The sequence below is a fragment of the Abrus precatorius genome, unplaced genomic scaffold, assembly GCF_003935025.1.
Source record: "Abrus precatorius isolate BTA unplaced genomic scaffold, Abrus_2018 Scaffold3, whole genome shotgun sequence".
Lineage (NCBI taxonomy): Eukaryota > Viridiplantae > Streptophyta > Magnoliopsida > Fabales > Fabaceae > Abrus > Abrus precatorius.
Window position 1 is genome coordinate 11,515,102 of NW_020874373.1, and position 71,931 is coordinate 11,587,032.

Consider the following 71,931-nt stretch of genomic DNA (forward strand, 5'->3'; position numbering starts at 1 on the left):
CGAAGGGTTTGGTTTATGCATAGGAGTTGCTTGTTGCCTTTTATGTGTGCTCTTCTTCGCTATAGTGTGATTATACTTTCTCTTTTCTTTTTTCTTTTTTCCTTATGTTAATAATTTCTGAACTGTTGTTTGTAACTTTGATTTCTTGTCAATTTAAATTAGATTATCATTATCTACTCTTAACATTTAAATTTATTTGGAAAGCATAGTTAAATATATATATGTTTAACAAAAATAAAAGTGTTAACAAGTAGAGAGCTGTGTGAAAATTTTTGAGTTATGAGTCATTAAATGTTCGTTCAATTTTATTTTTATATTTTATATTTTTTAAACAAACAAGTTCAAGCTCTTAAAATTAAGTTTAATTAGTTAAATGAGTTAAACTCAAATTTAATAAACTTGTTCTTAACAACTCATGATTTGTGTGTATGGATGTATGTATATATAATTATAATTTTTTTATTATATTTACTTAAAAAATCATAATTTTAATTAACTTAATTTAAATGAATCTATTAAATCATGGATTGCTGGGTATTAGTAAAAATCATTGATTTATATCATAATTAATATAAAAATTATATATATAATATATTCTAATTAATTAATAGTGTAAAAAATTGTACAGTAACAATGTACCATCATTTTATACATATAATATATACTTAATTTTAATTTTAAAAAATTATATTTTAAATGAATAGCCACAATTTTTGTCAATGAAATGTAACATTTGTATAATTAAATATTTTATTTTTAATCTTAAGTCATCTTTAGGTGGATAAAATTATATATTATTATTATTTTATTTTATTTTATAATATAATAATATTTATAAAATAATAAATAAAAATTTATTTAAAAATTTATGAGAAAAAAACATATATAATCTAACAATCAAATTTTAATTTTTAAACTTTTTTAGCAAGTTAAATTCAAATTTGAGGTTTATCTCATTTAGATAAATCAATCAAAGTTAAACATTGTTTTCATAAGTTAAACTTAACTCCAAATATTTAATTTATTTTAACTCATTTACACTGTTTTAAAAAAATAATTAGAACATGCAATTACATGTGTGCATTATTAAGTTCGTAAATTAACTGATAATGGTTCTTTCAATTTAACTCGTAATTTTAAGTTCAACTTTTAAGTGCTCTAAGTATCTAGATTGTCAATAATTGTTTCAATTTAATTTATAATTTTTAAGTTCAAATTGTCAAGAAGTCCTACCTAAGTTATCTTCAATAGAGCATATAATAAAAATTACATGTGCGTAGATTTTGCCATAACTATGAGTAATTTAATAACACAAATGCATGTTAACAACAATCAAAGATCATGTACATAGATTTTGCCATAAATATGAATAATATTACCAATGCATGCATATAACAATAAAATATTATAGAGGAAAAAGCCTACTCAATTTTCTTTAAGCATGAAAAATGAAAAGTCATTTCTTAATCATCTAACTTTCTAAAAGTTTTTATCAACATTTTCCTTTTCTAAGTTCTTGCGATTCGATAAAGGAAAATTTTTTCAATGATATAAGAATATGAACGAGTAAACTTTCCCTTTTTTAATATTTTTTTATCTTAAAAACAACTATTATGTCTTTACTGCTAAAAAGATTTAATATTTAACGAAAGTGTTGCCAAGTTATTTAAAAAATATTGCTAATTGGGTTTAATATTATGTTAGCAAATATTGTATAAAGATAATGTCGCCAAAATTTTTAACAACATTGCAACATATCCATGCCAATATATTAAAAAATATTACCAAGTTACGTTGTTACTTTTTAAAAAAAGTTGCTAATGTATACCTTTTTGCAACATATACAAAATACTAATTAACTTTTTTTTATAATATGAAAATATTAACATTTACAATATTTTAAGAATTTACGAATTTTTATTTGTAATTCATTATTTTTAAAAGGAATTTAATATATATATATATAATAAATATTTTTATTATTATATTTAACATTAAAGTATTTCAATATTCAAAATTTTCTATTTCTTCTACTTTTATTATTATAAAAAATATATTAATATTTCTACTGTTCAAAATAAAATTAAGTATGATAATAATAAGTCTTCTTGCTTCGTATGTGTATGTATTACAGAACCTCTACAATATTTCAATACGTAAGTCTGTAGAAATACAATAAAGTAAGTTTTCTTATTCTTATATAATTTATTTTTTTTAACCATCTTAAAAATTCTCTTAAAAAATAATTTTTTTGTCTTAAATAACACTAACTTGTTAAATATTTAAAAATAATAATTTGTAAAATACTATATAATCAATAATGTTGATTTAAGATAATAATATATTTTTTTAAATTAAAATTTTACAAAACTAAAATTAAAATTAAAATTTAACAAAAACTAATTTTAAAAATATATAATTTATAAGAACTAATTACTTATTTAAGTTTTACCTCTAAAGATACATCCCTAACACATACAAAATATAATATCAAATATTTTCTTATTTAAGTGAAATTAATAAATCACGTTTAACTTTTATAAAAGAATGCAAATTAAACACATCCAACATCTTTACAAAAATAACTAAATAACTTTGAATATAATTTCAAAGACATAATTTCACGTTGAATTGATGTCTTCTTATCATTTGACAATAATTGTAGAAGAACGAAAAGCATAACCAAAGGAACGAAGATCCTCTTTTATGCAAGAGAGGATTCCGTTTTTTCTTAAGTTCCTTATCTATAAAAATTAACATAACATGAGTTTTATAAAACACAGGAAATCATAGATATGAATAATCTCAAGAATGAAGATGTCCATTTACTCTATCTTTGTTATAAACTTGTGAAATATATTTTCAATGTTAAATAATTTTTTTTATTTGATGCTCCGTTTTAATATTACAATATTTGCTCAGAGCTGAAGTATAAGGCTGAAGCGATTTGAGTACATGAGGATATATATTACTAGGAGTTGGAAAGCATGTGAGCTAATTTAAGACTTAATAGTTTGATTGAAATTGAACTGGAGTTAAAATGGTGATAATTAAGTTAAGAAAATTTTTAAATTAATATAAAAATATCATAATATTATATGTTTTACAAGATAAAATTTTCGTAATGACTACTTAAATTATAGTAATTCATATACACGTCTTTTATATGAGCTTTAACTCATTTTAAAAAAATACCTATTCAGACCAGTTTATTGGTACTGGTTCATAGTTAATTCTGACTAATTTTTGAACAATTTAACTGATTTTTTAAAATTTTTTGATCTACTAATTTTTTGAATATTCTAAATTAATGATCTAACTGATTTTCGGTCCAATTGATTGAAAATAAGAATAAATAAATGATATTTTATGAAGTGTGTGTGCAAAAAATGTAATAAAGAATAAAGATAAGTGTGAATATCATTACACCCAGGGTCAATTGGGCCCCATGAGTGCACACTCAGTCAAATATATCTTAATTGGGATTAGTTCTACACTCACCGGTAAAGAAGAGAAAAATATTTAGTTTAAAAATATATTTTATTTTAATTTTTTAAATTTAAAAATAAAGAAAATCATTCACCTTTTTTTGCTTAAAAAAATTCCCAAACAACAGTTTTAATAACTTTCCACACACTTCCTTCATATTTATAAATCATTCGTTATTTTTTGTATACTTACACGTTAATTCTGCGATAGCACACCAAAGAATATAATGTGTTTATTTGCATATGCCCAAAAGCATTTTATGAGTAAAGGAATATACTTGGCAAGATTACATTATAATGCGAAGCAAACATACAAAAGAGAAGGGTTTTTCTTCCAATGAAAATGATTTTCTGTGAAACAACATTTTTATTTTCCAAAATATACAAGAAAAGTTAAAAGCTGTTCGGCAGTTGGGACCATTTACATACATGAATGAAGATAATCACCTAAAATTGGGACCAGAAAATGAAACAAATTGTTATCAAATTTTTTAACATATATTGACGTAAAAATGAAACAAAATATATCAATTGAAGGATAATCATAGAAATGTTTAACTAATATTCAATATCTATGATTCGATTATACAAGATGATGAAGGTACCCAATTGGTAGGGGACCAAAATTATTCTTTGTATTTAGTTTCTATCAATTGATAGATAATTATAGCTGTATGTAACTAATTGTATAGTATATAGCGCATGACCTTTCCTGGGCATTGAAGAAAGAAACAAAAACTTATAATTAATCTGATCCAGAATGCAAATAAAACCATAGTTAATGTGCAAGTTATAATTCGTATTTAATTTGAAAATTATTGATCTCTACAGGGATACATTTTATTTAGATCTTTTACTTTGGATGATTATATTTTAGTAAAGATTTTACGTAAATATATAAATTTAATTTATATACATAAAGAAACTAAAGACTATATGAAGTTGGAAGCAAACCAGACCAAGCCTCGACAGAAGTCTATAATAAAGAATTAAAGACTGTTTCTTCTTTTTGGAAGCAAAGAAAATGTAGGGTGGGAAAAGGACATTAATCTAATATTACCATGGCTTATCACTAGAGGTATTTATTAAAATTACATTTACCTCATGCAGTTGTCATGAACCAAATATTCATCAAGCGAGTCAACTGCATTGGCAATCACATAATTGCTATTCAATTAACACTTAGTGTTTTGTAAGCTGTATATTATGGTCTATATTGTCTCCTTATGAGTTGTTAAGTGTTAACGTTAATAAGGATATTATTCTCTTTGATCAAACATATATGAAATAATTTATTAATAAATATGGTACGATTCGAAAGGGGAGACAATAATTTTATATGTAGATGAATCAAAACACCTAATAGTCCAATGGTTAGTTGGCTAATAAGAAAGGACAGAAACATGAATGGTTATAAATTAACGTACGTAATCAAGGTATTGCTATTAACAACATTAAGTCTGAGTTAAGTTTATTCATTCTCGTATAATAAATTTTAGCCCACGTTTTTATGAGTAAGACAATCTGATTAAGCTTTGTACACACCCTTTTTTCATATCTTCCCATCATCCCATGTTTGATGACATTTTTTTGGAGCTTTTACATCAAATCAATACTTCTCTTTCTTAATTATCTATTTGCCTAAAAGATATTTTTACATTTTCAATTTCTGCTCATTTTTCTCTAACAAATTTATTAAAATTAGTTAAAAATATATTATGAGAGTCATAAGTTATTTTTATGTTATTCTTAAACTCTTTTAAATGAGAACTAAATAAGTTAATCTATTTAAAAAATGTACCTTACTTAAAGATTATATCTTAAATTTTAAACAAATTGTCGTCCAATAATCATGAACAACAAGACTCAGAACTACTTTCTTTTTCAATAAATTATATAATTTCTCTTACATCAAATATACCTTATTTTAATTTTTTATTTTTTTTATTCATTTCAAATATCATTACTTAAATTTAATCAATAACAATTTAAATTTAAAATTTTGCACACCAAATCAAAGTAATAGACCTACAAATTAATTATGTATTTCAATTTTAAATAAATTTTCCCTTCAATTTTTTTTTAAAAAAAAACACACATCTTTTTAATTTATTCCTAATCAGTAAAATAGAATACTCATTATTGACAATGAATTACCTTTATATACTTAAAATACATGATTTTATTCTTATTTAATAATTATAATTTTTCCTATCTTATGTATTTTTTTAAAGTTTTATAAAAAAAAAAGTGCACAGTGCACAAAAACTTTTATTATTATTATTATTAACCTTTATATATAAATAAGAGTATTTTAAGATCAAATATTCAGTAAAATTACTTTCTTTTACATTTTTTCATGTCTAATTTTTAAAATTAAAATTATTTAAAAATAATATGTAAATTACACATTCTCTCACTGTAATGATTTTATTTTTTGTCCATATTAATTCTATTCTAAATTTTGAAGATAAATTTTTTTTTTTAAAATTAATATTTTATTATATATTGTATATATTTATTTAAAAATAAAATACTTATACATTTCACGATCTATTAAGTAGTTGTATTATATTTTTATGATAATGTCTTAAAATCATATAGTTGTTGACATATTTAAATTCTTAAACTCTTCAGCTTACATTAAAAATAACCTACATTAGCTTATTTATCAATAGACATGTTAATTTATTTAAAACCTAGATTATAATGCAAATCTTTAAATGGACTTCACAAATAAGGCAGATTAAAAAAGACAATAAATAATATTTATCAAGTAAATATATTAAAATCAAACCTTATGTTTAAAAAATATACCGTACTTGTTTAACTTTAACCAAAAAATAAAAAAAACTCGATAGTTCATTTGGACTCTTGGCCTGCTTTACTACTCCAAAAAAAAATCAAAAATATAAAAACTTTTCCTACAAGCGTCCTCTGCTTTCCACTGTAAAGTTAGGGAAACAAGTTCCCAAATTTTAATATTGCAAAGTCATGCTAGAATTATATTATTTTGCTAAATCTAATGTTCATGTTATGTATTTTAAAAAAAGAAACCACCATTATTAGTTATTTTTTACTCCTAATAATCTTTTTTACAAGAATTTTTAAGAGATTTTTATTAACAAGATCTTTTCAAATTTTAAGAGCATTTATTATCTTTTTGTATATTTATCTTTCATTATTGAACATTTTTAACTTACTTGAAGTGCAGTAATTAATTTTCTAAAAACAAATGTGTTTACTACTCCTTACAACTTTTTTTAATATGCATAATTTAGGAAAAAAATCTTATAAAAAAACCAGGAGTAGACAAATACGTGAATATTATAAGCATAAAATAGATTCCAAATGCGCAACCCTAAACAAAAAGAGCAGTAACTAGGTTCATAAATAGGGAAAATCACCTTTTTTTTTGTCAAATGTGGGAAAAAGCACTTTGAAGCACAGAGATCTACTCTACATAAGGAGGGTATGAAGGTTTCACAAAGATGGATCATTCCCCAGATTGGATCATACAAATCCTATGATACAGAAATTTCAAATTTTCATGGCAATGCAACATAACCTAATCACAAGTAGACTCATCATGCAGGATATACATTACATTATGGCAGCAACCATGAACCCAACTTCTTAGGCTGTAACAGTTTTTGTTTTGACCCCAATTTTTCTCCAAGACACACCAGGCATAATTTGTTTTGTGTCAACACGATCTTTGTACTGAATAGCAAAGTTGAGCAGTGAATCAAGGAGAGAATCTGAAAGAAAGTGTGGTCTCAGTCCCAGATCAACTAGCTTAGTGTTCTTGCAATTGTAGTAATGTTCCTCTGCTTCCACTCTCGGGTTAGGCACATTTATAGTTTTCACATCAAGGCCCAACTTCTCACCGGCTTTTGTAACAAGTTCGGCGAGTTGATTGACTGAAAACTGCTCTGTGAATTGATTGAAGACTCGGAACTCCCCGGGCTTTGCAGGATTTGCGATGGCAAGCTCAACACATTGAACTGTATCTCTTATGTCAAGGAAGCCCCTAGTCTGAAATATGTGCATTATAAAATACACACAAATTTTGCGTCAGAGCATTTCAAAATTTTCTGCCGAGTAATACAATAATCGAGCCACGCTGTTAGAATCTCAATGGAACAAGGTACACATCACATGACAGTGTGATAAAATCAACATTTAAGAAAGTTTAACAGTGGGAGAGGCCAATATCAGCTATTATCAACAATTCTTAGACATTTAGAGTGAATTGCAACAAACACTGCAAATGGTTCAAGAATGAGAAAAGGGGTTTAGTTCATGAGGGATAAGGAAAAAATGAATGAGTTCCAAAAAGCTGGTAGCTTTGATCTGTTCACCGTTTTCCACTTTGTATAATATCTTGGGAGCAATTGATGTTCTGGGAAGTGAATTCATATCTTCAGATAGATGTTTAATGTAGGCCTAAGTTTTTCTGTTGCTGCATTAATCCAATGCATGCCAAATGCAACCTCAAAACCAAATATAAATGTTTAACTGACACTATTGTTAACATTGTATAGTGGAACTGAAAACGAAACACAAGTGCAAGTGATCCTAGTTGCATCTAATTAAAATAAATAATTTGATTACAAGGCTTGTATGCTGATTTTAAATATCATGTCACGTGATACTTAAATTAAGACAAATCAGACAGGAAGAAGAATTTCCTTCTTGGTGTACCATGTATCACAGCATCACCCTCACTAACAGTTTCCAAAACATATTTGCAGTATCACAACTTCACAACAAAATGGCATGTGAACCTCATTTGGTATCTTTTCACCATATAGAGCATCATGGTAATAATAATCCATAGTCATATATACTGACTCTAAGAAAGTATTTCAAACAAAAAATGAAGTAAATAGAATAGAACTCTCGCACAGTGACAGATCTTGACCTAAAGGATTAAGGGACCAAAATGCCTCTTCTATGGAAATCAAGCCATACAATGATTTTGCTAAATGTTTGCTTCTCTTCTAAACAAAAGAATTTATTCAAGAAAATATTTGAAGTAAAATATTTCAAGTATTGAAATAGATAGTTACTGCAGTATTGTTGAGATAATGTAAATAAATAGGGAAACAAATAAAATAAATAAATAGGGTAATTATATAATTAGTGTAATTTTAGATAACTGCAAATCATGTATTTATTATGACTTATAATTATAAATCAATACCTTTGCTGTGTATATCAACACAAGAATTCACCCTATGCCTTCTGGTTTCTCCCTTTCAAAACAAGTACTAATAAAAAAAAATCATAAACAAATAAAATAAAAAAATTACCCCTATTTGAAGTATTACTCATTTGCAAACGTGAAGTACTAATAATTGATTGCAAATTTTATAATAAAAAAAGGTGTATTATTGCAATTTAAAGCACCACATTTTCAGCAATAAATTGACTTTTAATTTTATAATAGTACACTTTTGCATTAGCTTTGATAAAAAAACTTTTAATCAAAAACTTCTTGAAAGAGCTTTATATATATTCCCAAAATAATTGTTAGCCAAACATGCAAATAATATGGTTTAATTACTTTCATCACATAAAATAATCACCTTGTTGTAGTTCTAAATAATTGTAAATAATTGAGTTAAGATGTAGTGAACCAACCGAAACCCATCAACAAAGTAGTACTCATCTAAAATTCTGACACCTTTTAGGATTGTGTTAAATAAGTTGATTGATTAGTAAAATTCATCTACTATAGTCTGGTGAATTAGGTACACTAAATGAATCAATAAACATATCAACAAAAACAACCAAGTCTTATCTCACAAGATGAGATCGGCTACATAGATCATACGACATCATTGAGTTTGATCAGACATCAAATTTTCAAAAATGTAATTAATCAAAAAGTCTCTTTTAATAACTTTGTCTAAAGTTCTTTAGGGTCTCCCTCATCATGAACCAATTTACATTTTGCAAGGTAATGATGTTATGATGAATATTTTTAATATAGTTAACGTTAACATTCAATGAAAAATGTGAGGATGCCTCTAAGAAGCTCCATCAATACTCTTCTATTCTTCTCCAGTTGTCTAATACACACAATATAAACATATCCTGATTTGAAATATTCCAAAATTTAAGTCCTTATCATATAAATCATCGAAAGTCACCCTTCAACTTATCACATCAAAAGTCATCAATGAAAAATAAATAGAGATGGGTAGGTTACCTGGCCTCCTTTACCATATACAGTGAGTGGATGACCAACAGCAGCCTGAACACAGAACCGATTCAATGCAGTTCCAAATATTCCATCATAATCAAACCTGTTATAAAGCTCTTCATGCATTGCAGTCTCATCTGTTCTTACTCCGTAGACCACTCCTTGATTCAGATCAGTTGCTCGAATCCCCCAAGCTTTGCAAGTGAAGGCTATGTTATGTGAATCATGAACCTTGCTTAGATGATAGAAAGAGCTGGCTTGCTTGGGATATGGCAAAGTGTCTGTCCTTCCATTGTGAGTAATGGTAATATAACCTTCCTCAATATCAATATTCGGAGTCCCATATTCACCCATGGTCCCGAGCTTAACTAGATGACACTGCTCTCTGAACTCTTTTATGGCAAAGAGCACATTCAGTGTCCCAACCACATTATTTTGCTGAGTATACACAGCTCTTGACCGGTCTATCATAGAGTAAGGAGCAGATCGCTGTTCTCCGAAGTGGACAACAGCATCAGGTTCAAATGACTTGAAGGTCTCAGATAAGAACTCAAAATCACATATGTCACCAATGTATAGCTCAATAGCTTTTCCAGTAAGAGATTTCCAACAGTGAAGGCGATTTTGGATGGAGGAAATTGGCGTTAAAGAATCCAGTCCAAGCTGATGATCAAAAAGGCGTCGAACAAGGCTGTCAACAATGGCAACCTCATAACCCTTGTTAGAAAGGTGGAGGGCAGTTGCCCAACCACAGTATCCATCTCCACCAATGACCATCACTCGATTTGGTTTAAAAGGGTCACCGGGGCTAGTTTGAACTGGGAGTTCCTGGCTAGTTGAAACTGCGGCAGCAAGTATTACTACAGAACTTTTTCTTCGCTTATGTTCTTGCAAGAAAAGCCTTCTAAATGGAGGTTTGGAATAACTGCAAGCAACCATGCTAGAAAATGATGTTGAACATTGACTAAAAGGTTTTAAATAAGGTTTTTTTCTAGAGGAGATAGTCAAGGAGCAAGATGATGACAGTAATTGAGCCATCTCAATCTTATCCTTAGGTTCCTCTAATTACTTTAAGCACGTTCCTGAAACAAGAATTAAAATGCTGTCATTTGCATTTCATTTCAAACAATAATAAAATACTTAGTTTATCAAGCAAGTAACCAAGATTAAGGACTGGTAACATCATGACTTTGGTACAAGTGCAGCAACACAAAACAAATGTCATGAGTCAAATCAACACAAGGACTAGACCCGGTTAGAGAAATATAAGTTAAGCACCTACATTAACTATTTTAGTTGAGATACAGGAATACCACATCTGGCCGGGTAGTAACTATGAAGAGCTTATATTACCCATGTTTCACAACCTCAAAACATAGAACACCATATTCCTGAACACTTCAATTTATCGAAGTTTCAATAAAACACCCCAAAAAAAAACCTCTTTGAAGAGCAAGGTTTGTTATAAGCTTTTGCAAAAACACCTAATAACGATTACTCTTCCACTCGGTTAAATTGCACTTAATAGTCCTTCAAGCAAGTAAACATGATTCATGGTGTCATGAACCCAATTTCAAAACTTTGCGGACAAAAAGGAAGCGACCAGCAGAAAAGGTTCTAAAATTTCACGAGCAAGCATCAACACAGGATGAATCAGAATCAACAAAAAGGACTAGACCCACTTAGGGAAACGAAGGGCACTTCAAGTTGTCCCCTTTTCATGCCCTCAAGACCAATAAACATCATTCAATCCATACCACTTCAAAATGTAGAAAGATGGAACCCAACATAACAACCTAAGCCAAGAATATGAAAAATTGCAAAAGATGGTAAGTTTGATTACCTTGGGAGAACTCAGAAAAAGAACAGTTACTATAGACTGAGGAGCAACACAAAGTCAAATGGATTTGACTATGCTTCTGCTTATGGATAAACCCTGCAACTGCAGTCTTTTCTTTTTCAACAAGAATCAATACTGATCAAGAGGAATATCCCTTTCTTCTCTCTAGAGAGTCACTGCCTACTGGGCCTTTGCTGTTTATTCCGACCAATTACAAATCCTATCCTATATTTTCAGCCCAAAATAAACATGACCCTATATAAATGACCAAAAAATGTCCAAAACTTATGAAAAATCAGAAAAGAAACATTTTTAGGTCAAAGGAAAAAAAATTTAAAAATAAAAATATGCATTTATCAAAAATTGTAATTTTTAATAGTATTAAATATATTTATTGTCCTTATAAAATTGTCAATTTTTAATTTTAAGTTTTAATTGCATTTTATTTATTCTTAATTTTTTAAAATATAAAAATAAAAATTTTTAGAGCATATTTGTTTCCACTTTTAAAAGGTTTTCTCTTTTCGAAAACAAAAATTACTATTTTTTAAAATGGAAACAAACATTCTTTTAGTCTTTGACGAGGGATTAAAAATACACTATTTTATTAAATATATGAATGGAAAATAAATAAAATTTATTTGGAATAAAATTAAAATTTGATAATAACCCATGGTTACATTGATGGGTCCAGTTGATGTTGTCCAAAAGCCCAAACATAAATGGGAAACTGTGTTAAAAGAAATGGTTGTGTTGTAGTCGTTCATTCAACCACCTTAGTTCAACTACCTCGAACTAAGGTCAAACCTGGAATTCCAAGATAGCTTATAGGCTTGGACTATGAAGTTTGAAATCGCTAGTCAACGTACTAAGGACTGAAGTTGAGAACACGCTGTTTTGGTGACTCCGACGAAGAAGACTGAGAGATAAGCTTTTACTAGTTGGTGTTGACCATTCTCCACCATTGATCAAAGGTTAACAACCTCTTCTCTATGTTGTTGTGGGCTCAGTTTAGTTACTGTATCTTTTTATCAAGTCACGCTTTTGCTGTTCTGTAACATCATGCTTTTTATTATAACTTTCGTGCGCATATGTTTTCATCATGATCATCAAACAAAATTCGGTTTTCAAACTCTCTGCAATCTTGTGAAATTGAGCATTTTCTCTCGTAAGGGAATGTCGGTTAGTAAACACTATCAGCTATTCATATATGTTAAAGCCTTTGTATGGCTTTAACTTAAACTTGATATATGAGTACTCATCAATTTTTATTAGCCAAAAAATGAACAATTATTTTTCAAAGTAAAAACAGGCGTCACATATGTTGCTTAGCTGTAGTAGCTTGCGCGATTTGCTTTCTCTTATCTTTAACTGAACTAAAGGTTCTATTAATATTCTAAATTGTAGATAATCAACGCAGTTACTTGTTATCATTCATGGTCTGAACTCTGAATATGATGTAAGATTATTTGTTGTACACCTTAAGCATTGTAAGGTAGAGCTCTACAAGCATGCCATCTAATTATTGGTATTTTTCCTTTATCTTCTGCAACCACAAGGTGGGAGACGGGGGCGGGGTATGGTTATTGGCTTTCATTAAAATGACAATGAATTTAAACATATAGTATATGCGGCATGGTTTATCTGCGGAATTGTACAAGGATTTTCAGATGGGCATTATGACTTAGAAGACATGATCAGAGTCCATGTAAATAAATTCAATGTAATAATCAAAAGAAGGAAAGAAATCTGGTAGTCACGGCTTTTCAGTTCATGTTTACTTTTGGATGTTTGATAACAGGATAAGAAATCTTTATTTTCAGAAGAAAAGAACATAAATATGTTCTACAAATTAGGCCATTCTAATATGTTCCAACTTCCAAATAAAAGATATACATCATGATACTAAAGATTGTCTACGGTATTTGTAATGCCAAGGTCTTTCATACAGAACATCCACCTCTGAAGTCTGAACACCAAGAGAAAAAATATGCCCTGTATTGAAATTTTGTTGTGATGAATCATGAAACATTCATTATTCTCTAAAATTTCTCCCTCGGAGACACATTGAAATATCTGAGTTCTGTCACACTGTTTTGACAAACAAAAAACTGCAGAGTAATCGCAAAGGATTGTGATCATACAGATTTCTTTCTTGACCTGCACATTTAGAGGAAATAGCAAATCAGATTTATGAAGACAGTAGTATTTACAACTTCAGACTATTACTTCTTAAATACATGAATGTTCTTATCAATGGTGCATATGAAATTCTTCCTCTTCTTTTGTCTCAATAATAGTTGATCATATGACAAGAGTATAAAATTGCTCACTTGATATTTCATGTATTTCCCTTATCCAAGAAATTTTCTAATTTTCAGTTTTCACACAGTTTGACAAGCATTTTGTTGTTAATAATTGCACCTCAATATTTCAAAGAAGAGAAAGAGAGGAATAGTAAATCGAAAAGGGAAAAAAAATAAATTGGAAGTTTATACTTGGGAAGGGTAATTTTCTACCTTTCATCTTGTTCTGCTTGAATTCATTTTGCATACGAGCTATTCCACTATCTGGCCAGTTTCAATTTTTCATGGTTGGCATGACTGTTTCAAAAGCTTCCACTAGCAGCTCCACTTTTCTTTTCCTAGCTGGGGTTAATTTGGAAACCACCTGTCTAAGTGCATAATCAAGCATCCATTCTTCAGTGCCTTTTCTTTCTTCCATGCCTTGATGCCTTAAGTGAACTCTCTCAGATTCTGAATCAGGCTCTACAGGTAGATATCTGGGTCCTCTTGGGTTGAATTTCCTTACTTTTTCCAATGCCTTGATGAATCTCCTAAGCAGGATTACCTTTTTAAGATTGCTCCAGCTTCTAGGCAATTGCTGGTTTGTTTTGTTTCCCTCCTTTGGTGCTGATTCTTCATCTTCTTTTTCTTGGATTGTTCTATTTTTAGATTCCATTCTTTCTTCTTTTTTCTCCAGACCTTCATTGTACACTCTTTCAGTTCTGTCAGACTGTTTAGAGTTGTCTGAAATTGTGTTGTAAGCAAGTGACTCTTTGTCTGGTAAGTCGTCCTTATCATCTGGAAGGATTGAATCAATTGCTTCTTCTACCATCTTGATGGCTTCAATCTGTTGGAGTTCAACTTCTGGATCATCTACAACATGGTCCTTGAATTCCTTATCTTGCTTAGTCATTGGTGTACTTTCATGAGAGATGGAAGTTCCTCTTTTTCTGCCGCCTTCATGCCCTGACTCTTTCTCATCTGCCTCATCAATTAGTGACTTGGGCTTGTTTTCAGCCATATCCGATACCATGTGTTTATATACCAAGTACCACAGACCTGTGTAGCGCTGTTTCTCTGGCAGGGTCTCAGGTTCTACAACAGCACTCTTGGGAGCTTCAGATTGTTCCTGTGTAGGGAACTCTTCAAGAGTCTCAGTTTCCAGCTTAGATTTTTCAATCCTTTCTTTCCTGTCTGCTGTTGGTTCATCTAATAGGTTAGCAGGTGCTCCTGAACCATTCAAATTAGATCTGAGTGATCTAACTAGACCTTCTAGAATTAAACTTTTAGACACGGAAAATTGTTCCCCATTATCACCAATCAGCTTCTTGGTTTCAACATCTATTCCAGGTGATTTGGATTTGATATTTGGATTTTCTATATTCACATTGGATATCAAGTCTTCTGGAAATTCACTGACCTTTTCATTGGTTGGAGCCTCCTCATGACAGCTGCTTGTAGTTTCAACTGGCTTATTTAAGGAACTTGATCTGCTATCTTTGATTTCTACAGGATAAATATTATTGTCGTCAGTTGAGATTTTCTCATCATTATCATCACTGCCAGCTAAACTTCGGTTTCCATATATGTCTTCTTCAATAGCTTCAGATGCAGATATATGCTTGACAATCTCAGTCCGAGGATAATCAAAGATGTCTTTGAGCACAATAGGATTGTGCAGTTCTGGCATTGGATCATCACCAGCATTATCCTCAAGTTCCATATTACTATTATGAGAAAATGATGCTTCTTCCTTGCCATGATTTGAGGAATCATCAAGGGATTGAATTGGATTTGCTTTAGGTTCCATTGTTGCAGAAGACCATGGACTACTTTCAGCATCTTGAAATGGCAGAATTGTTTCAAAAGCTTCTACTAGAAGTGTCACTCTACGTCTTTGAGCAGGTGCAAGTTTAGAAATAACCTTTTGAAGAGCATAGTCAAGCATCCATTCCTCAGTATTTTTCTTCTCTTCTGCAGTTTGGTGCTTGAGAAAAACTTTTTCTATTTCTAAGTTAGCATCAGAAGGCAAATGACTTGGTCTTCGTGGGTTGAAGTTTCTTACCTTCTCTAATGCCTTTACAAACCGTTTCAAGAGGATCATTTTTTTCAGATTGCTCCAGCTTTTTGGTGTTGTTTGGTGAGGTTCAGTCCCCATCCTCTGTTCTTCTATAGGAGATTCTGTAGATGTTGAGGTATTCACTTCTTCTCTTTTACCTTCACTCTTTTCTGAGAGTGGCTCATCTGAATCAATGCCTTCAGATTTGAAATGATCATCAGAAAAGAGATCTTCAGGCTCCGGGAGAAGAATTTCATCAAATGCTTTCTGCACCAGCTCAATTGCATTCTTATTTTCATCATCCATATCCTGATTGGTTTCGCAATGATTATGACAAGAACAGCTGTTTACTTCATTAATCATGAGATCATTTTGCCCGCTTTCTTCCCTGCCTTTCTCATTAAAAGGCAGCTTACTTTCACATTTCCCTGAGTTACCTAACACTGCATGCTTATACATCAATTGCCACATTTTTATATATTTTTTATCTCTTTCCTGCATTGCCCCATCAGTAGCACTAGCAGGGGTAGGCTCTTCCTGTGCAGAACTCTTCTGAAGTACTTCATAATCTGGCTCCATGTTTTTGCCTGCAGTAATTACTTTTCCCTCCAATATCTCAATATCAGAAGCAGAAAACTTGACTACATCTGTTGATGTCGAATCCACAGTAGCACTTTCATCATTTTTCTTGCATGCAACCATATTCTTGTCACTCTGCGGTGTCTCAGCTACCACAGAATCGGATTTGTATTTTTCGGTGGCAATGCAGCAATATTCCATACTTCTTTCCTTGACAGAAGGTGAAGTTTGCCTTTTAACTGCAGGAGAATCACCTAGATACTCTTCAAAATTTATCGTATGTGGATATGATGTTTCACCCAGTAACACCTCAGCATTAGATCTGACATTATATTTTTCCTCATCCTCTCTCCCAGAAGTGTCACCTTCGGTAACTCTGGATGTTGGAGTGCCATGAGGCCTAATATGTGAGTCACTTGCCATCTTTTTCATGTTCTGAAAATGAGATCTGCCATCTTCGCTGTGAACAGTTTGGGCTTTTGGAGCGGCTTTCCTTGCATTTCCAAACTGCTTTGATCTATTAACAGGTTGACCGTCCATTTTCATGGTCTTTTGGGTCTTCAACATACGCCTCCTCATTGACACAAAGCGCTTCAACGTAGGCATATTGCCATGGCGATGACCGTGAAGAGAGCAGTAAGTATATGGACAAACCTTCATAGATGATACTCCTTGAGATGTACTTGCCTCTTGAGGAAGGTCAATGTGATCAGGGAAATGGGAATCCTTGAGAGTGGAAGAACATGTGGCTCTATGCAAGCTTGAGTCTGATTTGGAAGAATTCTTTGCTTTGAAAGTGGGCATTTTTGTTAACATCCTCACAGGTTTGAAGCTTAATCTTCTGGTAATGACTCTCTGAGGTTTACTGCTAGCATCACATGTACTTTTCCCATTTTGATCATCACTGCCACAGGTAGATTCAGATTGCTTTCTTGTTGATTTTGGACCCTTAACAGCTACAAACTTGATTGATCTTGATGACTTCAATTTCCTCTTTGGCTCAGTCCTTCCAGATAACTTTCTGGTCAAACTCCTCTTCAACTTCAAAGTAGACATTCTAGTTAAAGTCCTCTTTGTGGAAAATCTCCGTGTATTCTGCCCAGAAGCAGCAATGTACTATTCTTATTTTTATTATTTTCCCACTAATTGAAACTTTTTCAAATCATATTTACAAATTCTGAATTTTCAAAATCAGCAAACTTACCTGAAAACTATCCTTTGCATGAGAACTGCTGGTAGCCTTCATGTAATTAGGTGATGCATCTGCCATGTCAATTGGGGTTGGCCCCTCCAAACTTTCTGTGCCAACAGATGAGAGAATGATGAGATCATCATATTGGGGTTTCCCCCTTCTAGTTGATGATCTCATGCTTGATAATCTTCCAAGCCTAATTGACCTCACTTTCTTCAGTTTTCTCTTTGATTCCAATCTTCCTCTATTTTCTGGCAGGCTGGAAATAGATTCCTTTGTTCCAGGAACTCTCTGAGATTCATCATAATCACTGTAGCTTCCTTCAATTTCATCCTTCATTTTACAGAATCTGTTCAATTCATGGAATCAATATCACGGATTAAGTAAAACAATTAGTAACACTATCAAAGAAACCAAATGAAGAAAGAAAGGGAAAAATGTCTTGAACCTGATTTTGAGTTATGATTATGCTTAAGAAAATGGTCTTTTTTGTTCTTCCCCGAGTTGATTTGGGTCTGGAAATAGAGAATAGTGCTATTGCTTTTCTTTTATGCAAAGGAAACTACGAGATAGATAATTTAGAGTGTGGATTTTGCATACTGGTACAGTTGTATTTGTTGTTGTAAAGTTGTAGCAAGACTAGAAATTATTATATTATATTAAAAGGAAATATAAAAAATAAAAAAAATAAAAAAATAGTGGCTTTTGGCTTTGAGTTTAGAATTGAACGTGTCAAAAGATAGAAGAATGTGAAATAGGACATGGAGGTGCTTGACCAGTAGGCGGAGAGAGGGAAGAGTCTGTTGTGTTGAATTGACTTGGCCTTTGGTCAATTGGCTCAGACGTGAAAACCACTCATTTTTATTTATATATTGTCATGATAAAAGTAACACTTTCTAACACATAAATACTCATCTCATACTATGAATTTAATATGAAGTTCATTGAACTGTGCTTTTCACTTTTTAATTAATGAGTTTTATTTATTGTTGGGTTAATTTTGCATAAATCCTGTTTTAAAAAAATGCGTTATATCGATTTTCTTTTTCATATCTTTAATTGGATGAAAATTTAATTACAAATTTTAATTTGCAATTATTGGATGAAAAAGTTGCGCACTATTTCTTGTTTTATCGTCAATAAAATGTATAGCATCAAAACCATTGTTCTAATGTTTTTTTATTTGAAATAACTGTTGTTCGATTGTTTTTTATTTTCGAATTATTTGTATTAAAGAAATAATTATACTTTTTTTAAGCCTTATCCTCCACTCTTTCTCTCTACATTTTCTTCTAAAAATTGTATCTTGGTTATTAAAATTAGGTATTTTTTAACTTTTAGGAGATTATATATCAAGGATATATATTTATGTGAAAAAAGTAATTTAATCTTATTATTATTATTTTATAAGTTTTAGGAGAATTTTCAGTAGTTTTCTTAATCTTTGTGCAACACTCTAAAATGATAACTATAATCAACACATCCTTGAAATTTGTTATAAGGTAGAAACTATATAATGTCGTCAATTTGATTCCAACTCTACACCTAAATTGCTATGCAACAAAATCATATTATTAACAACATTTCCATGTGCGTTGTTTTTTCTATATACTATTAGTGTTAATGAATATTCATTAATTAATAGTTGTGACGCGTTTGAGTTAATCATTATTCATAAGAATGGTGGGACCACCGACTTCTCTACACCGCAATCCACGGGACGCAGCGTACCTCCTACCCACATGTAATGTTATCTTTCTTTTTCTTCACAATTCAACACTCTTTTTTAATTTTATCTTTCAAATTCATTTACTTTGTAAATTTATAGACCAAATATAGTCATGTATTTAGAAATATTAATTTATCTGTATTTTTTAAGATAATTTTAACTATTATTAAAGACGTGAACTAAATAATACAAAATTTTAAATTTTAAGTAAATATAGTTATATTAAATATTTTTAAAAAATTTATCAAATATTATACAATCAAGTGTGAATTGAGTTCTACCCTAACACTTTTAAAAAAAATTCAATATATTAAAAAAAAAATAAGACAGCAAAAAGGTTTTCTTTGTTTACAATGAGTATCTAAAGTCTAGTACTAGAAATCAAAAAAGACCCTTTTTGGTGAATAAGGAAGTCATATAACGTGTGATAGTAAGGGACGAATATTATTGCATTTATATATAAATGAAATTGACTGTCCAATAGGAATACAATTTATATTTATTTAATATAAAGATATAAATTTAAAATAATATTAAACATACCAATTCTTTAATTTACTATACTTTTATTAAATGAATTATTTTTCATAGTATTGACATTTACTAGAAAAACAATTCAAAACTATATTTATATATTTTATATAAATAACAATGACTGTACAATATTATTGAATGTTATATTTTTTAATGTAATATATAATTAATTTAAATATTATTATTAAATGCTATATTTATTGAATATAATATACATTATTTGAATGGTCTTTCTTGTTAATATGAAATACTTTGAAATATTAGTAGATCTATATTCATTAAAGGTATTATATTTATTTGGCTTAGTGAATGTAATATAATGGTTAATACTGTGGCCTCCCATATTAATAAAATTCTTTAGAAGAAATTAAAAAGGTAATTAGAAAAAAATTAATAATGAAAAGCATATGGTAAAATTATTCTTAGAACATATTTTAAAATACAAAATCCGGATGCATATTAATATTCTAAATATAAATTAATAAATTTATAAAATTGTATTTCTTAATTTTAATATTAATAGATGTTTGTAAAACATAATTTAAAATTTCAAAATCCAAATGTATATTAATATAGTTAACATAAATTTAAATATACATATATATATATATATATGTTAATTTTTTATGTTTTATTCATAGTTAAAAAAACTATTTTAAGCGAAATAAGAAGAGACTTTTTATGGGCATTAATATATCTATGAAAAGAACTTGTATAACTTTAATATAAATGAGTGATTTCGTGTTACTGGAGTAGAATGTGTTTTTTTTTATATATATATAAAAATATACTTGAACAATTCGTTTGTTTAAATTAAAAGATATTTTCAAAAATTATACTAAAATAATTTTTAGAGTTTTGGTAGAAATTTTATGAATATAATTATAAAAAATATTATTAAAATAATTATATTTTCAGCTTCTTTTGGAAGTTATTCAAAATATTTTTCCAAAATTATTTTTAAAAATATTTTATAATTCCAAATGTTTAAAATAAATTATAAAATTATTTAAAGCAATTTTTGGTTTAAAACAGAAAAACAAACGGACTCTGAATTATATTAAATTATAGTATTCATACGAATTCGTATCATTTAGCCGTTCTGAATTTGGATAAGGTCGTGATTGTGAGACATTAGTTTGCAACCAAGTTGGAATATAAACAAAATTACGATGGTTTAATCAATCACGAGAAGCTAATAATCTACATAAGCCGAGTTTGACCGGCCAACGAAAGAATAATGAGTAAATGTTTAATATGCTCTCTCTTTTTATTCTTTTGGGTCAATAAATATTAATAGTTTTGAAGGCCCGTTTGGATCCAGAGTTAGGATCACCCTACTCACTACAACAATTTATTCAATGGGAGGTTGTTGAGGGCGAAAAAAGTGGTTATTTTTACCACAGAGTTACTGTTTAAGGATAAAAAAAATTTTAGGTAAAAAAATTTATGAAGTGATAAAGTGAAGTTTTATCTACTTTTAATTTGAATTGAAATATTTTATAAATACAGTTAATTTAAAATTAATGATAAATAAATATTTATTTAACTTTTTTTCCTTTGAAAAAAAAGTTAAATCTTACTTTTGTATTCTCAATTCTTACTAATGAGAGTATGGAATCACCTATGCTAACATTTATAGGTTTTCTTTCCGGTGTTAATGTTAGAGTATAATAGCCCCACTCCACCTGCAAAAGAATTGACATGAGAAACATAATTTTTGGTTTATGAAACTTGGATCACCCATTTTATAGAATAGTCTCCTTTACTCCAATTTTTTTAGACACACTTACATGCATTGTTAGGTTAGATTAGTTAAAAAAAAAATTAAGTTAGAGACTAATATTATGTTTGAATTTCATGTTTAAGAGAGGAGGGAAAGAAAAGAGATGAGTTAGTAGAATTTAACCTTTATTTAAAAGTTAATTAACTATAAAAGGAAGGGGTGAGGGAGTTTTTTTCCAAACCCTCAAAATCTTTTTGAGATGTTAGTTTTTTTTAATTCTCACATTCTAAGTTTTTTAAATAAATTTTTAAAAGTTCTTGCTTCTTATATTTTTTTTTTCACTTAGATTTTCATAAATAGAAGAACTTCTGCTTTCACTCTTCTTTTTTAATTGTTATTTAATCTTTATAGCATGGTGAACCATATAAAGAAATGTAGTAAAGAACAATTCTAATGCATAGCATACACAAAAGACAAAAAAAATAATAATAATTATTTAGATAGAATTGGAACAAGAAAGAACGACACAAATAAAGGAAAAAGATTAAAACTAACGACTCAAGAAAATTAAAAAATAAATCGAGACTAAACAAAAAAAAAAGTAAAAGACATTCTGTAAGCAAAGAACAAGAAAATAGTTCAACAAATAGAAATGTATGTAAATTTGAGTTTTTTAGTTTCTTATTAAGTTTTACAATCAAGAAGCTTAAAAACAAATTTCATTTCTTCTATAATTTAGCAAACTACACTTGAAGCTAATGAAAGTTTAATCCATACTATAAGTCACCCAAACAACAAAGTACATTTTATATGCACACATTAATTTAAGTCTCCAGTAGCTAACAAACATACTCATATTGTAGTACTTTCAGCATTACATAATTTGATTCAAAGAACTCAATACAAATATATTTTTTTATACAATTTTGATTTTTTTCCCCCTCTAATTTTGCATAAAAAAATAACCCGAAATACCTAAAAAAATACTAGATAATTTGTAGCCAACAAACTTTAATTTTTATTTTGTAAGTACCCAAATTTAGCACATAATTATAACAAGTTAAGTGCACAAAACATTTTTTTAACTTATAAAGTTTCAAAATACAATCACAACTTAAGGTAGATATAACACCTACTTGATTATCAAGCAGATTATCGATGCAACCAACTCACCAATCAAATTTTGTGCTTCTAATTTAGCCTCATGCATGTTCAAAGTTAGGATTTCTATTTACCCTAATAGTCATCACAATATTGTCCACTATTTCACAAGTGCAATTTTCTCTTTCCTTGTTTTGATTGTTGCACATGACCACACACATCTCTCCCCTCCCCCACACCTAAAACTAGCTTTAGTAATTAGCTTTGATACCAAATGAAAAAGTTTCTTGAGTCATTTTTAAAAATGAATCTAATTAGGACTATGAGCACTCAAATTAAAAAAAGAAATTAATATTTTTAAACTTTGCCCTTAAACTCTAGAAACTGGAGAAGAACCAAAATGACCAATGAAAACAAAAATTGAAGCAAGAATAGGAAAAAATAAAACTATAGGTAGAATAAGAAAATGTTTATATCTCACGCGACAAAAGTCAGATTTAAGTATTTTAAAAATTAAAAAAAAATTCATGTTTTAAATCATAATTTAGGCACAAAAATCACACACAAAAAATACGTTGTAGAATAGAAGATACAATTTAAGCTAATTAAAATGAAAGTTTGGGATTAAGAAAAAAATTAACATACCCATAAACTTTAGGTCAAATTTTCAATTTCCTTTATTAATATAAATAAAAAATATGTAATAAGTAAGAACAAATGATAAATGTTACAAATCTCTTTAATTGATAAGATTAAGTTGATCACCGCAAGAGATTTAAATTCTTATAAGATCTTAGAAAAAAGAAAGAACTCAACATTAGAGAACAAAATTTATAATTTTGAAATGTTCAATCTGAAATTTATTTTTTTCACTAAAATTAAGTGTTTTTTAACATAATGCAAATTAAGAATTTACTTGATTTGAACTTAAACAAAAAAAGGATAAAAACACCTTAAACACAAGTAAATTAAGATATTATAGTGATCATTAGGATCATACTTAACTTTAGCTTTATGTATCTAAATTTGAATCATATTGTTCAAAAAGAATAAAAGTAAAAACAAAGTGATGTTAAAAGTAATTTTTTATTTTTCTCTCTTTAAACAAAATTGTTAAAATATTATTCAATAAATATATAAAAAAAACTCGTCCTTTCGTTTTTAAAGATGAATAATTTCTATTTAAAATTATTTTAAAATATAATTTTATTTATCATTTAATCTAAATAAATCATAACAAATAATTTTTATTTTTCTAATTTTAATTTAAATACATTTTGGGCGTGTTTTTTTAATAATTAGTATTAGTTTTATTTATATTATTTTTATTTTAATTAGATTATAGTTCATTGATATTGTTTTTTTATTTTTTCTTATAGATATGGTAAAATTATAAAGACAATCCTAATATGCTACACCTCTGTTCAAAGAAAAATGGAGGGGTTGTATGGGTGGATTTTTTTTCTTGTTAATTTAGTTTTTATATTTTTAAAATATTTACATGATAAAAAATTAATAACAATAATAATAAAATAATTTTTTTATATTTCTTTTCATTCTTTTTTCTATATTTAATAAACATAGAGACTTTTTTTCTCTGATTTTAACGCATTCAAATAACAAATCCTTTTTTATTCTATCTATTTTCTGTTTATCGTTTTTTTTTTCTATTTCCCCTTTCATTTAAAACTTTAGTCGCAATGGTATTAGATATTACATCATATCTTAAATAAATCCTCTTAATTTTTGTAGCGCCCAATAAAGTGACTTCAAATAATTAAATGCCTAAAAGAATATCAAGGTTGTCAACGCTGCATCAACAATTTCAAGCAACAAAAGTTAATATTTGTTTTTTTTAACGTGTATTATCCATTAATTATTAAAATAATGGTAAAGGCATTTAATAATTTTAAATCTAGATGTATTTTTTTTAAATTATATAATTTTAAGATATATATTTTTTATTTAATATTTTTTTATAAAATAATAAGAAAATTATAAACATAAAATAACAATATTTTAAAGTTTAACAGGATTTATTATTTCCTTTTTTAAAATGTATAGAACTAAATAAATATTTATCATATAAAAATATAAAGTGTATTTAAATATTTTATTTTAATAAAAAATATTGTCTTTAATATAAGTTGAATTTAACAAAAAGCGATAAAACAAAGTAATTTGTTCCCATCACGTTTTTGTCGTGTGTTTTCAGTGGCTGCAACATGCAGTATTGTCTTTCCAAGCCATCCTAAGATCGCTTTATTGATTAGAAACTTCCAAGCTTTCGAAACAACAAAACCAGAGTTTGTCTGGTTCTGCCATTTTTCCCTCCTCATCTGAGCCAAATCACTAACGACCCATAATTTGGTTTAGATAATTAGATATGGTTCATTCATGCATCTCTATTCTATCCACGTCATCGTCTCTGTGACTAAGCTCCGCGTCACCACCGCATCTGTATCTTTATCCCTTCCTCACGGATCCCAATGCCCATCCCTCTCCCACCCCATTCATTCTTCTTTTTTCGACCAAATTTTTGTTGCTTTTTTGGAGATCGACGATTTTATTTCTGGGTTTGATTTAAAATCTTATCTTTTTTATTTGAGGGGTTCTGGATATCTGATTTGGAGCTGTGCTCGTGGTTCTTAGATTTTCTGAGATTGGAGGAAAAACGAGAACTTTGAACTTCAATATCAATCATTGTACTGTTGTTCTGTTGCTTAGCGCGTTTGTTTGTTTAGTTTCATGGCGGAGACACGTTTACTTCAACGGTATTAATTGTAACCTTTGTGTCGCATCTTGCATCACAGGTTTTTAAGGAGTTTCCAAACATAAAATTAGTCCAATTCAATTATACGAGCTTTAGAGTTAGTCACAGGATACACCCACAAATTCATCATCTTATGAAATCCTAGTGTACAACTGTACATCATTTACTCTGCGTTTTCACATTTTATTGTACACTTTAATACTAACATTGAAAGCACAGGTCTTTTAGTGCTGGCTTTCTTATAGGTTATTATTTAATTTTTAGTTTTGAGTTGTGTGAGAAGACAATATTTATCTTTGACTTTTGATTAAGGTAGAATGGATCAAATTAGTAATGAGGCTAGTGTCGACCGGTTTCCAATTGGCCCTTCAGACATTCTTGGTAGGACAATTGCTTTCAGGGTTCTTTTGTGCAAGTCTATGTCACATTTGAGGCACCATATATTTTCTCTGTTGTTAGATCTCTTCTTTAGGTTTAGGGGGTTTTTGGCATCGTTTATATCATGGTTGCATCCAAGGAATCCGCAGGGAATATTGGCAATGATGACAATAGTTGCTTTCTTGTTGAAACGATACACAAATGTGAAGGTAAGGGCTGAGATGGCATACAGGAGGAAATTTTGGAGAAACATGATGAGAACTGCTTTGACCTATGAGGAGTGGGCTCATGCAGCTAAGATGCTTGATAAAGAGACACCAAAGATGAATGAATCAGACCTTTATGATGTAGAATTGGTGAGGAACAAACTTCAAGAGCTTCGCCATCGTAGGCAAGAGGGATCTCTTAGAGATATAATATTTTGTATGCGTGCGGATCTTGTTAGAAATTTAGGTAATATGTGTAACCCTGAACTACACAAGGGTAGGCTTCAGGTGCCGAAATTGATCAAGGAGTACATTGATGAGGTAACAACTCAATTGAGAATGGTCTGTGACTCGGATTCTGAGGAGCTGTCATTGGAAGAAAAGCTTGCTTTCATGCATGAAACTAGACATGCATTTGGGAGGACAGCTTTACTTTTAAGTGGGGGTGCTTCTCTTGGAGCTTCTCATGTCGGTGTAGTTAAAACACTGGTAGAGCATAAACTCTTACCTAGGATAATTGCTGGTTCAAGTGTAGGATCCATTATGTGTGCCGTTGTTGCCACTAGGACCTGGCCTGAGCTTCAGAGCTTTTTTGAGAATTCATGGCACTCATTACAATTTTTTGATCAAATGGGTGGGATTTTCACTGTTGTTAAGAGGGTCACAACATGTGGTGCTGTTCATGAGATCAGACAGTTGCAAATGATGTTGAGGCATCTAACAAGCAATCTTACATTTCAAGAAGCTTATGACATGACGGGTAGAATTCTTGGGATCACAGTTTGCTCCCCGAGGAAGCATGAACCACCTAGATGTCTTAACTACTTGACTTCACCCCATGTGGTTATATGGAGTGCAGTCACTGCTTCTTGTGCCTTTCCTGGCCTTTTCGAAGCTCAGGAATTGATGGCAAAGGATAGAAGTGGAGAGATTGTTCCTTACCATCCTCCTTTTAATTTGGGTCCTGAAGAGGGCTCCACACCAGCGCGCCGTTGGAGAGATGGTAGCTTGGAGATTGATTTACCAATGATGCAATTGAAAGAACTTTTCAATGTCAACCATTTTATAGTTAGTCAGGCCAATCCTCACATTGCACCATTATTGAGATTGAAAGAATTTGTACGGACATATGGAGGCAATTTTGCTGCCAAGGTACATACTAATGGACTTGGACCTTTGTGCTAACTCAATGCATTATACATTCGTACACATGTTTATGTTTACTGGCACTGGGTAGATTTGTTTCTTAAATGAATTTTCACGATTACAATTCCAACTACCCCTTCGAGTGTGCTGTCCCCTTCCCTAGGCCTAAGTTGATGTGTAAATAGTCCATCACTATATGGTTAACTATTTAAACAGTTTGCTTAAAGTTTTACTGTGTTCATTTCCATGTCCTTATAGCTGCTTATGATTTTAGCTTTTCTTTGCATTACTCATGGATGCTATTTGGTTGTGTGCATGTCTACTTGTATCTGTGTAATATCATGCATCAGTACTTGTTATTTGTTGGTCAAACCCCCATGGAGTTTTCTATTGTCTCTCCAACTCCACTCTCCCTGACAACTTCTAGGGGGAATTCATGTCTAGGTTTGGATCACAATAAGATCATTGCCCTCCTATTTACCTTATCACATAACATTGTCTTTTCTTTGTTATTTGTTTAATCCTTTATGCAGATAGTTTTGATAGTGAATTAGTGTCATCGCCAATGACACTAGTCGTTGATTTTGTTTTAATTGAAGAATAGAGAAACAGGCTATGTTTGTAGCGAAAGCAATGTGTTGAAACAGTTATAAAATTTTCCACATTTTATTATGGTCCACTCCCTTAGGTGTAGTTAAAGGACCCTGAACACTGAAGTCCGGTGCACCACATTTCTGACTTCTTCCTTAGTGTCCTAGTTTACTAGCAAAGAAATTGGACTTGGTAGAGAGAACCCAACGATCTCTGACTGTAAAAGTACTCAAGAACTTTCTGAAATTTTCTGCATAAATAACGTATTATGTTTTTAGCAAACTAGTTAATATATTCACAGAAATAGCTGCTCTTGCTCTAAAACGTCCATTAAATATTTGCCCTATACTGCAGAATTAGAAGTATAGAATCCACCCATCCCAAGAAATAGCAATTACAGAATTATTCAAACGTAAATACTAACAGGTGACAGTAACCTGCAAACACTAAATTATTTATTTTCTAAGCATAATAATTGACACTTACTGTTTAAATTTGGTGCTCACTTTTTTTTTGTTATCATTTATTCTAATGACAAACATAACTTTCAGTCTGAATATTAGCTATACAAAAGGGGATTCTTAAATTTAAATTATGCTGTGTAAATTAATGTTCGTTATCCTCTGCATGACTAGGAAATGGTTTTTTCCTTTGGCAATGCCATTCATCATTTCTAGGGCATCAAACATGTTAACCACTGAATCTGCTGTCTGCTCTTCTCATTATGCTCTCAATGATTGTGTCAAATGTGGTTTTTGATTTTGCAGCTTGCTCATCTTGTGGAGATGGAGGTGAAACATAGATGTAATCAAGTACTGGAACTTGGCTTTCCATTAGGTGGACTTGCCAAGTTGTTTGCTCAAGACTGGGAAGGTGACGTGACTGTTGTTATGCCTGCCACCCTTGCTCAGGTAATGTGCCTAAAGAAGCGCTAGTGGTTAACATTAAACCTTTGATTACAGAAGTTGAAATTTCACTGTAATTGGAAACACAGGAATAATGTCACAAATGCTCTTTCTATAGCCATACATTTTTGCTGAAGGTTTAGAAATTTATTTGTGTATTATTTACTAAAGATGATTCAATAGATTAGTGATTAACTTTTGTATATTGTGACTATTGGCTTGCCTGTGCCCCACTCCAGTACTGCAAAATTATACAGAATCCTTCGTATGGAGAGCTTCAAAAGGCAGCCAACCAAGGGAGAAGATGCACTTGGGAGAAGCTTTCAGCCATAAAAGCAAATTGCGGCATTGAGCTTGCTCTTGATGAATGTGTTTTAATTCTCAATCACATGAGAAGGCTGAAAAGAATTGCTGAGAGAGCTGCTTCTGCTTCTCATGGTCTGTCCAGTACTGTCAAATTCAGCGCCTCAAAAAGAATTCCTTCATGGAATTGCATTGCGCGAGAGAATTCGACAGGCTCTCTTGAAGACCTTTTAGATGTTACTTCCTCATTGCATCAAAACATTAGTAGTTCCAATGGAGCCAATGGTAAAGCTTGGAAGACCCACCGTGGCATACATGATGGAAGTGACAGTGACTCTGAAAGTGTTGATTTGAATTCATGGACCCGATCTGGCGGGCCTTTGATGAGGACTACTTCAGCAAATATGTTCATTGACTTTCTTCAAAGCTTGGATACTGATACTGAAGCAAATAGAAGCTTAGTGGGTCATGCTATTGCTAATCCTCATGATCTTCAGTACCACATTGCCAGGGTCACAACACCAGATAGAAACTCTGACAGCACAGAATCTGAGCAAAGGGAAATTGGCAACAGGGTTGTCAATGGATCCAGCATACTGGTAAATGAAGGTGATCTCTTGCAGCCTGAAAGGATCCATAATGGGATTGTGCTTAATGTTGTCAAGAAAGAAGATTTGACACCTTCAAGTAGGAGTCATGATTTTGATAATTACAACAATGAAGTTGCTGAATGTGTCCAAGATGAGTGTCCTGGGAAGGAGATGGATGCTGCTAGCTCAGGTTCTGAATATGGAGATGATGAATCCGCACCAATTATGTCATTAACTGATGCACCCGATTACAGTTTCATGGATCATAGCATTGTTGGCAGTTAGTTCAAAATATTATTTCTTTTCCTACTTTTTTCTTATTGCTTTCAGCATTGTATATAGTAGAGGCTTAGAGGGTCTCTATTCATGATTTTAATGTTTATAGCCCACCATTTGGTTTTACTCATAAATGTAACGAAGAGAAAGTGAATTTATGTACTCGCTTTCCACAACAACATTGATTTCTTGTTAGTGGTTACCACTTCTGCTGATGAATAAAACTGAGACGCGGTTCATGATATTCATTCTGGTTAACAGAAATGGATTAAGTGAATTAACTATATTGATATTAAAACTAGTATGGTATTTCTTATAAACGTACGAGAGAAAAACCACATGGATTCTAAGTTTCTAGTGACAGCTAGAAAAGCAAACAAAGACGAAAGAATAACGATTTTAAAGAAAAGAAAGAGACAAAAGGAATAATGATTTAATCATCTTAAACTACTTCTTGAATTCTTTTTGTTCATACTGTTATTGCAAAATTGAGGGAGCAAGGTAGGTAGAGACACATGCTTGCTACAATTCTAAGTCCAGCATGCTCCCTGACCAATATAAAGGGTCATTTGTTTGACAGTGGTAGAATTAATTTTTATTTATTCAACAAAGTTAAAATTTTTGTCTGAATTAATCTTAACTATAATTTTTATATTAAAATAATTGTCGTGACATGTATAAAAATAATTGATTTTTACCCTAAAAATCTATAGGAAAAACGAGCTATAAAAACTTGGAAGTTGTTTTGAATATGCAGAAAAAATTTAAGGATCATCGTCAAATCACAACTAATGTGTCAAAAAGTGCCTGCTTTAGTGTCTGATAGTATTTAGAGACTTGTTTCTCATCCATCGGATAAGAAAATACTTTAAAAAACAACAGAAAAAAGGGTGTTCTTATCCTTAAACGAAAACCATCAATACTATATAGTATATTTCATTAGCTGTAAACCTGTTAATCTTTCAAAGGGAATGTTTCAAATCATATTTCATGCAATCCCTTCAATCAAGCCGTATTATCACGTTAGGACCAATTTGGTTTGCTCTCTCTTCCACGGAGACTAAATGAAAAGTGCCATAAAATGATACCCAAATCTTTACTTTACTTGGTGTTCAATTTTTAATCAAAATGTTCACACTTGCTTATAAAATAGCCAACAATGCAGCATTTTTTTCTTTTCAATATTGGTAAATAGTTGCCATATATTACATTATCTCTTCAAGTCTATCCTTCAAACCGGCAAAGGATCTCACAGAAGAAGCGTGAGTCCACGCAAAGGATTAGCTCCAAGCTTCTTACTTATGTTTGGAAGTTGAATATTTGAAGAGAAAGAATGAAAAGATAAATGTTTTATTTTTAAATTTAAAGAACTACATAATATGCATAAATAAAAATAAAAGATTCACATATTAAATTTATATTATTTTATACAAAAAAAATTAAAAAAATGAAGATATCATCAACCACCTACATAACACTAATAAGAAAATTAAACTATTTATATAACATTAAAAGGATGATTAAAATATAACTTTAAGATTATTTGTCTTAGGATTATATTACTTTTCATTTATATACAAAGAATAATTTTATCAGTAAATGGTACCTGTACTCGAATCCATCCTACTTCATTTAAATGCAAGAATTTTAAATTCTTTATATTTAGCTTGGCTAGGTAAATGTTAATAAGGTACTAGATAAAGGATTAAAAAAATATATTCATGTGTAATAATGCATATTTTAAAATTTTTAATAAAATTTATAAATTAAAAATAGATGTTTCTATCACTAATAATGAATATTCTATTTTTATTATTAAATTTTTTTATTTATTACTTAGAAAGAAAATATATGAACGAAGACATATCATCTGTTAACATGATTTGTTAAGATTTAAAATTTAAAATGACTAAAATTATATTATTCTTAAAAAATAAAATATAAATATAATTTCTTATGTGTTTTTTTTTACGTTGTTTTCAAATAAAAATTAGATATTTGTTTGCATAAAAAGTTCACATTTAATATTATTGCAAATTATAGATGTGAAGTTTTAATATTTTAAATATTAGAGAGTATTAACATTTTTTTAATTAAATCACTAATTTTACTATCTATTAACACAAAATTAATAGTAATGACTGTTTAAGAGAGAATATCGGACCTTCTCAATTATAAAGAGTATGATATATTTTACTATTATTTTATTTGAAGGAATTATTCAATTTTTTTTAACAAAATTGTGTAGTTGTATGTGTATAAGGGACTTATATCTTTAGGTGTCACTTTATATAGTAGGTATAATTTTAAGATGTGTGTATAATGAATAGATAAAAAGTAATGTTACATTTTAGTGAACAAATAATAAAATTGTTTTAAAATATAAACAAATATTACCTATAAAATTATATATATCTCTATGAATGTTGAATTCACCTAAAATTTAACATGTGTGACCATGGAAATGATATTTTTAACAATTAGATTAATAATTTTTATATTCTTAAATAATTATTAAGTAAAATAAATTAATGTTTCTAACTTTTATAGTAAGTGAATTCCTTCCTTACATGTGTGTGAAAAGTTTATTATTATTATTATTATTATTGAAAAGTTAACTACTGTAGACTAAATAAGAGGCAATTGTTCTACTATCTTGTTTTTCCTCCAGAAATGTATTTAAGAATTTATATTTTTTTCAATGGTAAACTTGACAATAAAAATTAGTTTTTCGTTAATCGTGAGAAACAAATGTATTATCAGAGTTTAAATTCTCTTCAATTTGTGCAAAAAATAGACTTTTAATTTTAATATTTTGGATCTGTTTGCAATTGTATCTCTTCTTCAAAAATGATTGTGAATTGGAATGATAATCATTTTGATGGAAACCAATGATGCCTATGTAATTAAATTAGGTTGGCAAGTTATAAGTAGGTCTACAACAACATAGGTTCAGGTTCTTAAACAAAATTATAAATGTAATCAAGTATATCCCATAAATATCAAGGCTAAAGATTACTGATTCTCTAATTTAGAAAACTATTAGTAGGAATTGACATTTTAAAAATAATAGTTGCTTTAATAATTTTTTAAAAAATAATACACAATTTACAATTTGAATGAATTATTCTCTAGTTGAATCTAAGATTAGTCTTTACAGGGTCAGATAATAGAGTTCAAAAGCCATTTGGTTGGGCTTCTTGTGTTGGTGGCCCATTTGACTTCAATGGAGTGGACAAACCCATTTAACACACAACTTTTGCTTAGTGAAAGCATTTTGTTATGCATAATTTCCATCGTTATTTATTTAATATCTATTAAGAGAGAGATAATTACAAAATTTACATGTTAATGTTATCTATCATTCTTTAAAACCCCACACTCTTACTTTTTTGTCCAGTAACATGTAATTTTTCTATGTGTAGAATAATAAATCTTAAAAGTTAATATTGTTTCTGAAACTATTTAATTATCATTACTTCTAGTATAACTACCAAATTCAAACGTAATACAGAGCATTGAACAAAATTAAATAATAAATTGATTTCAGTTATTAAAAATGAAATTTACAGTAAGAACTTGTTATTTACCACCACTTAGTTGAGTTTTTTAAAAAATATTAAAAGTATTTGCAAATCTAATTTCTAAATTATTGACGAGTTTAATTTTGCTGCTGTAAAAATTCTTATATTTTCAAGAAATCAGAATTCGTTGTACATATCAGTTTTATATTAATTATTATAAAAATAAATATTTTTAATGATATGTGAATTTATAATTAAATCACAGTGTAAAAAATATATGTACTTTTAATGCATTTGAATTGAATTAAATTCATTGTTGATAATGTGAAATTTTAAATTTATAGACCCACTTGGCTATCCCCTTTAGCTCATACAACAGGTCATATGGTTAGAAATTAGTCTTTATTTTTTTTTAAGAGAAGCATAAATATAAATTTTAAAGATGTGTATTTTATCTACGTCAAGTATATCATATTATATCTTATTAAGAATAGTTAGTTATGTATTTATTAATGAATTTAAATCCAAACAAGGCTGAATAATTTTTTTCAATTTATTTATTTATTTTAAATAATATTTTATGTAAAAGCAAGAAATCATAACATTTTTTATTATTGATTAAATTTAATAGATTAACTTTGAAACTTTTATTTTTATATTCAAATTTATTAATATCAACTTTTAAAACTGAATTTAAGTATCTAAAGATAGGAAAATATATTTTAAAAATATTATATAATAATATATTTTAAAAATTTATTTTATGATTATTTAGTTCATCTTCTTTTTATATCGTCCCTTCAACGAAATTTTCGTAGCTGCGCCGCTGTCCAGTCACCACTTTTTGCGATTGTGCATGCATTCAATGCAGTGATATAATATTTTCAGGGTCGTTAATCCTAAAAATCATGACTTTTTGTCACAAATAGAGTAATAAATTAAATGCAACTTGACATGAACCAAAGGCATTGTATGTGTGTGTAAATGAAAAACGTAGCTATTGCAAAAAGGAATGGTTGCCAACAAGTCAAACACATCTCTCTGTTTATAATACCCACATGCTCAACAGTTCCATTGTTTAAATTACTTAAATTTAATATAGGATGTGATATTATACACAATTGTTTTTTATTATTACTGAAATTTTAATATTATAATATAAACAAATGCTTGTTAGATTAATCATAAATTTAAAAGGGCGTTATATATTATCTTAAAACAATCGTTATAATTTCCCTAATGTATATTAGAGATTAACATATATTTATATTTTTTTAAAATAAAATACTAATTTTTATTTATTAATATAAATTAATGGTAAAAATGGTTTGACATGTAATAGTGTCCTCTTAATTTATAAAATATTATAAAAATTATTTAATAAAAATATACTATTAATTAAATACTATTTACAACAGTTTTTACCTAATTTGAATCAACAGGTATGAAAACTTAAATCATATTTAAAAGTCAATAATACCATTAAATATGTAAACTTTAAAAAAAATATTTATTTTTAGAAGATGCTGTTAATTTAATTAATTTTTTATTACACTAAAAAATGGACTTGTAAAGTAAAAAAGACATTTGAAGTTACAAACAAAAATTCCAAAATATAGACATTATTTTGGCAAACAGAATGAAGTGAAGGGTCAATTTTAATAATAGAGAAGTAGATTATGGTGGGGTGGTCCAATTCTCCAACACAAGGCAACATGGGCAGCCCACTGAAAAGGAGGGGGTGAGGGGTATTGCAGCTCTTTCAATGTGCGTGTGCAATGAGCGTGGCATTCGCATTGCCTATCCAATGTACATGTCACAACCACAACAAATAAAAGTGGTCAAAGCGACCAGTGAAGGCCACATGCAATTTCATTTCCTATTTACACTTCCTTTTTTATCTCAATATATAATAATATTTCGATATGTGTCACAGTTTTCTCTCATAATTTTCCGTGTGCTTAACCATTTCCGCGTGCTCTTTTCAGTCGGCGCTTAATCTAATCAATCCAAGTTGCCGAATTTGTGGACAATTTGTGCTCTCACCGGTAGTTCATGCTTTGTTTCTTTCCTCATCAAAGTAATCACAAAGAAAATACATTGTTGCTGGCGTTTTCTATTCGCAAATTAGGAATTGTCTTAAGAATAGTTGACCACAGTGTTTCACTTGAACCCAAATACCAAAATGACTTTTTAACAATTTTTATATGTTTACACTCTATCAATGGTTGTTAAGAGAATTTGAAGAAGAGAGAAATAAAAATAATATGATAGGTCAAGTAATATATATGAAGAAATTAAATAAAGATAGGATGGAAGAAAAATAAAGTGCGAAAATTTAATTTTAAAATTTTTTAAGGCTAAATTACTTTGTTTTACATATTTTTAAAACAAGTTTTTCAAAGCATCTAGTTAATAAGAAGAATGTGTGAAACTCTATTCCATCTTTTATAATTTAAATATAATAGATAATGAGAATGGATTACTCTCTTCCAGATTGTATTTTTCTGTTTATCACAAAGCCTTTGTATTGCACTTCTTTTCTATAACAATAATATAGAAATATTGGTTTTTGTACATATGTATGTACTACTTTTCTAAAACAAAACCTTGTACAACTTTGTTTCTCTTGGTCTATCTTGTTTTACTGAATATCATATCATCCTTCCAAAAGACCAAAATTTGTGAGTAAGTGTATAGCAAGTCTTGTGGTAGCTCATCTACTTAAGATCACTTTATTTCTTTATTTTTTTTCCCTTTCTTTTTCTAATTAGAGCAGGAACAGAAAATTAAATTTTTGTAATTGGACATCAATTTCAAAGATTTGAACAAATCAACTTCTCAGTTTCAATAATTAAAAAAAATATAATCTAAACATATTTTAACTTTGGTCAAGTGAGTGCTTTAAAAATTTACCCATAATAAGGAATGCCACTTGATATTTTTATTATTAATAGGAATATATAGACAACGTTGGTTGCAAGTAGTTGTCCCCACGACATTCTTGTTGAGCAAGCAAGTATATTGCATTAAAGGTAATGTTATACATACACCAAAAAGATTAATGTATTATTTTTTTAATTTGACAAAATGTGTATTTAAAATATTTATTTTTTATTATTTAGTAAGTGAAAGGTATAACATCCACAACGAAGCAAGCAACAAGTAGAAAATTTACACTTCTACCACTAAAGTAAAAAAAAATAAAAAATCAGTTTACTGACGGGCAAGAAAATTATATAATTATTGTTGTATATTGAACTTTGCAAATTTTACATCTTTTAATTTAATGGTTGGTTTTCTCATCAATAATCAATGTAAAAAATTTCTAATTGCAAAATAAATAAACATTAACTCTCAAATTAGTAGTCCTTAGTCTTTAATATCAATGTAGTCATCTGTCACAAGGTGTTCGCAAGATAGATTAAGTTGAGTTAATCTTTATAACCTTAATTTAGCCCTATCAGTGCTCAATAATATCAGATATAACTAAGTCATCTTTGATTTATTGGCATAATGATAAATTTTAATATTGAATGTAACTAAATTAGAGAATTAAAATACATATATACATATATGTATGTATTTTATTATACATTTAAAAATATGTGTGTGACATAAATTATATCATAAATTTTAGCTGTACAATTAAAATGAATAATTAAGATTTATTTAATTAAAATAATTTTGGTAATTTATATGTAGTTATATAATTAACATAAACTCTATCTTTTTATGTTCTTACTAAATATGCTACATTTTCCCTCTATTTCACACACATACTAAATGTTATCAATTAAATAAAAAATATATTATTAATATATAATCATTAAAAAGTATACATTTTAAAAATATAGAACACTGAAGCAAGTTAAATCGAGAAAATAACTCAAACGTAACGGGTCTAACGTGTAAAACTTGACCGCTTCAACTTTAGAGAGATAGGTAAGCTAAATAAGATGGTCTTAAATAGCCTGATGACACAATGACTCTACCATGGTCATTGAAAATACGACAACCACAAACTTGATCCACATAAGATTCTAGCACAGTGACGACCAGAAAAATTTATGATTGTGTCACTGCCACTCTGTGAAGACAACTACCAACTTAAAAGATCATTGAATTTGAGACTATGCTAACCCAAGATCAGGCCACTTTATGAATTTGATGACTGGTTAGGTTGTGTTGCTATGATTTTTCTTAAGTTTCTCTACGGCATAAACTTGCTTTTGATTGGATTGTTGTGGTTTGAGTTGAAAAGTTAAAATTATATCAGTAATTTTCCATTGGTTCAATTTATTTTTCTTGAATTCAACCTATTCATTATATTCCTATGTATATATGATATTTTTATTTAATATTTTTGTAAATTGATTAACCCTTTTCAAGTTTTGGAAATATTTATGGGTTAAGTTATGCAATTTTTTTTTAAGTCAAAGACCACAAGATATCTTTAAATTAAAAATGTTTAAAATTAATCTTTCAATTTGTGGCTACTGCTGGCTAAAGAAAACTTTGGACGTGATAAAATTTGAATATAAATCTTTATGTTAATTATATCAATTACATATATATGAATGTAACGAGACTTTACACTAGACTAGGTATATTTGACTAATGAAACAATTAAAGAAATTCTGAAACAATATCTTTCTATGATATCTGTCGAGGCGTTTTTTTTTTTTTTTTTTAACTTTTTGAAACAATATATATATATAATCATTTAATCTTTGAATATTAAGATACATTAAACACTTTTAATCTTTAAATATTTATTTTTTATCTATGTTTAGACTTTGTTTACCAACTACATATTAAATTTTTGTATTATTATATTACTTATGTGAAGTTATATAAATATAATTTTTTTATAAGTATTTTTTTCCTTAGACAAGCGCAGATAATAGTTGTAAGTATAGGTATGTAAGTATTCAGAAGTTACGAGTATGTAAATTAAAGTTACTATCAATGTGAGTATAAAACTGAGTACGAATATTCGAATATAGGAATCTATATTGTAATACCCTACCCATTGCTATTCTTATGTATAATTAATTAATTTATGTTAAATGACTTAAGAAAATATTTAATATAATATTAAAATTATATAACACATACTTTATTCAATTATTAATTTATTATTAATTAATTAAATAATTATTAAAAAATAAAATTTCATGACATATATAATTTAATATTATATTAAAGATAACGGTATCGTAGATAAAATAATTTTGTATTTGATGAGATGATTCGATGAGATGTTAATATTTAATGAATATTCAATTTAAAGATGTGATTTATTTGATGAGCATTGGCCAGTAATGGGTGGGGTCTGAAGGAAAGTTAGAATAGAATGCCCGTTAAACCGAGTCGAGAACGTGTCCCTCATCAGCACCAATTGTATGGAAAATGTTGAAAAGCAATAATTAATTTAATTTGAAAAAACATTGGTGCAAGTTCCATGGAATTTAAGAGAAATAAATTAGGAAGCTGGCATCTGGTTGCGTGGGAATGGGAGCATCATGCTGCACACAGCACACCATGTAATCATAATAATAATCTTATTTTTACTTACTTCTTCGTCCACTTGAGGGAGAACAGAAAACCCCAAAAATTATGTACAACCACTCTTGTTTGTTAAAAATTATATTGCTGAAGAAAATCAATTAACCATATTACACATGTACACTATACTTTGATATTTTCAAACATGTTATAACTATTTGTACACACAGAGAACAAATTTCGTACTAGCCAGTTACAAGACTATTGTTAATTGTCAAAAATAACCAACGTCTATATAACAAGAGAACACTTATGGATTAAGTTAGCATTCTACACATTATAAACACTCACCCTAACTAAATTTCTTTTAACTTTAACATCATATTATTTCTTTAAGGAACATCTCCTATTGAAACTTAACACATGACTAAGAAACATATCAACCACCACATGAGACCCTTTGTGTCAAAGGAACCTCTATCTCAACTATCATGTACACATCAACATATTTACAACTTAATTTAATATTTTTACATTGAATTTTTAAAAATATGTATAAATAATTAATGTTGATAAAAATTATGGAGGACCTTCCCGTAGGAATGATAATATGTTTAGTATTTTTAAAATTACTTTCATGATTGAAAAGGTAAAAGTATTAGTTAAATAATTCAAGTATGTGTGTGTAAATTGTACGAAAATTAAGTTCAGTAAAATTTTAAAAAGATTATGTCACATGTTTTATAAAAAATATTTTTTAAAAATAACAATAATAATTTTTATTTATTTTAAAAATATTTTACAATTTTAAAAGTTAAAAAAATGACATAATAATTTTTACAAAGGAAAATTAGTTGAAATAAGTTCATCAAAATTTATTTTAATTTTACCAACATTTTTTTTAACCAAAATTTTGTCAATTTTCAATTGAAACCGTTGAATTGGTTATTTTAATAGGTTAAGTCATTAATAGAAGATCTATGAGTCTATGACCTATTTTACATTAGATTTATTTATTGAATAATTATTGTTATATTCTTATAATAATAAATTTCATATTTTATGAATAAAAATAAAAAAAATTATTAATTAAGAGAATTTTTAAACCTACAACATAATAGAATTTAAAACTATTCTTCTTAAACAGATCTAGTAATGTGTTTTTCAAATGGTCGTTTAGATTAAAAATGATAGACCTAATTTAATAAACACAAACAATATAATAATAAATATTATATTGTTGCATTTAAAATTTAATATAATATATTTTAAAATTATATATTTATTAATTTGTTTAGATACTAATGATTATTGGCCTGTAAAAAGTTTAGACTCATTAGTCTATTTAATTTTAAAAATTTATTACAAATAAATTTTTAAATAAAATAAGTTTAAAGGGTCATACCATATATTTTATTTAAAATATATCAATAAAAAAATGTAAAATTCAATTCTTATTTAAAATATATATATATATATATATATATAATTATAAATCTAACCATTAAAAAAGATTTTTTTTTCGAAGCATAGATTGAACTCTAAGTATGAATTTTCCTGTATATTTAAAAAAATTATAAATATATTTTGAATTACTTAAAACATACTAGTAATATCCGAAGAGTCTTACATTATTATTTAATTATAAAATGTTTATAAAAAATATTTACTTTTATAATAAATAAAGTAAAAATAATATCTAACATACTCTAAATAATTGATAAAGTATTTTTTTTAAGTTGACATTGAATAATTTTTTTAATTATTCAATTAAAAATTACTTTAAAATCATTCATTCGGTGCAGAGAGTTCAATGAAAAAAATTGATTGGCTTGATTTGCAACCAACATATTCTCTCTTTTATTATTATTATTCTTTTGCATATATCCTAATTTAACTTTTAGAATATGCCTACCAATGATTAAAAATGATGGACAAGCCAAACTAACCTTCCTCTCCCCGTTTTGATATTATATCCATCATGTGCATATCAGATATTCAAAATCTACATCAAGTTATTATATTATGGTTCACCATTAAATCTCTAAACTTCTCGGACCAAAGTTATCATGATTCATGAATTGTGCAAATACATTATGTGTATGCGCCCAGTACATGTCATTATCAGCAAAATTAGCATTAGACTATGGGATTTACATGTCATTAGTGTATATTAGATTTCAATTAGAGTTATCTTGGATCTAACTTTATCAGTGATCATGAATAATACAATTTATGTTAATGGGTAGTAAACACTTCTACTCACTCGGTGGATAAAAATCTATTCCTGAATCACTTGATACCCATGCGAATACTCACATAACGGGTATTCGCTAGGTTAAATGAGTACATGTGAGTATTCACAGGTTTTTATAATTTCTTATTAAAAAAATAAAATAAAATAAAATTATCATAAACCATTTACATAATACTAAAAAAATAAATTAAATCGTTCGTATGACATTAAAAAGGTAATTAAAACATAACTTTAGAATTATTAATGTTAGGGTTATGCTGTTTTTTATTTATATATAATACTAAAAGGAAAATTAAATTATTCATACAATACTAAAAAAGTAATTAAAACATAACTTCAGGATTATTAATGTTAGGGTTATGTTATTTTTTATTTATACATAAGAGATAACTTTGTAATATTATCTGTAAATGAGTATTTGCGAGTACAAGTATCTCATTATCTGAACTTTTTTTCTTGTTTAAGTAATGGGTACAAAAAAACTTGTTTATTACACCTTAGGTACTTGTTTAAAAATACGAATTCGACCTACGATGAATATTTTTTGTGAACATAAATTTTTTCACCATCCCTAAATACTACATCAAACCTTCAATTAAATAAAGATTTACTCGTTTAACTTATGAATAAGTTAGGTTTCAACAAGTATCTCAATTTAGGTAATGTTAGCTAATCTTTTAATATTAAGTAATGGTATAACTTTCAAAATTTAAGAAAACTTATGTAGATATTAAAATAAAGCACTCATAAATTGTCATTATGTTGTTTTATTTAGAGAATTTTAGCATATTATATCATTTGAATTAAATTTTATTTTTTGAATTTGCTAAATTTTCATAACGTGGACAAAACATACCAAATTATAAAGAAAATTTGTAGAAAGTAGCAAATAAGTGGTGGAATTTTAATAGAATGAATCTAACATGTCCCGATGACATCAACACAGCCATGCTAGTAATTCAACACATCTTTGAAGGGCGTGCTTGGAAAGAGCATGTCTTATGTTCATAGGATGTTGTTCACTGCCCAAGGTGTGCTTAAGTCTTGTGATTAAAAAAGTTAAGGATATTAGGAGGTCATATCATATCTTTTGAATTATACATTCTATAAAGAGTCTTATTTTCTTTAGTAAAAACGCACTTGATTTATCTTTCTTTTTACACACTAAAACCTTAAATCTTTTATTATAATCTTCTTTTTACATCTCATTCTTTCCTTCTAATTGCAGAGTAATACTTTTGTCAAAGCAAATAAGTCTTCTTTTATTATTTGTTATTATTGATGTTTTGTGTTTAGTTACTTTTATTTTTATCTTTATAACTATGTGTAATTAAATACATATTGTCATGAAGTTGAAGTGGATTCTTGTGATGTAATTTCTTTTGAACACTAGATTACTTTTATGCAATTGATGTCATTTGTTAATTAACATTCTCTCTTTGTTATAATTTATATTCTTGAATTGATTATTCAAGGGTTAATTTTGGTTAATTGATTGATAGGAAATCGTGTCATTAATATATTAACGAAACTAAAGGTAATTTGAGTTTAGGAGTTAAAAAAAATCAATATATCATCTCAACTTTCAATAAGTTAATTGAGTTTAATAAATTTAATATTTCTTAATATTCTTATTTATCATTTAAAAAGGGTGGGTTTCCTCAACAATATGTTCAAAGGGATGATATTCTAGATATTTATTCACTGTTTCTTTTGTTTTTTTCTCTTAGAGAAATAGTAGCTTCAAAAATAGTGTGGGATATCTTTTAAGGTAAATAAAGTACTTTAAAAAATTGCTCAAAAGATAAAATTTCTCGAATATACATACCTCTCATCTTGACCTTTAGATTTCTCTTCTGCAACATAGAAAAAGCAAACATCATTCTCTTATAGCGTTCTTTGACAAAAAAACTATTTTTGTGGTAATAACAAGACCACTAGTCTTGAAAACTTTGTGTACAGTATAAAAAAGGTTTAAACTCTATCGATGAAAGCTCTAGCCCACGTTTTCTAAAGAAACTTATGATCCCATTCAGGTCATCAATGCTCTTTCGAGTTTCTTCTAAGATATTTTCATTATCCCCTTTGAGCATAAAAGTAGGCTTGAGCTTATTTAGGCCTCATGAACCAAAGTGACCCATTTTTTCGAGAAGAAAAAGGGCTAATTGGGGTGTAAAAGTTTGTAGATCAAGAAAAAAGGAAAAATATTGTTGAAAGGCATCAAAGGAATGTCTTTTAGTGATTGTGGCAATAAGAAAAGTAAGTCAAAATCTCTATATATCTTGAGAAATATGAGGGGATTCAGAACTCTAGAGTTTATTTTCAAAAATTGCATTTAGCCAGAGTTGAGGCAACCGAAAAGGCCCATTAAGAACAAGGAAAGAGTCATTGGACCTTAAAAAATTGGCAACCTCATTTAGATTTTCATATAAATTGCTCAAAATAAGCTTCCCCAAGCAAATTGAAAATTCTTCATATAAAAGTTAAGCAAGGGAAAGCAGGGCCTTAGGCACTTGGAGGGATCTCGAACAAAAAACATAGGCAGAGAGCCAAAATATGAGAAAGGCAAGGCTATATACTCTTAGTCGCTCACATGTCCAACCTTGGACATATTGATCGAAATGAAGTTGGTAAGAAAGTTTGTTGAAATTTGGGAGGATATCTAGTTTTTTGGGCGTAGAGTCCGGTAAAAATGAAGGACCATTAGGTCGAAGCTCAGTGATAGCGGCAACCTCAAAAGAGTGGGTGTAATCATGCCATAAGAAATGTGAAAGGAGTTGGTACTTGGATTCCAAAAAAGAGAAAGCTTAAAAGCATAAGAAAATTGTAAGATAAGTTGTACTTAGAAGGTTGGATCAAATACAAAATTCCCAACCTTTTCCAGCTCTCCTGCTTCTCTCTTTCGACTCTATTTAATTAAGGGATGTATAGATCTTTGGTGATAGGAGGCATAGTCCTAAATAACTTTGGAAGACTAAGAAGGGAGTCTAACCTAGAGCTCGAGGAAAAAGCAAGAATTCCCTCATAAGCAAAAGAGGAATCGAAAAGTTCCTCTTAGGGAAGAAAAGGACCCAAAAAAGCATAGGGTTTTGAGTTCATAAGAAAAGGAGTGAGTACTTGAGATTTTCAGATGACCAATTTCTCTTCCTCGAGAGGTGGTTTAGAGAGATACCTCGAGTAACCCATAGGCACGAGCTCAGCATTGGAACAAGTCATAGGAATCCTAGACTTGGAAGCCATCTGTCGAGCAAAAATAAGGATGCTAAAAAAAGGAAATTTTGACATAAAAGAGAAGAATAACTCAAAGCAGAGCTTTGGGAGAGGAGAGTAAAAATGAGAGCGTAAAAAATGATAAGGTAACTTTACCTTATATACTCGAACTCGCGCTAAGACCCATAGCCCAAGTTCAGAGTGTTTTGGTAATTAGTAAGAAGTTGAAAAGATTGTGGGATGCCTTTTTCAACTAAAAATAGCCTTAATCCCCCGCAGAACGGTGCACATCTTATTAATGGGCCTTTTTGAGTAATTGTCAAGTACAAGCTACATTAAATGCGTTGACTTTGGGCAACGTGCCTGACACTTAGCAGGAAAGTAGCAGAGGCACCATGAAAATGGAGAGAAATTGAAATTTTGGAAAAATTTCCTACCTTTTATAAATAATGAAAATATTAAATTCTCATAATTTGATAAATTAATATTTTCGGGGGCATCTGTTTGGAGAAATTTTTTTTTCTAAGTTATAAAACTCTTACCAGACTTTTGTGGTAGGAAATAGATTAGGTTCTTTCAAGGAAAAAAATACCTTGAAGTTCAGTGGCATAGACATAGTCTTTAACTAAAAAATCAAAGAGAATCATAAGCCTCTTCGCCATGATGAGTTAGGAGATTGTAAAAATCTAAGTTCAAAACTTGTTGAAGGAACTACCTTTCGACTTATTTCTATGAAGACTGGCGAAAGAGCCTTATTCTTTGCTGAAGGCTACAATTTGAGAAGATTTAGAGAGTTGCAAAAAGTCTCACCAAGAAGGCCATAATTCGATCAGTTATAAAAAAACATGAAGAGACCCATTTTTGGTCGAAAACAGGGTGGCCTTTCGATGAGTTTTTAAGGATTTTTCAGCCTTTGAACTGAAAATAACCAAAACTGGTCGAAAAAGTGGGAGCTAACAAGGAAAATATTTCAAGTCCACGATATTGAATGAGATCTTAGATTTTTCTCAGAATTGCTTAAAAAATAGAAATTGATAGGAAAATTTATTCTAAGTCCACAAGACTAAATGGGCTCTCAGATTTTCCTAAAAAATTGCTCAAAAAATAGGAACTTATAGAAAAAATATTTTAAGTTCACAAGAGACATAATAGGGCTCAAAAAATGTTGAAAGAGTTACAAGGCTCAAAGCAGTTATTAGCAATTACAATCAGTGAAAGGTTTAAGACACGAAAAAAGATCATGGACAATAGCAGTTATGGAAGAAGTCGCAACTGTCAGCACGATCATAAGCAATCATGGATAGTGGGCATTAGTGGTTGAAGGTAAGCACATATGGAAGACAGTTACTAAGAAGTGTCCGCGATAAGGGGAGATCAGGAGTGGTTCATTTGCCTATAAATACTATAAAGCTTTACATCACCAGGGATGACTTTTTGCACTGTACAACTGCACCCTAACTCTCTGCATGCTGAAAACCTGTACCGTGCCAGATAACAGCTACCAAGAGACTCATAGTCATTTTTGTTCACTATGAAGAGTCATACATTTACATTTCTACAATTTGTTTTAGTTCATTCTGCTTGTTTTTATTCCTGCAATTTAGTTCTTGTTTAGCACGTCTCTGTAAAACTTCTACATTCAACTTGGTTCTACATAATTATTATTTATTATTCTTGCTTAATATTTTGCTTTATAACATCAATTACGTTTAACGACACACTTAAAAGAATCTAAAAGGACTTAAAATTCAGTCTCAAATTACTCTTGGATTTATTTGTTTACATTCTGCAAGTAAACATAAATAAATTCATAGTTATGCAAAAAGTAAATGCAAACTAGAGAAATACTCTCAAATGTAGAAGAGATGAACAAAGATCTTGATCCAATGTACTCCTAAAGCTCTTGTAGTGATCAACGATTAATCAACACCAAGATTGAAGATGTAAAAAGATATGAGGTATGAGAAATATCAAAGGATGTTTAAGCTACTGTCCTTAAGGTTTCTTAAATATAGGGTTTGAAAACGATAAATTTTCTTCATAGTTGGACTTCTTACAGGTAAGTACAACTGTGTATTACCACCATAAGCACGATTGTGTATGTGGCTTGAAGCATGCTCGTGCTTGATGCTGGAGTATGGGCGTGCTAGTTGCTGCAAAGTCTTATTTTTTTAAACTAATTTGGGCCCAAAATATGTCCAAAACCTAAATGTGGTCTTTTTATATTAATATGCACAATAATAATTAAAATTTATGTACAAATATGATAAAATAATGACCACACATAAGTATATAGGTTATAAAAACATACCTAAATATAGACTTATCAATAATTAATGTGATGACAAGGCTAAATGTATAGTCATGGTTGATTATGAGTTCAAAAGAAGCTTCATTTCTTCAACAATAAATTTTTATAAAATGACAATATTTTCCCTAATTTAAGAAGAATCAAGTATTCAAAGTTGGATCAATAATAAGTTGTTATAAAAATAATTTGAATTTAACTTTTGAAATATTTACACAATGCCAAAACATGACATTAAATAAAGATATAACATTTTCAAGAAAATAAATAAATACATCAATTACAATTCAAATTTAATTCAATTTTTGAAATATTTTACAATTCAAAATATGACAAAAATTGTTCCAAATATATTGATAGACGATACCGAGTCGCTATCAAAATAACTAAGTTTTCTAAAGATTTTGTAATATAGAGCCAAACTTAGGTCGATTAACGGAGACACATTCTCAGTCAAATTCAATTTTAGATTTTCTTTTAAAAAATAAAAATAAGGTTTTTGGAATTTTAAAAATTTCAAATTAATCAAATTAAATTACAAACAAAGTTAAAGTGAGTAAAAATGAATTAAGAAACATTAATCCATATAATACTAATTGCGTGTAACTTTGACTATCACAGTATTTAAAGATTTAAATTTGCATTTGAATAATCACCCAATTCAATTATTAATTCAATTGAATAACTTAATTGAATAGAATTATGAATTAAATCAAATAATCATTTAACTCAATCTGCATTAATTATCAAATCAAAGTATCAATTGAGATTAGAAAAAAAATAAAACAAATTCGAAGCAATTTAGCACATAACTCAAGTTAGAATTATGACATTTGAATTCTGCAGATTAAATGAGAAGTTTAGTCTTCTATTGAAACGCTTAATCTACGCAAGAATGAGAAAAGAACGAGAGAGTTCGAGAAAAATTAAAAACAAGGATTCTTATTTTGGCCAAGTCTCAAAATCTCAAAGTATCTAATCACATCATACCCTAATTCAGAATCTTATTAGTCTATTTATAGATTATAATTAGAGTAAATTAAGTGTCTAAAATTCGGGTCTCAATAATATCTAAAAGCCTAAATACAATTATTAAATAACAAGGGTCCAAATGCAATCTTGCAAAATATTCAACAAATCTGTTTCAACTTCAAAAAATCATAAAAAAATTGAAAACAACTCCAAATTTAGTGATCTATATATGTATTTTAAAATCCTAGATGTGTAAAATTGGATGTAACTGTAATCAGCCAAAAAGGATATTTGTAGAAAAAGTTATAACTGAAATAGTAATCAGAGGTCAGAATAACCGAAAATACGAAATTAAAACATTTATTTGTAATAGGCTCAATTTATTCAAATAAATAAAAAATAATAAAAATTATAAAAATAAAGCATATGAAAAGTGTTTATTAATAAAAATAAAACTATAAATGTAAACCTAAAATTTGTTAGAGCATATATAGTAAAATCAATATTTAAAAATATAGAATTAATATTGACAAATTATTGAAAAAATTAAGTAAAACTAAATAAAAATTTTCATTTAATAAATTTCTTAACTGTTTTATTAGTATAAGTTAAATTAGTCTATAAATTAAGTAATATTACATCATAAATTTTAGACAACATTGATAATAATATCGTGATTTATAAAATAGTTGGAAATTCATAAATTTTTTAAAATTTTGACATAATTTAGTGTATTAATATGATTAAATATTATAATTATAGTTTTTAATAAAAATATATTATATAAAATTCGTGTTTAGTATAATATTATACTTGTTTAAAAATTATATTATTAAACTTAGAAATAATAATTTTGATAGACTACGAGTTGATTTGATAGTTTTGAAGTTTATGAGATGATATGGGCCATTGTAGACTTTCACGTCAAGTTAAATCAGGTCATAGGTTTTTGCCTTTACAATTAATCCATCCTAATTCCTAATCTTGCCTACTTCAATTCTTCCTAACTAACTTAATTTAATATAAATAATATTAGGTGTATATTTGAATTTATTTATTTTTAAAAAGTTATTTGTTTTTAATATTTTTTTCAAAAAATGTAAAAATTAAGCAATTATTTTTTATAATTTTTTAAACGTGTTACTAATTAAATTCAGTTTAGTACTTTAGTCAAATCAAACTCTACGGAATTGAACCAAATGAAATTCAACTAAACTTTTGGTATATTTCTTTTATATTTTTTTATTGAAGTTTTTTTAATAAGTTTTATATTTTTATCTTAATTTTTTAAGAAGTTAAATGTTTTTTTATAAAATAATAAATACTTATCATTGTTATAAGAATTTTAAAATTTTGTTTCAACATCAAATAATAAAAAAATTTCGCATTTAATAAAATCATACAAGATATAAACGACTTGTAACTTAATAAATTTAAATAAAAAGGTAAAGTGCAAAAATATTAAGGGAATTAGATCATACAAATGAAGAACTAGAATAAAAAATAAATTTAATGAAAGTTAGACTACGGTTTTTTTAATTGTACCTTAATGGAAAATTTAAAATAGATTAAATTGTGATGCATTTTGTTTTTTTAGGGGAGGGAATTATATAATTTTAAAATAGAATATAATTTTCATGGTATGCAATAATGTGTTAATTATTTATTAATTTATTAAAAAAATAATATTCTTAAGCCCAGGCAAATATTAATTGTTATGAAACAAAAAGGCAGATAAATATACTTACGGAAATTCAAATATTGATTTAAACTATCTTAAATTTTTAAATCAAATTAAAAATAAAAAAATTGAAATCATTAATTTAAATTAGATTATATATACTTTTATATTGTGTATGAATAAAGTAAATCTAAATTACTAATTACATAAATTGAAATAATAAAAAGGTATTTATAGACTTTCAAATAACATGTCTATTAAAAATAATTCATTTTTTTATTTTAATTAATTTTTTATAATTATTATTGATAAATTTTCTGGTTTTATTTATTTATTTATTATTATTAATTAGATATTTTAAAAAAATTTGAATACTCATAATCTAAAATACACTTAAAAAAAGGGGTTAGCACAATAAAAAGAATAAAAGAAAAACGGAAAAGGTGAAAGATTCATGGTAAAAGAAGTGGCCCTTTACAATAAAAAACAGCTTTCCCTAAATTCTCCTTACTTTCGATTTCCCCAACATAGAAGGAACCCAAAACGAAACAACAAAACACAAGTGAGCAACCTCACTCCCTCACTCGCCTCACTTAAAAGCCACACCCACGCGCACACTAATTTCCACAGCAACCCCACTCCACTCATCTCTTTCTTTACCTTGCACATAAAAAAATTAAGTATACAATAACGAGGAAAAAGACCGTTTATTATTTGCTCCTTTTAAAAAATAGAGCGAAAGAAAAGAGAGAAATATAGAAGAACGGTAAGATCCCTTAAACGTATATTTAAGGATATATAATAAATTTTTATTAAAAAAATAGTTTTTAAAAAAGAGTCATATTTAAAATGTTGAATAAAATTAGCGTAAAAAATAATAAGTGCGATAGAAAAGGTATGTTGTGAGAAGTATTGTTTGTCTTGAAATATAAATAGTGACCCTCTTTCCAATGAGTGGATGATGCACGTAGGAAACTTCGTGGAAGGTACCCAAAGAGGGAGAAATGGACATTCTCCTTCCCACACATCACCCATTTAACCCCTTCACCTTCCACCCTCTTTCCTCACCCAAACCCAACAACGCATTCTTCATATTCATTCCCAGCACACTCCCTCACCCACCACACGCCCAATGAAGCTCATCAACATCAACCCCAAAAACCTCAAACTCTCCCCCAAACACCTCTTCCGCTCCAAAAAGCAGCGCTCTTTAGTCTCTAGATCCGACCCGCTTTCATTCGGATCTGGATCCTCTTCTTCCTCTTCCGACGACTCCACGCATAAGACCCCCAACGCTGCTGCTCCCGCCGGCTCCCAAACCCCCACCAGCGTCCTTCCCGACGTCACCGTCGACTGGTCCGACATCACCGTCGACGTCCGGTGGGACCTCGCCCAGGCCTTTCGCCTCATCGACCGCGATAACGACGGCGTCGTTTCGCGGGAGGAGCTCGAGGCTCTCCTCACTAATCTCGCCGCGTCGTCTAGTCCGGACGACGTGGCGTTGATGCTCAGCGAGGTCGATGGTGATGGCCACGGGTGTATCAGTGTGGAAGCGCTAATGAACCGGGTCGGGACGGGTTCGGAGCCCGGTTCGGACCCTGGGGAACTGAGAGAGGCGTTTGAGGTTTTTGACACGGATCGTGATGGGAGGATCTCTGCGGAGGAGTTGCTTAGGGTTTTCAGAGCGATTGGGGACGAGCGGTGCACGTTAGAGGAGTGCCGGCGCATGATAGAAGGTGTGGATAGGAACGGGGATGGGTTCGTGTGCTTCGAGGACTTTTCGCGTATGATGGAGTTGCAGCGATGATGATGATGATGTTGGTTGTGATTGTGATGATGATGTCAGATGATGATCATGATCATGTTATGAGATAATATAAAATATATGAAGGAAGGCAACTTCATGATTTTTTAAAACCCTGGCTTCGTTAGTTCTCCGTTCGTTTGTTAGTATTATCTTTGTGATTTTTTGTTTGTTTGGCTCCCCTTTTGATTTGGGTGTACAAATTTGAAGGCGAGTGAGAAAATGCGTTCTGAATTGAATGAATTTGTATGAAATGATGTGATTGCAGAGTGGAGCTTGACAAAACCGTACATAATTGGGAAAATATCTCCTACCTTACATAGCTTTACCTCTCAGAACTCTGGAATAATCACATCGCACACCCTTTGCAAGCATACGCTTACACTGTAGAGGTCTCCTGTTTCTTTACATTTTACTTTTTAACTCTACATTTAGTAAATTAGACTATATGAGACTAATTTGTTTATTTTAATTATAGTTTTTAAAAGAATATAAGACATTTAAATAATTATTTGATTTCACTTAATGTTCTTGACTTTATTATTAATAAAATAAATTATGTAATTTTTTGTTTAATTAAGTGTTTCATATTTATAAAAATTGTATAATTTAAATTTGGTTCTTACAAAAGTATTTTTGTTAGGATATTATTTTATTACGATATAAATTAATTTTTAGCTTTTTTTATTATGATATAAATAAACTTTTTTTATTGTATTAAATCAAAATCTTATTATTTGATCTTTAAGTGACTTTTTAACTTTTTTGGTTAACTAACTATTTTATCTCTGACTTTTTTTAAAAACATAAGAGAATGCTAATCATGTATGAATTATTTAATTTTATTTTATTAATAATAATTATGAATTTTTTTATTTATCTATAAATTCATCAAATTAATAAGCTTCATGTTAATCATTATGTATGCATGATTTTGGACCATAAATAATAATAGATAAAATAAGTATTCTTTCTCTTCAAACTTGAAATTAAATTTTATTAATAATTATTATGAAGACGAAAGAGAAGAGGAATTGCGTATTAATGGAAAGAATGAAAACACTAATTTTTCACAATTATATTTTACATAAATATAAAATTTAAATTTCTTAAAACTTTAATATTCTTTTATTTGATCCTGCATTTTTTTTAAATAAGTTTACTATCTTTCTTATTTTTAGTTAAAATATATATTTGATCTATATAATTAATACTTATTTATAAGTTACTTTCTGTATTTAAAAAATTTACGTTTTAATTTTTATATAAGTGTTTTATTGTATATTAGTTTTTGTTATAAATAATTAATAATGAGAATTAAAATATAATAAAATACTTATATAAAAATCAAACTGCAAATGTTTTAAATATATAAAATAAATTTATAATTTAACTTTTTCTTTTCTTTTTTTTAGTATGAAATCTTATTTTTATTAAACACTTTTTATCTTTATTTAATATTTTTAACTTCAAATACATTTTTTATTCCTCTATTTGAGAGCAATTTTTAAGCTAGTTTCAATTTAAGCGAAAAAAACATTTTTGATTTAGTTGCCGTCACGAGAGGATATTATAATACTATGAATAAAACTCGTGTGACAAACAAAATATCCACGTGACTCACAAGTTCTTATTCAAACACAAAAATACACAGCTTTACAATAATTTTTTAACCGTTTTACTCTTCACTTAAAACTTTTTTTGTTCCTCTCTGCTCAATTTTTTAGATCTTTTGTAAACCATTATCATTAGGCATTACATATTCAATAAATAAATTTAGTTGGAATAGTTATCAATTATAATTATCATTTACTCAATGCAATCCTTTGCATTTGTTATTGACCTCTCCAAAGTTCAACCAAACCACAAAGTATAAGAATTTTCTTCAGTCTAAATAAAAAAGACTTCCTAATTTCAAGCATTTAGAGGTAGGTTATGGTGTCATGGCCATTGGTCGATAAAATTATATGTTTTTCTTCCCATTCTTATTTTATTTAGTTCTTGAATTTAATAGATCACATGGTTTTTTTTTTTACTAAATTTTAGTGCAATTATATCTACAAAATTCAAACATATAGTATAATTTAAATTTAAATTATTTCTTTTTCGCTTATTTGTGTTTCTTCGTGTTCTTTAACAAGTTTATTTATTTTCTTAATGCATAATAAACTAAGTTAATAAAAATTAATAATAATATTAAGTACAAATTTTTAAATAATAATTAAAATACTGAATTAAAGTTTTTTATTCAATTTTAATAGGTATCATAGAATAATTATTTTTAAGTTTACCATAACTACTTTTTCACATTGAAATAGTTAAATAATATAATTATATTAAATTAACAATGTGAGATATACTTTATGTATTAATTTCATATTATTTTAATCCTGAAAAAATATTTTTATCTTTATAAATTATATTTTTAATCGTAAATATTTATGATTCTTTTTATATAATTAAATAATTTTTTAATCAGCCTTTGATAGCTTTCTTTAATTATTATTATATATATTCTGTTTAATTTATAATTATTCTCTTAGTGATTTATTTACATATTTACTTAAAAATATCTTACAAATTTTTTTTAAAAAAATTTCCCTTTCCTTCTTATGAATATATGTGAGAGGTGAGGAAGACATTTCCTAATTTTTGCAAATCCTTCCTCAAAATTATCCCATGAATCTCCCTTGTTAGTTTCAATCATATATCTCTTTGAGAAGGTTTTTAAATCTGTATTTATCTTTTTTTTTTCTTCTGATTATGGATTCTTTCATAATTTTGGTTGTTGTTTTGAATTTGCTATTTATCCTGAACAACTAAGCCTATGAATATGGTTTTGGCAGATCACTGTGATATTTGATTTGAATAAATTTTTTTTTTCAAATGAATTATATTTCTTTCTCAACTAAACTTTTTATTGTTTCGATTATTAACAAGACCTTATCAACTTTATAATTATCTAAGTTAGTTGTGCGATAATTAAAGTTTTATAAGGCAAGTTGAATTTAGAATTTTATAAAAAAATTTATATTAATTATTAGGTTGACACGTTTATTGAAATTTAATGCTTTGATATAACATCTTGCATGATCTAATGAATTTATGAAAAATGATATCAATATTACATAATCATTAAATATTGATAAGATTAGAAGAAGTGTATAGTAATTAATAAAAACATAATTCATAAAAAAAAATTGTGTAAGAATCATGATAAACACATTAAGGTGAAGTCAGATGCCGTACTCCATAGGTTAATACAATGCAAAATGAGGGTTTGGGTGAATTTGGAGGAATCCACAAAAGAAAGTTTTAAAAATTGACGAGAAAATGAGTACTTTATCAAAATATTAAATAAAAGTATATTTTATATTAAAAAAATATATTTTTTATTTTTTTAAAATTTTTTATTCACTTTAATCTAAATCTAACATGTATTGTGTACCTAAATATAGTAATTAAGTTTATTATTAACAATTTTTTGTATATAAAAAATTTAACAATTTTGATAGATATTATTTTTAATTTTTTAAAAACAAATTTCTTAATTATTTATATAATATTTAAATTAATTCACGTAATATATCATATCAGAGTCAACGTAAATAACAGTGTGGCATTTATATTTTTCTTCCTTTGATATTTTTAAAATTTTATTAAAAAATGTAATATCATAAAAACATATATTGTTCACGGTAATAAATTATTAATAGAGAAATAATATAAAAATAAAAAATAATTTATGAGAGACTGATTAAATTAAAAAAATAAAATTTGAAAAGATAAAACTTGATTTAAAAGTGAGAAAAATCAAAATGGCGATGAGAATAGTAGCGAAAATATGAAAAACGAAGCATTATGTTGTCTTGAATTTGGCATCGGATTCGGAATATACGTGGGTTTTGACTGACAAAGAAAGCACAAAGTTTTGTTTTCTTCGACCATTAGTTGTCTGTGTGTGCCCTGCTTTTCCTTTCCTTCCACTTTCCCGGAAACTTCTTCGCCTCGCTCCTCACGCTTCCAATTTAAATTCGATTAAATCAACTCTTCGCTTTTGTTTGCTGCGACACATTACATATCAAATAAAAATTTAAGAATATTATCATTAGGGAATCACATTTTGCTTTTCTGTTTCCTAGCAGAGATAAACAAATTATTATCATAATATATAAAATCGTAATGTGTTGTGTATGTGTATGTGATATTAATTAATCAAATTTTTATTTTCTTTTAAAATAAAAACTCATTTTAGAAGAACGAAATTTGGAAAAAAGTGAATGCTTTCAAAGAAATTATTTATCAAGCATTATTTTCTCTTCCTTTTCGTTTTCGAATAAATTATGCTCATGTTGGGGATTAAATATTAACTAAATTAATTTAATTAATACTTTATTTATAATTATTTCTAATTTAAAAGAGGATAAATTATGGAAATAATTAAATTAACGTATAATAATGTGCTAAACACGCAAAATAGTTACACGTTTCGTTTTAAAAAATTCTCGTCCAAAATTTTTCTATCTAAAACTTGTGAGCCCAAACTCACGCGTGTGCTGGTCGGGCCATCTATCTATCTAAAACTATACCTTTTAACGGGCTCTAGTCTACTACTTACTAGCTGAGATCCAATACACTATTTATCAAGCTATGGCTTTGACCATAATATAATCCAAATAATATTATATATGTTTTTCAATATAATATATACTAAAATAAAATTTCATTTCTATTCATTAAAATATATTACTAAAAAAGAAAGAAAAAACAATCTGGGTGTATCCTCTAAATGAGCTAGTTGTTTTAATTTAACTAATCATAATAACGAAGAAAGTTACAAAATATTTTATTCATATGCTAGATAGAAAAAGTTATTGTACTATATTTCGAATAAATTATTCTATTATCAAAACTGTATTTAGAAAGTCATGCTTGTTTTTTATTAAGTATTTAGGAAAACTTATTATGCTGAAATTATGTTATTTGATTTCATATTATTTCAAAAGGCACAAGAGATAAATGCCATTTTACTCTTAGAGATAGATTTTTCAATCATTTTATATTTTTTGTAAAGTATTCTTTCTGTACAATCTAAACAAAACTCCATCCTCAAATTACTTCTCTTCTTTTGGATTTTTGGTCCAAGTATGTCAAGTTACTATAACCAGGCCTGAGGACAAGAATCAAAATTTGATCCAATAACAATGGGATAACAATGAGGCCCATGTATTGAGATGATTACAACTATGACTTGGGAGGGTGCAGAAGAATAGAGTATATATATGCAATGAGTTTTATTTCTCAATTTGTGGAGGTTACCTTTGCCCTTTGGCCTCTTTTAATAATTTCTTTCATAAAAAAAAATTTCAATGTTAAAATACAATGGAAATTTTTGAGGTTTTTGATTTATTTTAAAATATTTAATAATAAAACATATTTTAATAAATATTAATAATATTAAAAAGAAAATTAAAGAAATCAAAAGTGGTCACTGATTAAGAGAAAAATAAATATAATGAAAGGCATATATTAATATTAATAAATTATAATATTATATATTAATTTTTAATTTTCAATTGTTTCTTTTAATAATTAATAAAAAAATTGTTTACACGGAGGCCAAAAGCAAATATTTGACTTGCTTTAGGCTAGGGGTCAGCATTGAATAAACTGAGTTTATGAAAATAACAGTAAATTCTATGGATGAATAATTCAGATGACAAATTTTTTCATAAAGTAATTTCATTAGATTTGAAGTTGGGATCATACCACATCAACAATATGTTATTTCGGTACATGGAATTGAGCTTGCCATTTTGATACGTACACTCGCTTTGACTTTTTCCCCAATTTACCTTTCTATAAGTTAGCTAAATAATGCGTAACAACAAGAAAACACTTGAGTTGTCTTTGATTGGGTTTGATTTTGGGAAAACATTGATTAATGTTAATCTTTAATCTGCGCCGGACATAGCTTGTTTTTTGAATGAACACGGCTCCTATAAGATAAAATGCATCATTGTCAAACATCTTTACATATGCGATCAAAATATGCTTACATTGTGATCCAACTAATTGTGAATTTGTGTTCTACTTTACATATATGAGCAAAATCTGCTTTAGATTTTCAAAGATAAAATGAGCATCAAACATGTTTTGACGCTTTGCTGTCATCTTATTATTACAATGAGGCCTTGTTGGCACTTAGCATCATCACAAAATTAACATAAGCTTTCCACTCAACGCTACGACATTGCCCACTTTCCATTTATCTTTTTGTCTCTAAACTGCTTTCTAGATTCCGACCCCAAAACCCAATTCTTATTCATTATTCAAATTAATCTTCCTTTCCGTCACTTTCTTGCATCTACTTGGTTTTGCTTTTTTTTATTATTTATTTTATCACTAAACTTTGAAAAACAATTTTACTAATGTTATAAAAAATATACATCTTGATTTTGATCAAGATTTTTTGGTCCAAGATTTTTGTTTCCAATTTGGATGCGAAGTTGCAAATGCTGCACGACATCATTAACATGGCCACTTTGAAAGTGAGAGGCCATCTTATAACAATTTATAAAGGCTTTTTATTAACGAATTCAAATTCGCCACCATTCTTTTATCTCCTTTATTCTTCTCCCACTTAAATTAAGAATGACATGTTTACTGAAGTATCAACATTTAATTAGGATACAGATCCCTACTCATAAGCTACTAACCTAAAGATCCATTTCACACTGTTAAACATTACCTGTGTAGTTTCTTTCCAATTTTTTAAATATATTTTAATATCATTCATCAAATACAAAACTTGTGAGAAGTATTACGAAAAAGAAGGATAAAAAAGTGGATCTGATTGATGGTAACTATTTCGTCTGTGATTACTGTGGAAAGTGTTTGGTCCAAATTAATAACCCGTTTGTAAAACCATATTATTATCATTCATGGGTCAAGTTTAACTTTTAGTATATGTAAGCCAAATTAAAAAGAAGGCACTTTGCAGAAAATTCGTTGTTTTCAAATGCACAAATATCTTTCTTCCCATGCAGACTTCATCGATCAAGGTGGTATCCCGGTAGGGATTAATTTCCCTTCCTACTGCAACTGATTTGAAATTTGCAAGTATCTTTGACTAATTAGATAGATATTGCGTATCTAATATTTTTTTATGACTCTAAGAGAGTTGTGTACTCATCATTAATTCCAAAAATGATTAATCCCCTTAAAACTATAGTTGCAGAATGTGCTTGGTATGGTAGCAAAAATCAAACTAAACTAAGAACGCCCTCCTGAAAAATGACAAAGTATTCTTCTCAATGTCTGCTATCTATGACATGAATGAACCCTGTAAGCCTTCATTGCAAAAATGAACCCTTTTCTAGCTTAATTATGAGTTCGAGTTCTTAAAAATAAAATTGTTAAAAATGACAAGGATAACTTTTACCAATTATAATAGTTTTATTCAACTCCATTTATATTGATTACATATACTCAATGTCATGTTCAAATACCAAAAGTTTTAGAAATAAAAAACATTAAATATAACTTTAATTAAATATATTAATAATGTAAATATTTTTATTCTTTTATATAATTATAAATTTATCATTACAACAAAAATTATTAAGTTTTATACTAATAATTTAAAAATTATACTTATTAATAATATATCAAATCGTGAAAGGGAATCAATCTGTCGATTACAGCTTGGTAGCGGTTATTGGTGGGGGAAATGGATTAATTTATTTTATGTAAGCCAAAACTATAAACTTTGGCTTCATTCACAATGTTTTATGATAATTTTTTATCGGTTGTTAAAACTTTTGATAATATAACAAATTTTTGCTGGTTTTTTAATGTGCAAAAACAACCTCTAATTAATGTTGAACCGATAAACACTTCGTCACTTAATAATTTTTTTTATAAAAAATAAGATTTATCAATTAAATAATTAAATTATCTATATTATATTTATGCTTTTATATATATATATATATATATATATAATTTAAATATTTGTAAATATGTTATCCAAAATTTGATATTTACATATATTTTAAAAATATAATATCCATTAAAATAAAATTTCAATTAATTTTATTTTTTTATCAAAATTTATTCAATAAAAAATTTAAAATATCAATTAAATTGATCAATTTTTTATTATATAAAAAATTATTAAATGATGTGAATATCTAAATTTGATATAGTTATTATTAATAAATCTTATATATTCCTAGTTGTCTTGAGTACACGAATCAATAATAAAAAAAAAAAAACTAAGTACTTGTTGTTTTAAAGCGTAAAGAAAGTTTGGCTTATCATATGTCTTAAATATCTATAATATAATAAACTTTTAATAATCATTCAAACCCACTTTATTTGTAAATTGATTCCTTTTACTCAGATGAATGAATGTAATGCTATGGCGTCAAATTTGGATCATATAATAAAGTGTTCATGTTTGTTTGCACGTGTCACATTTTCATTTTTGCATAGCAAGCCCCATGCATGCTAATAAGTCGTTCTCCAACTACATGTTGTCGTTATAGATGCTGGCTTTTGTCAAAACATTAAAGCAAGGAGTTGAATTGAGCATTGACAAGTTGTCAATTATCCCATATCAAAATCTTCCTTGTGTTGTGCACTATGTAGCCATTAGTGGAGGACATTAATTTAAGATTTTTGGGCTTACACTTACCCGAACCCCACATATGGAAGACTATATTAACAGTGCAATTTTCCTTATGGCTCGTATCATTTCAATAATTTATCACGTAAATGCCAATGGCTTCTACTGTTTTCTTCTCAACATTCATTGCATCTCTTTCTGTCTCTCAATGTGTGCACTTATTCATTAACTAATTGGGTTTGATTACGGGTAAAGAATTGGTGAATGATTCTCACCAAATGTTGTCGTTTTCAAATCAAGTTGTTTTCTTTTTTACGGTGGATTTTATTGCAAAGTACATGGAAACTTCGATAATCGCCCTATTGCAACTTTAATCTATTTTACGCATCTCAACGTTCTATTGCAATTATTTAAATATACTTTATGCATCCCCTCTTAATTATCTGTTTTCAAATTCGTACGTTGTTTTGTCTATTTGCTTGTTGAGTTGTTTGTTTTGGTAATCGCACATACTACATCGGTACGCAAGAAGCCAAGAACTTAACAGTCAAAGCGAAGAGGACTACGGAGAAATCGGCGTTATGCTTCAGTGTATATAAGATTGAAATAATAATTTAAAGGATAAAGAAAGAAAGAAAAATTAAATGTTGATAAAAAAAATTAAATTAGAAAAACTTCAAAAAAACGAGTTCAGAGAGATTTTCTTTATATATATAATTTAAAAACTTTTAAACTAGAGTTTTCTTTAAACAAGTCTTTTTCTTTTCACCTTTTCCCTAAAAAAATTGACTCAAGTAAAATCTTAAGAAAAAAAGTGATTCCTTGTACCTTTTGAATGGATTTTTTTTAGCTGATAAAAAAGACCATAAGAAAAAGTGATTGAGGTATAAACTTTTGCTACAATTAAAAAACTATTTATTGTAGGATGTCGCTAAAAATTATAGTAGGTCTGGGGTTCAACTGCTTTCTTTACTACCGTTTTGTAATTAACTTAATTAACTTTCATTACACTATCATTTTTATTTGATAAAAATTAAATTATTGGTCTATATATCGCTGAAAAAAAGTAATTTATTATATCAATTTACCGTTACATTAGCCATTGTTAATTTATATTTTGCTAATAAAAGTTAAACTATTATTATAATTATTATCATCAGTTCATGTTAATCACACTTTACGCATTTTTTGAAAGAATAATTTTCGCTAGGACGCATTGAGATTGTTAGTTTTGTAATTTATTAAATTTAGGACATATGCGAAGCATATTCCTTCAAAATAATAAGAATTATTTTATTTTATTTTATTTAATATCAAGCAACAAGTAAATCCAAATCTTGAGTTTTCCTCAGATGAATGATGGAGTATGTTCTTATTTCAGTTTTTTAAGCATAAATATAGTTGCTACTGTTTTTTTTTTTTTCTTTTTCCAATCAAATCATTCACATTTAAAAACATATTCAAACCTTACCATAACCACAAAAGTTTGTGAAAAGAGAATTCGAAACCCTGTTGCAGTGGCTCGTTTAAATTGTTGATGACAATTATCACTATAAATTAAGTTTTTTTATATATTAAATTGAGTGTTTTTAGTATCTTTATAATTGTCAATACTTTTATCGATATTAAATACCTAATCATTAATTATTTATTTAATTTTTTATAATTATTTTAATTGTAGTTATAGCTCACAGTTTGTTATTACAAATTCTTGTTGTATTTTCTCTCACCTTTGTGACCATGAAAAATTTTAGTGAAAGTATTTGCGTGAAAATGAAATTGTTACTTTTACATTTGCTGGTAACAAGGTAATTCTGATTTTTTTAACGTTTTGATTTATATATTTTACGTAGATATTTGAATCTTTATTACTATGTTGTCATTTTTTTATGTATAATTTTTAACTCTATTAATATTATAATTCTTATGCTATTTAGACAACATGAAGTTTTAGAGTTATTTTGCTTATTAACTATTGATAAATATTATATTTGTCAATTCATCCATTAAATTAATTGTTTAAAAATACATTAAGTATATTAAAAAGGTATTAATCAATTATGTAACATTTCATTAAACAGCTTTATTTTAATGTAAATTTAATATATATTTTAAAAATATAAATAAACATTTATTATAAAATTAAATAGTTATGATTGTTTAATTTATATAAAATAAGATATAAAAGATGATGAAACATTTCATTATATTAACTAATTAAATTAATAAAATTTAATATTTATAAATAGTTATTAAACGAAATACTTTTTATTAACATCGTTTTTAGAGTAATTTAATCTTCACCGTTAATTTTAAAAAAAATTAGACGCACACCAACACAAGAAAAAACAAATATGAATAAAGCAAGATTCACCTATTCTAATTTTTTTTTTTAATAGGCAAAACAAATCTTATTAAAAAGAGTTCAAGGGGAACTCAAAACCCATATACACAAAAAATTACTTACTCAGAGAAATAAAAAGTAAAAATATACTTATACAAAATTAAGACAGATGCAATTTCGTGGGTTCAAATACCAATCAGTTAACATAATAGTTTCTCCCTTACTAACAAGTGATAACCATTTTCAGGATCTCAGAATAATAGAATCTAGGACTTCCCTCTCATCCAAAACACCATTGGAAAATATAATTCTATTTCTATGCAACCACAAAGACCACACTGTACTTACCCAAATAATTAATAAGTATATTCCTTCTCTTTTACTACAGCCAACACCAACCCAAGAAAGCAAGTGAGTTGATAAATCTGAAGGCAGAACCAGTGAGAATCCAAGCTAACGCGCAGTAAAGTACCAAATTTGAGATGAAACTGAATACGTTAAAAATAAATGAGTTGGAAGTTCCTCAAAACCATGACAGAAGCAACAAGTTATATCATCAATTTGAACACCACGATCAATCAGTAAACCTTTACAAGGAAGTGCATTCAACAACAATTGCCAAGAAAAAACCAGACACTTAAGAGGAACCTTCCCTCTCCAAAGCCTTTGCAAGGCATTTGCCGTACACTGATCTACACTATTAGGACCACCAAAAAGTTCAAATAGCCATGAATACGCAGATTGCACTGAATAACAACCTGAAGAATCTGCCCTCCATACCCATTTATCTTCTTGTAGTAACTTAATAGAAACTCCATCCACAAGCTCCAACAAAAGATTAAAGCTCGAGATCTCATGTTGAAAGAGTCCTCTTCGCCAACTAACATTCCAAACCCATCTAGTGCCATCATGAAAACCATTCTCCAATACACATGATTCAGCATTTCTCGCCACTGCAAATAATCGCGGAAATGTTTCACACAATCACACCCCTCCTACCCACTTATCTCTCCAAAAAAGAGTGTGAAAACCTGCACCCACACTTCTATCAAACTTCTCATCCAACCATGAATTCCCTTGATGAATAACCTCCAGCAAATCACGCCACCACAAAGAACATCTGTTGTGAACTGATGAACGCTGAAGAGAAGAAGCTAATCTTCCATATCTAGATTCCAACACCCGCACCCACAATGAACTAGGACAGTTAACACCTCGCCACAACCATTTACCAAGAAGCGCCCAATTAAACCACTGCACATTCCTAATGCCCAAGCCACCATTCTTCCGCGGTCTACATACAGTTTTCCATTTCACCCAGGGGATTTTAGATCCATCCTTAACACCCTTCCATAAAAAATTCCGTTGGGTAGTGAAAATTTCCTTTATTACTGACTTCGGCACCTTAAAAAAGGATAACGAGTGCAATGACATAGAATTAAGAACGACATTAATCAAAGTCACCCTACCTCCAATCGATAAATACCTATGCTTCCATGACGCTAACCGCTTTTTAAGAGCCTTTAACACACCCTTTCATGCACTAGGCTTTCTCGGATTAACACCTAACTGTAACTCGAGATACTTTAATAGAAAACGACCAATCTTACAATGTAGGAACTCCGCAGCCAAGTTTTCAAAGCCATCACCAGTGTTAATCCCCAATACAAAAGATTTATGGAAGTTAATTTTCATACCTGACATTAATTCAAAGCTACGCAATACTGCTTTCAAAGTCCACAAATTTTGCATCGAAGCCTCTCCCATAATCAATGTGTCATCTGCAAACTGCAGCAAAGAAATATCTGGTCCCCCTTCCCCAATCGTCACACCAGAGAACAACCCACAAGTCACTGTCTTCCGCATAAGAACTCCTAACCCTTCCGCTGCCACAAGAAAAAGAAAAGGGGCAAGAGGATTCCCCTGTTTTAGGCCCCGCTCAATATGAACCTCCAATGTAGGACAACCATTAATCAAAGTTGATAGGCTTCCCCCACACACACAAGCTTCCATCCAACTGACCTATTCTAAATTATTTTAATTTTCTTTTTTTTTATATAACTATGTAGGAATATGTTTCTTTCATTAGCTAATTATCTCTACTAATTTTATTAAAAAATCAATGGTTACAAATTTCTGTTTTTCTATTTTTTATTCAAATAATTATTTATTTGATTCATAAAGAACTTATCAAGAAATTAATGCTACAAGCATAGACAGATTTGCTAACTTGATTGATTAACCATTGAAAAGAAGAATTTTAAATGATTCAATAACCTTATCCTTAAGTTGTTTTTTCATATACATATATATATATAATTAAATATATGATTATTAATTAATTAATTAATTAATCAATCAACTAACATATTTCAAAGAGACACTAATTTTCAAATGTAATAAATTTTAATGAAAGAAATACAAATTATATTAAAACATAGAAGACATCCATCATTAATATACAAGATCCATCGTAACTCTAATTATAAATAAATTAGTCATAATAATTAAAAATGAAATATAGCTCTAATCTAGGGTGAATGTTTACAATCAGAAAATATAGAGGATAAAAGATAAAAAATGAAAAAGAAAATCTTTTTATAAACCTCGAATCTTTGAGATTATTTGTCTGTGTCTCAAAACCTTCAGGAAAAAAAAATAGTGATAGATACTCCAAGATCTACTAAATATGTGAAAGATTATCATAAGCTAATGATAGATGATAAAATGATGAAAGCGAAAATTTCATATTTTAAGTGTCCTAGCCGATTATGGCCCCAAAAATACCCTTAAATAGGCTAGAAATTTAAATTTTAAGGCAATAGGAGAGGCATATTGTGTTAGGAATAGACAAATTTATGCCGACTTTTATGCACGACTATATATGTCATCCTTTGGACAGTCGTGCCCTCTAAAAAAACGTCGATTTCTTAGAAAAATATCTTGGACTTTAGGTACAATTATATTACATATTTAGGAGCTGAATAAAAAGCCATGTAGGTCCAAAATGCTTTTAAAATGTGTCATTTCTTTCGCATAGGCTATTAATTCATGTTATTGTAAAATAGGAGATATTGGGTGAAAATAAATGTAAAATATCTAATGAAATATGAAAATTCACACAATTTTTCTTTATTACAAAGGAATATCATATATCATTCTATTTAAAATAGTACATATATATATATATATATATATATTAGAAAAAATAAAATAATATTATTTAACTTTTTAATTAGGGTTCAATGATATTAGTTGATGGTTTAAGTTTGTATACTAAATATCAATATTAAAGGTAAAGACTAAATTTTTAAAATAGTACACTATTTATAAAGAAAAATAATTTGTCAACTTAATAATTTAGTTCTCACGATACTCTCTTCAATTTTAAATATAAGAAAAATAAATAAATTGTGCTTATTAAAAAGATTAATTAATCTCATTTAATGTTCTTAATTTTATATAAAAAATAAATTATATTTCTTGATATATCCTTCATATATTTATTGCATTGAAATAAATTATTTAAATATAATTTAATCATCTATCGGCATTGAATTATATTAATTGATGTTTTAAGTTTTCATGCTAAATGTTATTGTCAAGGTGGAAAAAAAAATTTATAAGACATTTTTTTAAAGTAAAATTTCTATTTTCATTTTGAAAGTTATATATAATTGTTGATATCATGTCTCAAAAATAAAAAATATTATTAAAAATAAAATTTGAATTAATAAACAATATTTTATAAGATTTACTCATATTTATGAGACATGAGGTACATTATTAAGGGGATAAGTTGTAAAGCTTTCCATTTTAAGATATGGAATCCATTTCCTTCCTAAACAGAAAAATTTTATCTGAGTAAGATTCTATTTATTAGGTGCGTTTTTACTTCGGCTTTCATTTCTCATTTACATGTTTTTCAGTTCAACCCCAATTATAACTTTTACATTAGAGGTGGAGTTGCAGAGCTATTAAAAGTTAATTCAAACATAGGTTAAGTTCATGCATGCATCAACTTTCAATTTAATATGTTCATGAACATGCCATGAAAGACTAAACAAACTTTATCTCTTTACTTGTTGACGTTTCTTGTCTTGCCATAAGTTGCTATTTCTTCTACAAAACATCCACAAAGCAAAAGCTAAATTACGATTTACTCTATTTGGTCATTCTCTAAGTGGATTTAATAATTACGTTTCATGTGAGTTCTATATTCATTATGGATTTGATAAAAATCCAAATGCAGCATTTTACACTTACGTAGATCATTACTGCATTTATCATTCAATTCTTCGTCATTGCATATATGTATATTAAATGGCTCACCTGACACCTGCAATGTACGGTTAGAAAAAAATGTAAGAGACCATGTGAATCGATCTCACATATTAAAAAATTAAGAGACCTGTTTCTTTCTTTAATTACATTTGCTTTTAGTAGGGTTGCTCTGACATTCTTGCAGTACTATATAGAATGATTTTTTTTGTCTTTAATTTTAATCTCTTTCACTAATACTATTAACTAAGAAATTATTACATGACGATTTTTAATGGAATGATTAAAAAAAATTAAATTATGCATAGAAAATTACAAATCCTTGTAGCTAGACGTGTATAAATAGTACGAAAAGCTTGAGGGAATCGATCCATAGTCAAACGCTTGAAACATGTACAATCAAACAAGAATATAATAATTAAGGAATTAACCCGTTAGATTCTGCAAACTAAACGACACACATTCTAAATAAATTGAGAATCCATATTAATTTAATAGCTCTCCCATCTGAAGAAGGTTTGTATCAGATACAGATTCATTCGATAAATACGCAAACCCCGCCAGAAGAAACTGCTTGTCGTTTTTTGAATGCTTTCCGGAAACAATTTGTTTATCATTTTTGTTCATTACTGAACAATATGTATAAATAGTAACTCGTATTTCCTTCATATAATAATAAATCATGATTAAATTATAGTCAAACTGATTATTATTATTATTATAAATAATATTTTCAAAATAACATGATTCAAGTAACTCTTCTCGAAATTACTCTATTTATAAATATTCATTTTTATTAATTTAATTACTAAATTAAAAGTTAGTCTTTGAATAGTTTATATTTTAAAAATAATTATACAAACAAAACATCAATTAATAATTTATCAAACAACTTTATTATAATATCTAATATTTTTTAAAATATAATAAATATTGATTATGTAACATACAATTAATCTAAAATATAAAATGCACCATCAACATGAATATATAATCTTATTCAATGGTTGAATTGAAAAAATTCAATGTTTATTAAATAAATTGTTAAACGAAGTAACCTTAAATACTTGACAAAGTTATTCTAAAAATAAATTATTTTTTATTTTAATAAAATAGTAAATTTGTCAATTTATTTATTAAAAAATAAAATATTTTTATTGTAAATAAACTATAAAATTCTACTAATTAATAATTTATTAAGAAACTTTATTTTAATATTTAATATATATTTTTAAAATATAAATAAATAATTATATATATATATATGAAAGTTGAATTTATCTAAAATTTGATATGAATGATAAAATGAAACTATAATTTTATAACTACATTGATAAAATTTAATTTTTATGAAGAATTATTAAACTAGTTACCCTTAAAATAATTCACTTTCTATATAACGCTTACATCTGACTCTTCATAAATTGACATGAAGCTTTTATTTTATTTTAAATACCATTTTTACTTAATTAGAAAATACAAAATTAAAAAGGAAGACCGAAACCAACAAATCACCTCAGTTGCTGGTTTTACAATGGAAAAGCAGAAAATTTTGCTGTTCATGGCTTCTTTCTTTACTTTAAGGCGATATAAAAAGATAAATTATAAGAGTTGGATTAAAAATAAAATAAAAGTACGATAAGTTTTTATTTTATGTTATGTTTAATGTATATATAGATAATAAACTAAATATATTATACTGTTTTATTCAGTTTAGTTTTAATTAAAGCATCCTTCCGATAAAATTTATAAAAAAGTGATAAAATGAATCTATAAGATAATTTATTATATTGTATTAATAAAACAAACGCTAAAAGTAAACTATAATAAACAAGCCTAATATAAAGAAAATAAAATTTTACAAAATCTATATATTTTATTTTATTCTTTTATGTTAATTAAGCATTAAACAAACCTTCTTCGGGTAATCAAAGCTAAGGTAAGCAAATAAAAGATCGATTCTTCAATTCGGGATTGAATTGACAGTTAATCAATCCAATCCAATATTTTAATCTGTGTCCTTCGTACTTTGCAATTGAATGCTTTGACAACTTGTGTATGTAAAGGTAAAGGGTTACATTATTAACTAATTAATTTCTAAAACTGCTACTTGTTTAGTTATATCTACAAATATAAAGCACTATATTCAATGAACCACTCTATACGATATCACAGTGCAGTGGTTCCCTCTATACGATTACGAGGTTGTCTTTCATCCAACTTGCTATATCAAAATGAAAATGACACAAATTATATATTCCCAATATGAATTTTGCTTAAATTCTAATTAAGCACTGACAACATACCGACCATGCTAACAAACCTTGTTTACACAACACTTAAGCCTCAAATTGGACCACTTGTTGAATATAATTATTGAAGTTAATATGTATAACTGGAAAGGAAATACATGCATGCACCTATCAATCATATTGAAGATGCCCATGCCACTTGGTACCTACTTTATATTAAAACTTTGCATTAACTTGCCCAAAAAAATATATAAACCAAACGGTACCTAGAATTAAAACATGGGCAAGGGAAGGAAAACATTTGACCATGAAAGCTACCTTTACAGAACAGTCTGTCATTTATTAATACTTTATTATTTGATTAACTTTTTTATAAGTATAGATTTTTTAAATAAAAATTAAATTATTAATATAAACATTATTAATAATACATAAATGTTAGGACTTTCACAAAATAATTTTTTTTACATTATATATATTTATATATATATATATATAAATTGAATACATTTTCATTAATATCTTAATTTTAGTAAAATAGAAGTTGACTAAAATTAACTTTCGTGTAAAATAGAAATCGATCATAATTAACTTTTAAACTGTTGTATTTTAACTTAATGACAAAACAGAACTTAATTATAGTAAATTTCTGAATACTATTATAATTGATTAAATCGTGAATTTCATTAATTCACTTTATTAAAATTTTAAAGTTATGTAATAAAATAAAGACATTTCACCATTTAATCAATGCCGCTCACCATTTAATCAAAGTTATTATCATTTAATTAAGGTCATTCACTTAGTAAGAGATTATCTTAATTTAATTTATAATCTCAAATTTGAATTTTAATAAATATTCTATATTTAATACTTAAATGCACCAGTGTATACTAAAATATTTTCTAATAAACTAAAATCTATTATAACAAATTATTGTGTACTAAAATATATTATAATCAACTCATGTATAAAGCTAAAATCAATTATAGTAAATTAGTGTGGTATATTCATATCATATGAAAAAGTAAAAATTAGTATGTTAATTTAGATTAAAATTTATAGAGAAAAAAATTTATGAAAGAAATAAAATGTTTAGTATTTACATTCGAGGATTATTTAGTTATTATAAAAATTAATATACTTTTTATGTTTAATCGCTATATTAAATACTCAAATGCATAGTTTGTACTAAAATTATATTATAATTGATTATTTACTAAACTAAACTATATTATAATTGATTTTTTTTACAATAAATTCAATTATATTAATTTTCATAAATTTATTATAATCAATTTTTGTTTTATAATTAAGTCAAAATGCAGCAGTTTAAAAGTTAATTATAAATAATTTTTGAATAAAAGCTATTGAAACTTTGAACAGAAGTCAATTGACTGTTAATTTGTAAAAAGTTAATTTTGGTCAACTTCTATTTTACTTAAATTAAAATATTTATGTAAACATTTAATTTGAGAAATATAAGTAATATGTAATTTATTTTTTTTATTTTTGTAAAAATTTCCATAAATGTTGGCATACGGTATTATTAATTTATTAGTATATACTTACAAATTTTAAATAATAAATTATTTTTTGTTAGATTAAAATTATACTATTAAAAATTATCCAAATATTTAATAGTTTTTATTTTTTAATAAATATTAAATTTTTTGGTGTAAATGAAAGGAAGTTTTTTTAGAGCAAAACATTTGACAAAATTCATCAAACTTTCAACTACTGACCTAATACATTGTTTTAATTTTAATCACTATACCACTCTTAATCCTTTTCGATAGTGACATATAAATCAAATTTAGGCAAGTTTGATCGAGTTATTTTAAAAAAAATTTAATAACAATTTTATATATTCTTAAAAAATAAAATTTTCAGAAAAGTTTTCATATTTTTCTCATCAGATAAAATTAACTTATAACAAATTTTAAAAAATTATATCATAAAATAATTTTACCTAAGCTTATACAACTGGACAATGTATTTTATATAGTTAATTTGTTTTTGTACTAATGTTTTTCAAAAAAAAAAAATACAAAGTTCAATTAAATGATTACAACTTATAATATGATATATTATATTATATTATATTATTTGATTCTTTGTTTATATATAGAGAGAGATATAATATTCTCTTCATTATTGGTCATATTAAATTTCAAACAAATTAAACATTTATAGTTATGAATCTTACTGTCAACATTTGTTTATATTTTAAAAAAAATATTATATATTTAAATAAGGTTATTTGATGAAATATCAAATAATTATAAAATGTTGTAGATTTGATTTGCTTATTAAGAATTTTTAAACTAATACTTAAATTAATGAAATTTTATATTTATAAAAATCTAATAAATAAATGAGGTTAACAAACACTTCTCTTAAAATAATTTGTTGCTTTCTCACGCACACACTTAATAATTTAAAATTATTTTTTCACTGCGAGAGACTAATCTCTTCGACTTTAATCGAGTGTTGATTACATGAATTTTAGAGTCAAACCAAAAACTATGGGTTTAAGAGATTTGAATTCCTTTTACTGGAATTAGTACTTGTTAGTAGATATTAGCAGTGGTTTAAAACAAAAATGACAATATTATGATTACTTACAAAATTATAAAAGTTACATAGGATAATCTTAATTAAGTTATATAAAAAAATCATTATAACTGACTAAAGAATTCATTAATTATATTTTTATTTAATTTTGTTGCTTTTATCTTTTTCTCTATTGAACAAAATCAGATAATATATTATTACGTAATAAGAGGAGGGCATCTAAATCCTTACAAAATAACATTGACATAAAAATCAATTTATTCCTTTGAATCATTGACGAAAAGTCATCATAGGAGATTGGAACAAATAATGAATCCGCCGACGAAGAGTGCAAATCAGAAGAAGAGTGTCGAGTTGGGTTTATTGAATGAAAAGGTGGGATAGAGGCATCCTTTGTGTCTCTTTGCTTCCCACTTTATAATTATTGACTTAAGGCAAAGTGACTGATGTGGCAAAGGGATGGCACCCATGAATATGTTGGTTGGAGTCCCTCATGCTGCATGGTTTGGGGAAAAGGTTTAGTGGTTAGGGGTGTGGTGGGCGCGTGATTGTGTTTGTGTTTTACCAAGACAACCATGGGACACATATCAATCATAAAATGCTCATTCCAATTAAATATCTTCATTACCGTTGAATTTCTAAGTTTATATCACTCTAAATGTT

At 27.9% G+C, this 71,931-nt stretch overlaps 4 protein-coding genes across 8 annotated transcripts; 2 read left to right on the top strand and 2 right to left on the bottom strand.

Moving 5' to 3' along the window:
- Positions 1-6,801: 6,801 nt before the first annotated feature.
- LOC113861622 (UDP-sulfoquinovose synthase, chloroplastic) lies at positions 6,802-11,771 on the bottom strand. Its single transcript, XM_027494568.1, has 3 exons — positions 11,546-11,771; positions 9,709-10,784; positions 6,802-7,526 (listed from the first exon to the last, which is right to left on the bottom strand). Exons 2-3 carry the CDS (start codon positions 10,738-10,740, stop codon positions 7,125-7,127), a joined length of 1,434 nt encoding a protein of 477 aa, XP_027350369.1. The 5' UTR covers positions 10,741-10,784; positions 11,546-11,771; the 3' UTR covers positions 6,802-7,124.
- A 1,512-nt stretch (positions 11,772-13,283) lies between these two features.
- Positions 13,284-18,279, bottom strand: LOC113861458 (calmodulin binding protein PICBP-like). Of its 3 annotated transcripts, none has more exons than XM_027494280.1 (4): positions 18,106-18,279; positions 17,670-18,006; positions 14,062-17,560; positions 13,284-13,702 (listed from the first exon to the last, which is right to left on the bottom strand). In XM_027494280.1, exons 2-3 carry the CDS (start codon positions 17,994-17,996, stop codon positions 14,123-14,125), a joined length of 3,765 nt encoding a protein of 1,254 aa, XP_027350081.1. In that variant the 5' UTR covers positions 17,997-18,006; positions 18,106-18,279; the 3' UTR covers positions 13,284-13,702; positions 14,062-14,122. The 3 variants fall into 3 exon arrangements, with proteins under 3 accessions (XP_027350081.1, XP_027350083.1, XP_027350082.1); XM_027494282.1 differs by having other exon boundaries at positions 13,337-13,702; positions 14,062-17,464; positions 18,106-18,252; XM_027494281.1 differs by lacking the exon at positions 13,284-13,702 and having other exon boundaries at positions 13,924-17,560.
- A 6,741-nt stretch (positions 18,280-25,020) lies between these two features.
- Positions 25,021-30,206, top strand: LOC113861516 (triacylglycerol lipase SDP1). Of its 3 annotated transcripts, XM_027494375.1 has the most exons (4): positions 25,670-27,256; positions 28,609-28,752; positions 28,986-29,505; positions 29,596-30,109. In XM_027494375.1, exons 1-4 carry the CDS (start codon positions 25,838-25,840, stop codon positions 29,922-29,924), a joined length of 2,412 nt encoding a protein of 803 aa, XP_027350176.1. In that variant the 5' UTR covers positions 25,670-25,837; the 3' UTR covers positions 29,925-30,109. The 3 variants fall into 3 exon arrangements, with proteins under 3 accessions (XP_027350174.1, XP_027350175.1, XP_027350176.1); XM_027494373.1 differs by having other exon boundaries at positions 25,021-27,256; positions 28,986-30,206; XM_027494374.1 differs by having other exon boundaries at positions 25,336-27,256; positions 29,004-30,169.
- A 20,135-nt stretch (positions 30,207-50,341) lies between these two features.
- LOC113861987 (probable calcium-binding protein CML36) lies at positions 50,342-51,797 on the top strand. The gene has a single exon (XM_027495131.1). It carries the CDS (start codon positions 50,511-50,513, stop codon positions 51,183-51,185), a length of 675 nt encoding a protein of 224 aa, XP_027350932.1. The 5' UTR covers positions 50,342-50,510; the 3' UTR covers positions 51,186-51,797.
- Positions 51,798-71,931: the final 20,134 nt, after the last annotated feature.

Excerpts from the sequence above, each read along its gene's own strand:
- LOC113861622 (XM_027494568.1), bottom strand. The coding sequence starts at position 10,740 with ATGGCTCAATTACTGTCATCATCTTGCTCCTTGACTATCTCCTCTAGA. Across the intron at positions 7,527-9,708 it reads TATATGGTAAAGGAGGCCAG|ACTAGGGGCTTCCTTGACAT; the intron begins GTAACCTACCCA and ends CACATATTTCAG.
- LOC113861458 (XM_027494280.1), bottom strand. The coding sequence starts at position 17,996 with ATGAAGGATGAAATTGAAGGAAGCTACAGTGATTATGATGAATCTCAG. Across the intron at positions 17,561-17,669 it reads ATGCAAAGGATAGTTTTCAG|AATACACGGAGATTTTCCAC; the intron begins GTAAGTTTGCTG and ends GCTTCTGGGCAG.
- LOC113861516 (XM_027494373.1), top strand. The coding sequence starts at position 25,838 with ATGGATCAAATTAGTAATGAGGCTAGTGTCGACCGGTTTCCAATTGGC. Across the intron at positions 27,257-28,608 it reads GAGGCAATTTTGCTGCCAAG|CTTGCTCATCTTGTGGAGAT; the intron begins GTACATACTAAT and ends TTGATTTTGCAG. Across the intron at positions 28,753-28,985 it reads TGCCTGCCACCCTTGCTCAG|TACTGCAAAATTATACAGAA; the intron begins GTAATGTGCCTA and ends GCCCCACTCCAG.
- LOC113861987 (XM_027495131.1), top strand. The coding sequence starts at position 50,511 with ATGAAGCTCATCAACATCAACCCCAAAAACCTCAAACTCTCCCCCAAA.